General features: G+C 40.8%; 1 protein-coding gene across 2 annotated transcripts; it reads right to left on the bottom strand.

The window, feature by feature from the left end:
- Positions 1–27,070: 27,070 nt before the first annotated feature.
- TRIM36 (tripartite motif containing 36) lies at positions 27,071–59,961 on the bottom strand. 2 transcript variants are annotated; one of them, XM_053567084.1, is made up of 11 exons: positions 59,621–59,913; positions 57,141–57,375; positions 50,068–50,088; positions 48,741–49,066; positions 45,126–45,272; positions 41,078–41,173; positions 39,214–39,467; positions 38,858–38,982; positions 36,471–36,761; positions 32,811–33,108; positions 27,071–29,236 (listed from the first exon to the last, which is right to left on the bottom strand). In XM_053567084.1, the coding sequence occupies exons 1-11, from the start codon at positions 59,645–59,647 to the stop codon at positions 28,882–28,884; spliced, it is 2,175 nt and encodes a 724-aa protein (XP_053423059.1). In that variant the 5' UTR covers positions 59,648–59,913; the 3' UTR covers positions 27,071–28,881. The 2 variants fall into 2 exon arrangements, with proteins under 2 accessions (XP_053423059.1, XP_053423060.1); XM_053567085.1 differs by lacking the exon at positions 50,068–50,088 and having other exon boundaries at positions 59,621–59,961.
- Positions 59,962–60,948: the final 987 nt, after the last annotated feature.

Raw genomic sequence — 60,948 nt, forward strand, 5'->3', positions numbered from 1 at the left:
TTAGTGGGCAATATTGTTCCAGCTGTTCTTGGCAGGCAGAGATCCGTTGATGATGGCAAGATCACTGGCAGCCTGTCTACTACCTATCTTTTTCCCTATAGCTGCTCATTTGCTACAAAGAGAAGGCTGAGAAAGCTCAGCTGATTTCTGCTGTGGCTGTAGGAAGCCTACATTGGAGCAACTAAACTGTACAGTTCTCATAAGTCAACACCAGTTTGGAAGAAAAGTTTGATTTACATGTTGAGATATTCAGTAGCAAAACTCATTATCCCAAGGACCCCAAGTAAGTCAGATCTGCCTTCTTAGTCCAACAGGGCCGAAGATGCCTATAGCACAAGAATGACCTCTGATGGCCTCTGGCATCAGAAAGTCTTTTTTTTTCTTTTTTATTTTTGCAGTTTTTGGCCGGGGCTGGGTTTAAACCCACTGGCATATGGGGCCGGTGCCCTACTCCTTTAAGCCAGAGGCACCACCCCAGAAATTCTCTTTTTTACAGATTCTGTTCTATAGAGAAAAACCACATTAGTGTATGCCAGAGGCCAGATAAATTTAAAAGATTAAAGGATTTACTATGTAAAAACATAAAGCATTTGGGGAACAAAATATACTATCAGAAAGATAGTCAGAGCCAGGCACAGTGGCTCATGCCCATAATTCCAGATGCTTGGAAAGCTGAGGCAGAAGAATTACTTGAGCCCAGGAGTTTGAGGCCAGCCTGGACAACACAGAAGACGAAAGGAAAGGAAAAAGGAAAGGAAAGGAAAGGGGAAAGGGGGAAGGGAAAGAAAGAGTCAAAAACTAATCAAAAAACTGGGACGGGGGCAACACTTGCAATATATACAGCAAAGGCTAATATCCTTAACAAATAGACAGACGGTGAATAATCTTTATTTATAAGCTTCGCCAACTACTTGCTCTGTCAGCTCTTAGCAGATATTTGGAGTTCTGTGCTGACTTAAGAGGAAAATGTAAACACTGTACTGGAGAAAAGCAAGTTAGCTTTTATCAATGACATAGAAGTGCTAGAAATTGTAGAGGAAGCCAAGGAACGTGTGCCCTCATTTCTAGTTTTATACTAAACAAAAGAAGGAAAGAGAAATGCTATCCGGGACTGAAATAGCATATTACACTATAGAATAACTTAGAACTCTGTGATTTGGGGTTTCCTATAAGTTAACGAAGTCCCAAGCAAGCCACAGGGAAACGGACAGCAGGAGCAGTCAATAATGGCTCTTTCTTTAATAAAGCTCACGTTTTCACAATTCTATGGAATTAGTTGGGGGGGGTGGGTTGTGGTAAGCTTGGAAATAAAAACAAAGCATGAAATAATTATTTTGATAAAAATACTAAGAGTAAAATTCTATTTTTCACAAAGAGCAAAGGAAATCAATTCAATATCCATATTTCGCAGGACGGAATACCAGACAGAAGCAGAGAGCTACCAGTCCTGTAATTTGAGGGACCCTAGAAAGGCTCCAGCAGAGATAATTTCCTCCACTGAAATTTAGCCTGTGAAACTTAATTCATTCCTTAAGATCTCAAAAGCCTAGTCCCAGCTACTCGGGAGGCTGAGGCAAGAGAATCGCTTGAGCCCAGGAGTTGGAGGTTGCTGTGAGCTGCGTGGTGCCACGGCACCCTACCCAGGGCAATAAAGTGAGACTCTGTCTCTACAAAAAAAAAAATCTCAAAAGCCTTTGGTTTCTTATGCAAATAGGGACAAGGATATCGAACAAAGTCATTTCCAACTATGGCTTTGGGGGAGGATGTTTTTCAAGGACCCAAAAGAAAGAGAATTTAAACTGAAAAGCAAGGCAAGTACCCTAAACAGGGAAGACCCAGGAAGGGGAAAACACACCTTTCTAGCCATTCTAGTTGTGCCAAGATTGGCATTTCTCCTGGGTACATACACTCACAGGCACCTCTGAAAGGCTGGTGAGAAAACCTGCCTGGATTCTAGAGCAGGCCCACCTGAGGAGGCCGGGCAAGGACATGTGATCGTAGACAGAGACCCCCTCCACCTTTGGAACCTCTCCAGAATTTCACACACATACATCATTTCAAAGAAGCTCCCCACAGGAGGGGTCACTGCTCCAGCAATGAGCGTCTGACTTCACCACAGCCAGGGTGTGGGTGCCCTTCTCTGCATTTGCAGACCCTGTTGGGGCTTGGGGGTTTTCATTTTTAATTATTATGGGTACATAATAATTGTGTATCTTTCTAGGGTATAAGTGATGTTTTCATATAGGCATGCAATGTGAATTAACCTTGCTTGGTTTTAACAGTGAAAATAAAGTTGGACAGATGATTTAGCACCTCAACAAAGGCAAGAAAGTTTTCTGCAAAAAGAGAAAGTTTGCAAAGCCACCCGATGCTGAATAAGTCAGAAAAAGAATTGCTTCATAGTACTGCTTTAAAATGAGCTTTCTAAGCAGATGAAGTTCTTCCTCATTGTGAGCCAGGTCCCACCAACCAGAGATAATCAGTCCGTTCCCATTGCCTCCCATGAATATCATCATTGCTCAGAAGCCAAGATCACTAAATGCTAAAGAAAAGTGCTCTTGAGCACCTACAGAGTCGGGCACTGTGAAAATGACTTACATGCATTTAATCCTCAACTTACCTCTGTGTTCATTGGGAGGATAATCATCCCTATTTCACAAATGCAAGGAACTAATCTCACAGAGCTCAAACCCCTGCCCAAAGTCAGAAAACAGGTCAGAGCCAGATAGTGAAACAAAAATAGAAAGTCTGATCAACCACTACAACTGGAGTCTTTCCCCTTCCACAGGTACAGGGGAAAAATATACTCCTAACCTGGGCCAAGATCCACAAAGGTCAATAAAGGAAAACTATTTTTTTATTCTCTTATTCCCAATAAGGGAAGTAGAAATACTTGGGAGATCCTTACTAGGGAAAGAGGAGAGGGAATAAAGTGGCTTCTCTACCAGCTAAATGCCATTGGTTCAGTAATTCATTCTACAAGGACTTACAGAGCTCTACAATGTGCTAGACAGTGTTCCAAGTGCTGGGGAGGACCTGGAAGGGGACAAACAAAATCCCCAGCCTCACAGAATTTCAGTCACCAACCCCCAGATTGGTGCAGTCCGTGGCCTGTTAGAACCGGCTGCACAGCAGGAGGCTAGTGGCAGCAGGCCAGGAAGCTTCCTCTGTATTTACAGCTGCTCCCCACAGCTCACATCACTGTCTGAGCTCTGCCTCCTGCCAGATCAGCAGCAGATGCACGAACCCTGCCGTAAACTGTATGTGTGAGAGATCTAGATTGTACACTCCCTACCCCCCAACCCAATTGTCCTACCTCCCCCCAACCTTACCTGATGTGAATTGACAGGTACTTATTAGACATCTGGCCTTCCAAGACCCTTCCCTGGAAATGCGTATTTGCTGTGACTGCAATGAGGCCCAATAATTTGTATTTTAATAACCAACTGATTCTTATCAGAAAAATTTTAGAATTTAGAATTTCTAATTTTAGAATTAGAAACAGTAGATTGAAACTTTGCTACTCTGAGTGTAGTCAGAGAACCAGCAGCAGCAACATTACCAGGGAGCTTATTAGAAATGGCAGACGATGAGACCCTACCCTAAAACTCCTGGATCAGAACCTACATTTTCTGAGGTTGCACAATGCTGAAAATATAGAATTGAAAGGAAAATTAAACGAATCCAAGTAATACTTGAAGATTTCAACACTCCCTTGTCTGTAATTCACAGAAGGAGATAGAAAAGAAGTATGAACATAAAGACTTCTAAAAAAAAAAAAAGAAAAGAAAGACTTAAACACCATCATCAACCAACCTGACCTAGTTAAAATTGCTAGTATACTTTACTTAACAACATTCTTTAAGTAAACATGAAATATTCACCAAGATGAACCATATTTAAAGCCATAAAACAAGTCTCAATAAATGGAAAAGATTCAAGTTATAAAGTATAGTCTTTTACCACAATGTAATTAAACTTTCTTTTATTGGTTAATAAAGATACTGGAAAATCTCCAAGTAGCTGAAAATAAAGGAATCATTGTAAATAGCACATGGGTGAAAGAAGAACTCACAAGAGAAATTAGAAAACATTTTTAACTGAACAAAAATCAAGCACATGTTTAAAATTTCGGGGCATAACTCAAACAGGGCTTAGAGAAATGTATAGCCTTAAGTTCTTATTAGAAAAGTGGGCCTACAATCAATCAATCACTAGCTTAAATTGGAAGAAAAAAAAAGAGAGAGGAAACTCAGACAAATTTCTTTGTCTAGAAGTAAATAAATTATAAGGATAAAGAAACAGTATCACAGATAAAAGAGGGGCTGGGTGCAGTGGCTCATGCCTGTAATCCTAGCAATTTGGGAAGGCCGAGATGGACAGATAGCTTGAGCTCAGTAGTTGGACACCAGCCTGAGCAAGAGTAAGACCCCTTCTCTACCAAAAATAACAAAATCAAGGTGGGTGCTTATAATCCCAGCTACTCGAGAAGCTAAGGCAGGAGGATTGCTTGAGCCTAGGAGTTTGGGTTGCTGTGAACTATGATGACACCACCATAGCACTCTAGCCCAGGCAAAAATAAGACCGTGTCTCCAAATAAAAAAAAGAAAAAAAAAAAAGGCAACGAGTTTTCTCATGAAGAACACATACAAAACACTAAAAATAATATCTAGGAGGGAAGTATAATTGCCTTATGCTTGTTTTAAATCCTCTGGAATAATAATCAATAGATTCTCTTACATCATCAAGATCCATTGTTTAATTTTCACAAGATTCCTGGATTCTCCGAACCCAGTTCTTTCCATCAGTGTTGTCCTATTGCTACCTCAACTCAGACTCAAATCTCTTCCCTTGACTCTTAAAATAACAGTCTCTTGAGACCCCGCAGGGGCTCCCCTCCCTGCCTTCCTAGGTTTATCTTTTACCTTGCCTTTCAGGCATCATGACTTACTACTTACTCATTATTCTCATGATTTTTAGCTCCTCCCTCCCACCCCTTTACATGTTATTCCTGCTTTCCAAAGGGTTTCCTGGCCCATTCTCCACCAATGGACTTCTTCTGGCCAGGCTTAGCCTCTTATTGAGGGGGCTTTTTTCCCCACCAACTGGTGAGATTGAAATCAGAGAATGTTACTCACGTTTATATCCTCAGCGTCTGGCACCGGTGGGTTAGCTGGGGGAGGGTGGTATTACAAAGATAGAAGAGTCTCCAGAATACAGTCTGCAAAACTGGCCAATTTCTAGTATTGCAAATGTAGGAAACACAGTGTTCAGGTATCAATGTATTAAATTCTCATGTCCAATCCACCCTTCATTGCCTGCTGTATGATTTTTGTTTTGCCAGCTGACACAAAATTAAGCTTTGTCAGTAGAGGGTGCGGAAGGAACTCTGGACAAGGAGAAAGCATTTTCTTCCAGATTCTCGTGTGTTCCTCTCCGTAACGTCCTGAATGAAGTACATGCAGCTTCCACAACTCTCGGCTCAGGGGACATACACAGCTGGCAGCCTGCAGTCCGCCGTAGCTCCCTGCAAACAGAGTCTCTGACACCTCTTGGGCCCTAAGGCTTAGTGCCTCCCTCTGAACAGCTTCCCTTCGCCTCCCAGAAGGCCTGTTTCTAACAAGTGCCACCTTCCAGGCACCATGGCCGCGCCCTCTCCAACGGGTCTGGATCTCACCTAGGAGAGGTGGTAGGAGTTGGGGATGGCTCTTGGAGATTTGCTCTTTCCTGAGCGTGCTCTCTCAGCCTTAGTCAGGGGCGGTGCCTGCCCCGCAGCTGCTGCCCCGGTGTTCTTTAACATTCTCTCTCTGTCCTCCTTACCTTGCTACTTCAATCCCTGCGGTTAGTTAATACTTTAACTTTTCCATCTCATACTACTGTGTGGGTTTGTCTCCTGGTTGGGTCCTAACCAATAAAGGTTATCAAAGGAAAGAGCCACTTTAATGTACTTTCTCTCCCTGATAACACAGCCCAAAGAAGCCTTGGGTCTGGCACCTGGAGCAAACACGCATGATTTGTATACAGTGAGTATACAATGAGTTCATTGTATACAGAACTTAACGCTAGTGATATTTAACAGATGGTACATGGAAGGTATAAGAAGATTCTGTTTCACCATGGACAACGGGCTCTCTATCTTGGTGGCAGATTCATACAATAAAGTGAGCAACTGCTGACCACAAATGGACAGAAAACCTTCAGGAGCCAAAGCTCTTCATCAAAATGAGCTGCTACTTCTAAAGATGCCATCACATCTATCTTTTACTTACATAACATCACAGTCCGTTGGAAGTTTCCCAAATAGTACTCAAAGGGGCAGTAGTCACTGTAGGTGGCAGATTTACCAGAGACTGCATGATACCCTTAATTTTTATGAGCATAAATAAAATCAGGGCCATAATCTGGGCCTTAAAAGCCAACATAGAAAGCTTGAGTTAGTCTTCAGCTGTGCTCTGGGGGGGTGCAGGGCCCTGGCAGGGCTGCATTTCAGCACTAGGGGGCAATATCCTCATTTAGAATCTACTCTACTTGCGCACACCTAACAAGTTTGTATTTTTGCTTTATTAAGGGGCATTAAATAAAGAGCGCATTAAATAAAATGCCGTCGTAATTCACTTAGGGGGCTGGGCAAGACTTGCTCTCTATTTTGAATACCCCTTTAGTTCCTTAATTTTGCTTTTTGCCTGGGCAGTTAGAGCTTGTAATTTTCAATGTGAGTGATTCTACAAGCAAAGCCCCAAACGTTCATCAGCCTCCCCTGTCATCTGCCTATCAACCAGCCATCAGAACAAAACTATGTTTTGTATTAATGAATTTTCACCCAGACTCTGAATTTAAAAGGAGAGAGGTGATCTCCCTGATGTTTCCAGACTTGATTAAACTTGGACTCATTCTATAGTAGGGAAGGAAGAAAGAGAGGAAATTTGTTAATTAAGCTTCATTAGAGGAACCACAGGAAAACAGAGTCTTATTGTTTATTTTATATTTTTTTTTCTTTTTCAGTTTTTGGCCAGGGCCGGGTTTGAACCTGCCACCTCTAGTATGTGGGGCCAGAGCCCTACTCCTTGATCCACAAGCACTGCCCAGAGTCTTATTGTTAATATTTCTTCAAGGCTTAGGGCCCATAATCTCACTTTTCCAGGGTAGCAGCCCCTCCCCCATGTCTAAAATTGCACAAATACAAGTTACCCAGCAAACCACTAAGCAAAGTCATATATCTCTTTGAGAAAACTCTATCTTGGGAAAGTATTTATAAGATTTATGGAAAGTCAAAATATATGATACAGAGATTTATGCAATTCCCAGTTAAAATTGTTAACACTTTCTGAACATTTTTTTTTCTGCTAAGTGTATTACTCATTTCACCTTCACAGTGACACTAAAGCTATAATTTGTTCAAGGTCATTTCAGTTGAATGGAGAAGTGAGTGGAGCAGAGTCTGACACTAGAACTCCCATTTATCTCTATATCGTGGTATCACCCAGAAGTCTTAAGGATCAGAGAATGTTAGAATGAAGGGGCTTCAAAAACCAGGGTCTAGTGAAACCTTGTCTTCAAATGAATTCTTACGCAGAATCTCAATTTTTTTTAATTAAAAGGTAATGTCTTTAGTCAGAGGGGGTGAGAGGGAGGACCCTCAGCCTCCCCCATTCAGCACCACTCCCACTTTCCTCCCTCGCCTCTTGCTCTGCCGACCCTGAAGGCTCCCAGGCTTTCACCCAGCAAGGTACACAGCCATAGTTCTAGTTCCATTTCTGCTTTGAAGCTGAGGAAACTGATGTAGAGAATTACTATTTGGGGCGGCGCCTGTGGCTTAAGGAGTAGGGCGCTGGTCCCATATGCCAGAGGTGGCGGGTTCAAACCCAGCCCTGGCCAAAAACCACAAAAAAAAAGAAAATTACTATTTGGCTCTGACATCAAAGCTGATACAGTTTCTAAAACATTACTGTTTCTAATTGTATTTAAAAACACAGTAGAATCAACAGAAAATGATCCTTTAGGCCAGATTCAAAAGGAAGAATCGAGACTCTGTTTCCACTGAGGGGGCTCAGCTGATTCCTTGCACACAGCTCATCTTTTGAGTGGACAGGGATTTAGACCTATATGATGCAATGACATTAAACATTCACTACATAGGCACCAAATGCAAAGCTGTGGCCTAGTTCTGACTATTCACTCACAGGACTCAGCTCAGCAGAGTGTGATGGGACCCGAAATAAGGCATGCCTCTGCCATGACTGGTGCCTTTTAAGTAAGGTCACCTGTTCTCCAAGCCAGGTACCCAGTATGGCACTGTCTTGCAGGAGGAGGGTACCTTCCTAATTCACACAAAGCACCACAGGTGCTGAGACTCTGACAGTGGAAACGCCTTCAGAGGTTTATCTGACTTACTGTGCATTCAACCTTAGGTGGTGGTTCCTAAGAGCCTCACTTCACAATTGAGGGAATGTGCAGTTCTAAGTTTCTCATGGTACATAGTAAGTGGTAAAGGGGGAAATCAAAACCTGGTGACTTTATTGCCTAAGCTGCTACCAAAATGCCCTGGTGCAATGAAAAGCTCTGTGGTCACCCACGTCACACGCTCGCATACATTCTCAGGGAGCACAGTGGTCACGTGATTGTCCCCAAATGCATCATATGCACCTTTCTCTCACCTAGACCCCAGAATCATACATAGAAATGAAAGCAAATAAACTAGATGCCTTTTGCATTGGTTATTTCATTGTGAACATTACATGTAGAAAATCACATAAAATGAATATATAGTTTATGGACTAAATTAAGGTGGGCACTCCTACAGTCACCACCCACGTCAACTAACTACCAGCACCCTAGAAGACATTTCCTAGTTTTATCCCAGGCTCAACTTTTCCTCTCATCCCTAGATGTAACAGTATCCTGACTTTTATGATAACAGGATTTTTTTTTTTTTTTTGTAGAGACAGAGTCTCACTGTACCGCCCTCAGTAGAGTGCCATGGCGTCACACGGCTCACAGCAACCTTTAACTCTTGGGCTTACGTGATTCTCTTGTCTCAGCCTCCCGAGTAGCTGGGACTACAGGCGCCCGCCACAGTGCCCGGCTATTTTTTTTTGTTGCAGTTTGGCCGGGGCTGGGTTTGAACCCGCCACCCTCGGCATATGGGGCCGGCGCCCTACTCACTGAGCTACAGGCGCCGCCCGATAACAGGATTTTTAAAATAATTTTTAGACCCACATACATATTCCTAAACAATACAGTTAAGGTCATTCAAATATTGATCTATTTTTTAATATGTGCCAGTCTCTACTCTAGGCAATAATAATAATAAAGATTCTCTCCCTTGTGGGGCTTATGCCCTCGCAAATTTAAATATTACCTATTTTTGAAGTTGATAGTATCATACAAATAGCACCTTCTTCTCACAACCTTTGTGAGATTCATTCACGTGTTGCTTGAGTTTGTAGTTAACTTTCAGCATTTTCTATAGTATTCCACAGCTTAAGTATTTATTTCTTCAGTCTATTTTTTTTTTTTTTTTTTTTGTAGAGACAGAGTCTCACTTTATTGCCCTCGGTAGAGTGCCGTGGCCTCACACAGCTCACAGCAACCTCCAACTCCTGGGCATAAGTGATTCTCTTGCCTCAGCCTCCGAAGTAGCTGGGACTACAGGTGCCCGCCACAATGCCCAGCTATTTTTGGTTGCAGTTCAGCAGGGGCCGGGTTTGAACCCACCACCCTCGGTATATGGGGCTGGCGCCTTACCAACTAAGCCATAGGCGCCGCCCTCTTCAGTCTATTTTTGATGACATCTTGGTTGTTTTCAGGTTGAGAACATGAGCTTCCTTATACATATATTCAGACACACGAGTATGAAATTCTCTAGTACATACACCTATGAGTTATTTTCCAAAAATGGCTGTACCACTCTACACTAGCACTAATAATGGGTTCTATTGCTCCGTAGCCTTGCAGATACTTGAGATTTTTGCCAATCTGATATCAGTGATATCTCAATATGATCTGATTTTGCATATTTCTGAACGTTTATTGGTTTTGGATTTCTCTTTTGTGATATATCTAAGTCTTTCACTCGTTGTTCTATTGAGTTGTCTTAACTACCTTTACAGCTTTGATACAGTCTATCTACACAAAATATCTTCCCCAGGTTCGGCACCTGTAGCACAGTAGTTACAGCACCACTCACATGCACCAAGCATGGCAGGTTCAAACCCAGCCATGACCACTAGACAACAATGACAACTGCAACAAAAAAACTAGCCAGGCATTGTGGTGGGCATCTGTAGTCCCAGCTACTTGGGAGGCTGAGGCAAGAGAATCATTTAAGCCCAAGAGGTGGAGGTTGCTGTGCACTGTGACACCATGGGCACTCTGAGGGCAACATAGTGAGACTCTGTCTCAAAAGAAAAAAAAATCTGTACCAGCCAAAAGAACATCACTCCACTTCTTCAGTGTGACTTTTTCCTTACAAATGCATCGGATATTATATATGTATATAGGTATAAATAGTGGTATAATTTTTCCTCTAGGCTCAGACTTTTCCACTAAATCTGGGAAGGTGAGGAAAAGTCATTCTAAGCTTAAAAATGCCTTTTTATTATTTTTTGGACACAAGGTGTCTTGTCTCACTCTGTCATCCAGGATATGGAACAGTGTCATAGTGCCATCACAATGAGGAGTCACTGCAACCTCTGACTCCTGGGCTCAAGTGATTCCCCTAGCTCAAGCTCCAGAGTAGCTGGGATTATCGGCATGCAGTATCGTGCCCAGCTAATTTTTCTATTTTTTGCAGAGATGGAATCTGGGGTCTATGTGGCTTAAGCTGATATCCAGTCCCTGACTCCCGTCCTCAAGCGATCCTCCTGCCTCAGCCTCCAAAGTGCTAGGATTACAGGCATGAGCCACCATACCTGGCTGATAATATCATTTTGAGAGAATGTTCAGCTAATTTATTTAAAAGCAAAATAGTAAATGCTGAGATTTTCGTGTTCCCATTTAGCAACAGAGAAGGCAGGGTTCTATGGACCCTCACCACGCTAGGCACAAACCACTACCAGGAAAAATCATCTACACTGAAGGAATAAAGAATCTGGGGAGACCCCTTAGCATTGGGCTCATGGAGCGAGACCTGCTACCTCTGGAGAGAGTCTGTTCCTGGATTTATGACTTTAGAGACATTTGAAACTGACCGGGTCAGAAAGTTGCGGTATATTCCGAGATGACTTACACCTGTTCCGTGTTCTCTTAACTCTAACTTGTTACGTGAAGCTGAGTGTGTACAGATGAAGTAGTGTTGGTTTGCAATCCTGAGTAAGTCATTTGGAATTCTTATAAAACTAGTGGAGGGAAGCAGAGTGCTGGAAAATCTTAGGCTGCCTACATTTTCAGGAGAGCGCTATTTAAAAATCTGTGAGTTAACACTACTGCCGATCTTCGTTTTGGTTTTCTACATATCCACTCAACATATCCTAAATAAAGATAAATAAATACAGATGTCAGAGGAAGTGGTTGTTGGGAGGCCTCCTGGGAATGAGTTAAAAGGTGTGGGGTCTCTTGAACCCATGGGCTGAATCATGGCAGCAGAAAGTCCTGTCTAGTACCAAAGAACATGACCTTATTTGGAAGTAGAGTCTTTATGGAAGTTAAATGATGTCACTAGGCTGGGCCCTAATCCACTGACTGACATCCTTATAAAAAGGGGGATGTTGGGGCACAAACAGAGACAGATAAAAGATGTGACAAGAGGCACGCTGCCACAGGCAGGGTGTGCCTGGGGCTGTCAGCAGCTGCCCGTGCAGATTGCAAGAGGATGTGGCCCTGCAGACACCCTGATTTAATACATTGCCATAGCTCTACCGCATTCAGTTCGTGTCACTTTATTATAGCAGCCCTAGGAAACTGATACAGGGACTTTGAAACTTCTGTAAGTTCAGAAAGGGAAGTAAATTGATGGTTGGCTTGATGGAGGAGGGAGAAAGGGGAATAGGCGATGCATTTCTTCTTTTCCCAAATCGAAGGATTGTCTTAAAGCTTTGGACATAAGCAGTGACGATTCAGGAGCCAGCACAACACGGCAGAAGCTGGAGGGAGGACCACTCTAGCTGCACTATGCTTCCAACCAGCGTGCCGTGGGGGCCCGGCAGAGCGGCAGAGTCCAGCACACAGCATCTCCCCAGAGTCGCTGACAGCAGCAGTAGTCGCGGTGCTAATGGAAGCAGGCGAGCAAACCCAGTGCTGAGACCGCATCTGATACTTCTGGGGACCTCCAGCCTACAGTTAAGAGTCATTCTGATTTAGGTGTTAACGTTGATGTGAAGACAGTCATACTGACAGGCTGATGAGGCCTGGTGGCTGCCGAGCACATTGCTGTCTGCCAGGAGCTGTGCCAAGCAACCTGCAGAGAGAATATGCCTCCAAAGGCAGCCCCAAGGTCACTGTTAATAGAAGTCATACAACAACTGAAGGGCAATGTTTTTATCATCGAATCTAAGATACTGGTGTAGCTCAAAAAATAAAATGTTACATTTCCAGGAAACACAATCCTCTTTTACTTTGAACCTACTAATTAACAGGATCCTTACTACCAGAGAACAAAAACCACAAAACCAAAACCCCGTCTAACAAGAACAAGAGGGACGCTCAGATTATTGATGGGCGCCAACGAGCAAATTCCATCTGCTGAGAGAATTGTGAAGATACACAAGGGCGTCTAGAGCAACCTGGATGTTGTGAAGTTTATCCTCAGTCTACCTAAAGATGGGAGAGAATTAACATCCCCTGGGTACTTTATATCTCAAGCATATATAACTCAACTAATCCTCAAAAACCCTACAAGATAGGCATCCTCCCCATTTTACAGATGAGAAAACTAAAGGCTCTGAGGAGATTACATCTTAGTAAATACCAGAGCTACTTTGCTCCGAAGTTCTTTACACTGCACCATAGTCCTAGGCAGTGGATCACAGAAGAACGTCAAATGAGAAGAGGCTGCCAAGACCCAGGGGAGCAACTGAGCCAGAATTTAAGTGACACTGACATGGGTAGAGAGAGGGAAAAGAATTTGCCAGAGAAACTTTTATCTAGGACTTACCAGGCTTTCGGAAGTGGCATGGTGAATTGCTAACCCATTTTCTCATATACTTTATAAGCAATTGAGGATGCCAAAGGGACTCTCTGTCAAAATTATCTCTTAAACTCACTATAGTAACTTTTAAGAGTTAATAGCTAGCCGGGCGTTGTGGCGGGCGCCTGTAGTCCCAGCTACTCGGGAGGCTGAGGCAAGAGAATCGCTTAAGCCCAGCAGTAGGAGGTTGCTGTGAGCTGTGTGACGCCACGGCACTCTACTGAGGGCCATAAAGTGAGACTCTGTCTCTACAAAAAAAAAAAAAAAAGAGTTAATAGCTTTATTTTTTATTAAGAGACAGAGTCTCAGTCTGATGCCCAGGCTAGAGTGTCATGGCATCATCTTAGCTAACAGCAACCTTAAACCCTTGAGCCCAAGAGATCCTCTTGTGACCAGGGTAGTTTTTCTATTTTTAGTGGAGATGGGTCTCACTCTTGCTCAAGCTGGTTTTGAACTCTGGAGCTCCAGCAATCCACCCACCTTAGCCTCCCAGAGTGCTAGGATCACAGATGTGAATCTTTTAAAATAAATTGCCTGGTTGGGAGGAGCAAGGGTCAGGATCCCCTGGAAAACAGAAGTTTAGTTTTGAGGTACCCTAGTGGCATCTGTCTGTGCAAAGTAGGTGGTTGTATCAATGGATTTGAGGCATGGAGTGACGATCAGGGCTGGAGACAGTAAACCATGAAACCAGAGGCAAACAGACAAGGTCATTTGCAAAGAGGAAAACATCTAAAAGGACTGGGATAGTGAAAGAGTTAGGGCTCCGCCACATTGGTAGTGTTAATTAATACTTGCATAATGGAATTATAAAATCCTAAACCCCCCAAAACAAACACAGATGGTATAAAATGACTCAGAATTCTCTCCCAGAATGTCAGTAACAGAAAAATGCAAGGCTCTGTAATTCCTAATTCTCCTTTAAAGACTTAACTCATCTGCTTGTAAGAGATATGATCTTTAAATATCAAATTTATTCATATTTACAATCTAATTTCTTAGCAAAGGAGACCAGGAGAGCCAGCCTAATTCCAGTATTACCAGCACAAGTAAGAACTTAATCCTTCAGTCTGAATTACTTTGTTATACTGCATTCATTTTTTCTATTAATGCTAATTTAGATTCCTTAGATGTCTAGCTCCAAGTCAACAATCATCTAAATGCCAAAGTCATCTAATGTCCTTATTCACAGGGAAACTATATTGAAAAGATTAAGAAATATCCTTAGGAAAACCACCACTTGGGAAGAAAGGATCCAACTCAACATATGTTCTCATAATGTGATAAGAGTGAACAAAGTTCAGAAATTGAGTCCTGATGAGTCAATCTAATGCCTAAATTGAATTTTAAACAAATAATTGAATTTTATTCATTTCTCTCCGTTAACAAAGTGCTTTGGCATATCTGAACTGCCAGCATCACTACTCTTGACTTTGGGGCCATTGTTAAATAAAATAAGGGTTACTGGAACACAAGCACTGCCCCCCATACCAGACAGTTGATCTGATAATCAACACCAGAGACTAAGAGACTCAGCTACTAAGGGCAGGGAGCATGACAGGGTGGATTATTTCTTTTAAATCAAAGCTTCTTTTATTTCCATTGACTCTTAACTGTACATAAAAGGAATGTTGACATATGGAAAGAAGAAGGTTAATATAGACTGGAAACCTTTGTAGTTTCATAAATAACCTTTTTTTTTTTTTTTTTGTAGAGACAGTTTCACTTTATGGACCTCGGTAGAGTGCTGTGGCATCACACAGCAACCTCCAACTCCTGGGCTTAAGCAATTCTCTTGCCTCAGCCTCCCGAGTAGCTGGGACTACAGGCGCCCGCCACAACACCCGGCTATTTTTTTTGTTGCAGTTCAGCCGGGGCCGGGTTTGAACCCGCCACCCTCGGTATATGGGGCCGGCGCCTTACCGACTGAGCCACAGGTGCCACCCCATAAATAACCTTTTAAAGCATAAAATAATTTTAGTTCTCAAACTATACACAAATGAATCAGGGACAGATTCAAACCAGCCTTGAAGGCTGTTATGTCTCAGAATTCTGGAGAAAGGTTATTATGACTCTTGGTTAAAGGAAAACTGATGCAACAAAAAATCTTTGGGGGCTTAGGGAAATTATCCCAAATGGAACTCAAATGAGACTATTCACACATGACATTATAATTCTTTCTTAAACAATTTATATTTTAGGGTAAAGCAAAAAAGTAAAGGGTGCAATAGACTGAGCTAATATAAATTTTTAGGCACCATCACAAAGTACACACTGTCGCCAAACAAAGGAAACAAACAGGCCTGACGCGGAGAGAAGTACAAGCTTGCAAGAGACGGGCTTAACCACAGGTGCAGGGTAGCCCCAAGCAACCTCCGCGGTAGCTATTGAAATGGTACAGGACAGGTGAGGGGAGTATTAGACAATGACTGCGTGCTTAAAGATTGCCACAGGCTGGGGCTCTCTCCCCGCCCACTCCAGAGGATGTTTAAGCTTTAACACCTGTGGATGAGTTACCCGAGGGTCCACCCCAAGCTGCAAAACATCTCACCCGGAGGCCATCCAGCTCTCAGAGTCTCCTACAACACACATTGAGGCCATCCAGCTCTCAGAGTCTCCTACAACACACATGGAGGCCATCCAGCTCACGGTGTCGCCTATAATTGACTGGACAGCGTGCTACCAAGAAAAATTCTACGATTCGCAGATAATGAGTTTTTCTAACTCAAATGTAATAACTTTATCTATTTTACAATCCATCATCTAAACCTGAAAATGCCTAGCTAAATCTGAAAATTGCCTTCAATGGAGAGGATTTCTGACCACCAGAATCCTTGCCAAATCATTTGCATTGTCAATGTCACAGGTTTTCTTTAAAATTACAGGTGTACTTAAAAACTGTACTGAACTCTACTAAAGATGCTGAAAAGATTGAGAATGTCTCATCTTCCCGGTTCGCTATATAGTAGTCCCACTCTTATCCATGGTTTTAGTTACCTACTGTCAATTGCAGTCCAAAAATATTAAATGGAAATTTCTAGAAATAAGCAATTCATAAGTTTTAAATTGCACGCCAGTCTGACCTGCATGAGAAAATCTCTTGCCATCCCACTCCACCCTGTTTGGAACATGAATCACCCCTCTGTCCAGCATCTCCATACCGTCCGCGTTCCCTGCCTCACAGTCACTTAGAAACTTCGTCTCTTAGTGACCTAGTTAGTGCTGGTCACCAGATCAACTGGAATGGTAGGAGGTGCTTGTGTTCAAGTAATTCTTATTTTACTTAACAATGGGCCCAACACCAAGAGTGGTGATGCTGGCAATTCAGATACACCAAAGATAAGCCAAAAAGTGCTTCCTTTATGTGAAAAGGTAAGAATTCTAGACTTTTTTTTTTTTTTTGAGACAGAGTCTCATTAGGGTAGAGTACTGTGAAGTCACAGCTCACAGCAACCTCTAACAGCCTCCCAAGTAGCTGGGACTACAGGTGCCCACTACAACACCCAGCTATTTTTTTGGTTGTAGTTGCCATTGTTTGGCAGGCCCAGGCTATATTCAAACTGCTTGCTATTGCCATGAGTAGCTGTGAATTAATCCCATCATGTGAACCAGATGCTATAACCCACATCCTATAGTTTAACAGTGAATAGCCAGTCACTAACCAATGTCACCTTTAAATCAAGGAGAATTCCTGACAAACAACTTTGTATCAGCCCACTCCCTGCCCTCCTTTTTGGCTTTTAAAACCTGCTTGTAACAAAGGCAGAACAGAGATCCTGATCCAGACGGCTGTCCTCACTCTGGCTCAAGTAAACTATTTTTGGTGCCTCTTCCGTTGAGTTTGGCAAATGATACACTTCTGTTAAGATTTTTATGAGAATTAAAATAAGACCTACATAAAGCAAGTAGCACAGTTGATGGAATATAGTACATATTTATTTGAAACAATAAATAACGTACAGATGGTGTGTACCTGTAAATCCCAGCTACTCAAGAGGCTGAGTCAGGAGGATCACCTGAGCCCCAGAGTTGGCGGCTGCAGGGAGCTATGACTGCACCTCTGAATAGCTACTGTACTTCAGCCTGGACAACATAGTAAGACCCCGTCAATCTACCAACCAACCAACCAACCATCCTAACAAATCATTCAGCTGATTATGGATATATTTTGCAATTAACTCATTCCAGTATCCTCAAGGACAAAGGGGCAAAATCAACCAAATTCTATTCAGACACATTCTAGAAGATCCGTACTGAGACTGCTCAGTTTGTTTTACTTAGCTGTGGAGTCCCGTGACTCTGCACCTAATTTGTGGAGTACAAACTTGCTCCCTTATGCTGTATGACATAGCGTCTTAGGAGCATCAATTAAACATTTTTCCAAGAGTCCAAGCTGATTCCAAATTTCTCTAAGAGAGAACTTTAACCTTACCTGTAAATATCAGGAGAGAGACCTCAGATGATAGTTCCCAAACCGGTTGAGGCTGAGAATTTGCGCTCGCATAGCTCCTATTCTGGGCTCCTCTGCACCCAGGCTAGAAGGACTAGCTCTCTTCTCTAAAGCCAGCTCTTCAGCATGATCCTTACATCAGCAGCTTTGGCTTCACCTGGAGCTTGTTAAAAATGCAAACTCTCAGCCCCACCTCCGACCTCCAAGGCAACATCCCCAGGAGATCTCTGTGCACCTTAGTGTAGGAGATGCAATCGTCTGTAGAACATACTGCTTTTTAATCAGCAAGACTCCAGCAGTTTCTGGGAGCCACAGAGAAATCTGTCATGATCTAGTTTACTTAAGACGTGGATACTTGACATGGACTATTCCATTCATTTTCTTTTGCATTTTATGAGCGCTTGTTGTTATGGGACAGCGAAGAAACACACCCGGACCACATTATCTTACCCTCACAGAAAACTGGATTTAATTTTTATCTGACGGATGGAATTATATCTCAAATTAATTACTGATCTAAGTCTCCAATTCAGTTCAGTTTGAGGCATGATAAACGAATAATAACAATTGAATACACTACTTACGATTTTCCTAGTACAAATTTCTATGCAAATGTATCCTCATCATTTATCAAAGTTATAGAATGGAGTTAAATCCCATTTTCAGAAATGCTATTTAAAAGCAGAATATATACCGAAGCCACTACATACGACTTACAATATGCCAGACATTGTGTTAATTACTTTGTGTACATTATCTAATTTAAAGTACATAGCACTAGAACTATTTTATAGATTAAGAAGGAGCTCATAGCTTAATAACTTCTCTAAGATCCCACAGGTATTAACTGACAAACTTCAGAAATAAACCTAAACCACTTAGGTTCCAAAAATCTATACTAATCACCACTTTTATTTCCACAATGCAATCCATAGAATATTCTGTTAGATTCAAAGTCAGATAGTCACTATATGTTGTGAGAATTCCTCCAGTTAAAAATATAAGCAATATGTAACTTGACTTAGCTGAATATCAGGAAAACTTATTTGCTCATGGAGTTCTCTCCCTTTCCCAAATCTGGGAACCTCTGATATCAATCTCTTAGACAGGTACTGTGAGGTGGTCATATTTACAACTTTTTAAGAATGCTTTTAAAAATCCCTATGGCCCAACAACTTTAAGGTATGTTAGTTATACTCCAAGAAGGAATCCAAATGCTTGCACATCAAAGAGGCAGAATGGGTAACTCGAGAACTTTTACTAAGAAAATAATTTTTGAACTACAAATGTTTCCGTATAGTACAGATGTGCTTTGCTTTAAAAATGGAAGAACATCTAGGGTTTAAAGAATCCAAATGGGGGGGAGGTATCAGCTCAAAGAGTTGACTTTAGGGTGATGGATATATTCTATGAGTTGGATAGGATGGTGATTACACAGGTATACGTATCCAGTCTCATCAAAGGACACTTAATTGGATGCATATTATTATAAGTAAATTAACCTTTGAAGTTGGTGTATAAAAAATGAATCAAAATAAAACAAATTAAGTCATTAACATGTCACCCTAAGCCTCTAATACAAAGAGTACAATTTATAAGTGATTTTCCAAGAGATTACCTCTGCCAAATATCTATGCTTTATACTATACGTATATACACTTTTTATACACTTTATATACATATATAGTACGTATACTATATATACATACATATACACTTTTTTTTTTTGAGACAGAGTCTCACTATGTTGCTCTCAGTAGAGCACTGTGGCGTCACAGCTCACAGCAACCTCAACTCTTGGGTTTAAGCAATTCTCTTGCCTTAGCCTCCCAAGTAGCTGCCACTACAGATGCCTGCCACAACGCCTGGCCAATTTTTGTCGTTGTTGTTGCAGTTGTTATTGTTGGTTAGCAGGCCCCGGGCCAGGTTCAAACCCACCAGCCTCAGTGCATGTGGCGGCACCCTAACCACTGTGCTATGGGCGCTGGCTTATACTTTCATCATTAAAAACAATAACAACAAAAACCTTCTTATTGCTTTTTCAGAGTCAATGAACTATTTCCTAAGGTTATAAAAAAAGATCTAGAAAAAATACTATATGGATCCAGCAAATAAGTATTAGTTAACTTCTAGCTAAAATCATCATTCCAGAAATACTTTTTTTTTTAGTTTCAAGATGGCAAAATCCTATCTGGCTCCTTTTTCCTCTTGAAAATCACCCTAAAACTAAAATGAACAAGAAAAGGAAAGTAAACTTTAACTACAAAGCAACCAGGAGACATCTACACCATAACAATAAAAAGGGCAGGGTGGTAGATGACAGGGAAGAGAAGGCAAATCTGAAAGCTTGTGGAGGGAGGAACCGTGCAAAGCAAACCAATTTACCACACAGACCCTCAGACGGGCTCAGAAAGTGCAGGTGCCCATGTACCACAAAGGCAGAGGTGAGTCGCAGGCTGAAAACCAAGGGAGAGTCAACATACTGGGATTCAGCAGTGATAAAAACTGGGTAAAAATCCTATCCATGTGCAGCTTGTATTTTAGAGGATGCAGACAAAAAAGTGAAATGTCAGAGTCCTATGAAGAACAAAGCAGGAAATGGGAAGTACGAGAGAGATGGGGCAGTGTAATTTAAATACGGTGGTTAGATTGTTCCGATTGAGGAAGTGACATTTAAAACAAAAGATAAAGGTGATGAGCAATTATGTGGATATCTGGAATAGCAGGAATGATATGAAAGGAGATATATTTTTTAAAGGCTCACTCTGGTTTTTATTTTATTTAATTAATTTATTTTTTACAGACAGAGTCTCACTACGTCGCCCTGCATAGAGTACTATGGCATCGCAGCTCACAGCAAGCTCCAACTCCTGGGCTTAGGCGATTCTCTTGCCTCAGCCTCCCAAGTAGCTTGGACTACGGGTGCCTGCCACAACACCCAGCTATTTTTTTGTTGCAGGTTGGCTGGGCGCTGGGTTAGAACCTGCCACCCTCAGTATATGGGGCCGGCACGGCCCCTATTCTATTTCTTTTTTTTGTTTTGTTTTGTTTTTGGCTGGGGCTGGGTTTGAACCCACCACCTCTACTATATGGGGCTAGTGCCCTACTCCTTTGAGCCACAGTCGCCGCCCACCTATTCTTTTTTTTTTTCGAGACAGAGTCTCACATTGTTGCCCCTAGTGGAGTGCGGTGGTGTCATAGTTCACAGCAATCTGAAACTCTTGGGCTCAAGCAATTCTTTTGCCTCAGCCTCCCAAGTAGCTGGGACTAACGGTGCCTGCCACAACGCCTGGCTATTTTTAGATGGGGTCTCGTTCTTGCTCAGGCTGATCTCAAACCTGTGAGCTCAGGGCAATCCACCCACCTCAGCCTCCCAGAGTGCTTAGGATTACAGGCCTGAGCCACCACTCCCAGCCACCACTCTGGTTTTTAAATTGGAAATAGAAATTAACAGTGGGCTCAAGGCAGAAATTGTTAGTGCTCAACTATATCTGGTTCTCTTTTACTGAGGTACTCACGAGGTAACACTCCCATGCCTGTGAGGTAGCATCATAATGAGTTCTAGCCAGAAAAGGTAGAATAGAATAGAAACGATGTGCTGAGGCATTAGTAGCTGTTGGGACTCCTCCATGCTCTTTTTCTGCTATAACAACTTTAGAAACCATGTGCTAAGGTGCTGTCACAAGATGTAGAGAGCCTGGATCCCCACATCATCAGTGGAGGAACCTTTACTGCTCTACAGTAGAATTTGTGACAACAAGAAATTTTAAATACACACGTTTCAGGGTCTATTAGTAGTAAAACTCAGCTATCTAATTAGTACAGGGTTGAAGAATGGAGACCTGTTAGGAGGCTATTGTAATGATCAGGTTAGCATGTCAGTTAACAGTGGAGGGGGAAGAAGCAGGATTCTGGGTATGTTCTAAAAGTAGAGCCGACAGAGACTCCAACAAAGAGCAGTTAGCCCCCTCCTCCACTTTCCCAGCTCTACCCCACATTATCAGGTGGTTACCCTCTCCCCAACCCCACCTTGACTCACTACTACTACCAACACTAATAACCTCCAAAGAAAATAGGAGGTAGATCGGGAGGCTAAGACCAGAGGATCACTTGAACCTAAGAGTTTGAGGTTGCTGTGAGCTATGATGCCACAGCACTCTACCCCAGGACAACTGGGTGAGACTCTGTCTCAAACAAAAAAAAAGGAAACTAGAAAAGGTCCTCACTCAGGAACACTACATAGGGAAGCTCAGGAAAATATTCTAGAGAAAAAAAAGGAAAATATTCTATAGGCCTAATGGAGGAACCCCAGCCCACTCTAATTCCTGAAGACCACTACCCAGACAAAAGACTGAAGGATCGTCTTAAACAGAAAGAAAATTAATATCCCCAGAGAAGACTTGTGATACTGACTTAAGGGGACGAGATAACAAAGGTTACCTTATCACTTGATTATGCCATAGTGAAATCCAACTGTCCATAAGTCCTACTTACACACAAAGCTTCAATCTTTTTTTTTTTTTTAATTACAGTTTTTGGCTGGGGCCAATGCGAACCCACCACCTCCAGTATATGGGGCCGGCGCCCTACTCTTTGAGCCACAGGCACCACCCCAAAGCGTCAATCTTTAATAGAAACAGACAGCAAACAAAAAGCCTAAAAGGAGAATGTGAAATTATAGTCACTTTAGAAGACAAGTTGGCAAAAACTGTTTTACCATACAATCCAGTAATTAAACTTCTTGTTACTGCAGTTACCCAGAGGACTTGAAAACTTATGTCCACAGAAAAGGTTGTGTATGGATGTTTGTGGCAGCTTTATTTGTAATTGTCCAAACTTGGAAGCAACCACGATGTCCTTCAACAGGTGAATGAATAAACTGGTTTGCCAGGACAACGGAATATTATTCAGTGCTAAAAAGAAATGAGCTATCAAACCACAAAAAAACAGAGAAGCTTAAAAGCATACCACCAATTTGAAAGGACCCAGCCTGAAAAGACTACATACTGTATGGAGATAGAAAAAAGATCAGTGGCTGCCATGATATGGGGGGAGAGAAATAAATAGGGAAAGCACAGAAGATTTTTAGATCAGAGAAACTATTATGGATGATGCTATTCTACATTTGTCCAGATCCCTAGAATGAATGACACAAAGAGTCATCCTAGTGTAAATTATGGTCTCTGAGTGATAACAATGTGTCAGTACCAGTTCATCAATTGTGACAAATGTACCACTCTGGCCAGGGATGTTGATAATGGGGTAGGCTGTGCTTGTTCTTTACCAGAGGGTATAGGAGAAATCTCTGTACCTTCTGCCCAATTTTTGATATGAATTTAAAACTGCTATAAACAACAAAATGTTTATTTAAAATAAAAACCCCCTAAAGGTACAATGAACATTATCTGAGTGATGAGCACATTTATAGGCTTGACTTAAGCCATGTATCAAAAACATCTTAACCTACTTGATATTTTTTGAAATAAAATAAAAAGCCCAAACGAGTTGAAAAAAATGTCCTAACATCAAAGGCAGAAAGGAAACAAAGGGAAACTTAAAGGAACATGGGAATACTTAAACGTGGAGAGGAAAAAAATTCAAAGAAACGTCTATAAGTGGTAAGAAAAAATACTGTATCAGTTTTCTTTAAATACTGTGCTTACCCTTCACTTTTCCTCTCAAAGTAACTCTCCTAATCTTTTTAAGAAGAAAAGGAAAAAAATACCACATCAATAAAACAAGAACAGCATTCTATCAGATGGAAAAGATGAAGCAGTCTAATATCTACTAGTGCAACTAAATAAACTCATATTCTAAAATATGAGTAGAAACCACCCAAGAAATAATACAAGAAAACTTTGCAGAACTGAAGGGAATGACCAAGTGCTCAAAACAAAGGATGGGAAAAAATAACCCACACTAAGAAATACTATAAAATCCCAAAACATCAGAGATAAAAATAGAATGTCAAAGTTTCCAGAAAAGAAAAACAGGTCACATCCAAAGAATGAAGAATTAAAATGGCATCAAACATCACTAATAATACTGAGTGCTAGTAGATAATAGAACAATGCCTTGAAAATTAGAAAACAATTCTGAGCTGTTAAGTGAGAGGTTAGAGCGAAGAAATTTTAAAAATTCTACCTTCCCCGAAACTTCTGTCCAGACATTCACTAGATGATATGCTCTACTAAAAAGAGGACATAAACCAACTGAAACAAAGACATAGGATCCAGGAAATGGGACTAAACACAGAAGAGAGAGAAAGATTATTCCTAGGATGAAGGCAAAGGGGAGCACCAAGAGCTATGTAGCAAGGCCGGGAACCAACCAGTCCATACCAAAGTAGGATGACAAGTACTCCATGAGATTTCCTAGAAAAAACATGAGGAATCTTTTAAAAGTTCATGGAAAATGCGTATTATATTAAAAAAATGTAAGGAGTTCAAAATTTTTTGTAGCAAAATAAACTCATACTACCTTGTATAACAAGATCTAGTCTGAGTCACTAAAACAGTAAGACATCAGTTTGAAAAAAGCCCCTATCAGAACAACATAAATTCTGCTAAAATTAGAGCAAAAACAAACATCAAGTGTATGGTGAATCCTGGCTGGAAAAATAGCAAAATCATTGATACTTGATGAAAAGTTTACAGGGACAGTGCTTCAAAGAAATCAGCAGTTTACGAATGGATAGTTTGTTTTAGGAAGGAGTAAGACAATGTAAAAACCTTCAGCCAAAGACCATCCATATCGGTTTGTGAGGAAAAGATTAATCTTGTGTCCAAATTGGAAAGTACTGATGATTGACAGCAGGAAGAACAGCCAACACCATAGACATCTCAATTAGGCAAATAATGCCTAATATTAGTAGTACAAGTGAATTATATATATATATATATATATTTTTTTTTTTTTAGACAGTCTCACTATATCACTCTGGGTAGAGTGCTCTGGTGTCACAGCTCACAGCAACCTCAAGCTGTTGGGCTTAAGCGATTCTCTTGCCTCAGCCTCCCAAGTAGCTGGGACCACCACAGCGCCTGGCTACGTTTTGGTTGCAGTTGTCAGTGTTTCTTGGCAGGCCCGGGCTGGATTCGAATCCGCCAGCTCCAGTGTATGTGGCTGGCGCCCTAGCCGCTGAGCTATACGCGCTGAGCCGTAAGTAAGTAATATTAATACGGAGATAAAGAAGAAACAAGACTAATGTCTCTGACTCTGAGAAGCTGAATGGGGGTGAAGGTGAGGGACTGGAAGTCAACTGTTTTTGCATCTTTTATCATTATTTGACTTTATGAACTCTTACATTTATTATTTTGGAGATATACAGATATATACATATTATTTTGAAGCAATTATAAAATATATTTACAGCAACAGTGCTCACCATTCTCTATAGGAAAGATAACTTTTTTTAAAATATAGCTCCAATTGTCTTCAGATCACAAGATGGATATACTATTCCAAAAGATAATAGCTTTGCATTTAGAAGATCAAAAGTTGGAAGATTAAGAAGAAAAGAAAGCCAATCTCCATAAGCAGTCTTCTAATCTGGCTTATCAGCCTAGACTGAGACTGCATTTGAACTACATGCCAGCCTGAACTTGAAGAAACTTTCTATAATTTATGTGTGGCACATTTCCATTTATTTCCACTTGACACTGAAATTGAAAGTATTTTATAATCTTAATTCTATATCCAGGCAAGGGCCTAGCCAGAACTTTAAAGGTACTTTTTTTTTTTTTTTTAACCATAACACAATTATTTTTCTCTAATCCAACATTTCAGATAAAGGATATAAACTCAGAGAAGTAACTCCAATCGTCTCACAGATGATCTCAGCATGGAATGGCCAACTGGGAACAGAAATGCCAGAAAGCAGAAATGAAAAACTGGCACAGCTTTCTCAGTCTTGCCTTTCATGAGTATGTGTTCAACTGTGGCAGAACAGTCAGCACCATGACCAACAGCCTTCCTTTTCCCCCTCCAATACACCAAACTCCTTCCCGCCTGCGCCGTTTCTTGCCCATTCACCCCACACCTTGGCTCTATTCACTCCCTTTCCAGCCCAGGAAGATGAGCCCTGCTGTCTGCATCCCTAGTGAGCCCTCGCTGGCTGGCTTCCAGCAGGGTTCGGTCATTAACGGACGGATGAAGGACGCACCACATCTCCCTGCAATAGCTGCTTCCCAGGGCGACCTCCGCTCCTGGATTCTGCCTCTCAACGAGATCTAAGAAGCACAGATCCCCCTCTCCTCCTCCTTGCTCTAGTCTGTAATGGCTCCAGGCTTTGGTAGCCTTTCAAGTGCCTCGCCACTGCCTGCTTCTTGCTTTACTGCCGCCCATATTCCTAAGCAATCCTTTCAAGAACTTTTCACTTGAACCATCTGGGATGAATCTTGTTATCCGCCAGAAAGCTGGACAATTCACCACCCCAAGTACTTATTATTCATTCTACATGAAATGCTTTTCACTTAGATATTTGCATGGCCAGTTCCTCAGCAATCAGGTGTCAAACTCATCATGCCACCAACTCCAATGCTAGCTCCCACATCAAGCACTATCCCCTTCCCTGTTTTTATCATGTCTTTATCTCTGCTTACCAGAAGTTAAACTCCATGAAAGCAAGAACCTAGCTAGACCATCTTGCTCACTTTATACCCAGTACACACAACTAGGAGGAATGTAAAACTTTGGGAATGAAATAGTTCCAAATTCAACTTCAAAAAATTAAATTCCTCTACATTTTTTACAGCAAAAGAGTCCCAATAAAAAAGCCTATTCTCAGGATATTACTACACACAAGCGGATAAAACTTTAAAATGAATGCAAATCTATATAGTAACTTAAGAGTATTCTTGCCTGTAATATTAGTTCTCAATTCTTTTCCGCAGCAATATGATTGATTTTATTCCCAAAGGAGTTCACATTTCCAGGGCCTAATCAAATTATGGGCTATGGCAAAAGATTTAGCAGGCCCAGATTGTGTTTAACTCCCAAAAGGAGAGAGCTCTGACTCCTGCAACCTGCAAGAAAGCAACTGTGGATATGAGAATTAAGTTGTTATTCAGTCTCACAGGAACAGCCTTGAATCTACTCCTATTAGTCAAAAAAAATTGAGACCCTTCAAGCATTAGTCAAGAACCCGCTGGTTTCCGCAAGTGACTACAACGACCAGCACCGACAATATGATACGAGTGCACAAGTGTGAACTAAAGGACCACGTGTCTAGCCGAAACAGCGTCTATGACGGCTCAAAAAGGAAGTATCAGATACATTGATCAATTTGATCAACTGAAATAAATTCACTTCATGCCAAGCTTTTTTAAGAATCACTTCCATGGGAACTAAAGCTAATAAAGAAATGTACAAAATAGTTTTATATAAAACTTAAGCTCTATAATATGTGTGCAGCTAATCATCTTTTCATAATTCAATTTTCCACAAATATTCCACAAAAATTCCTGGAATGCAGATTTGAATCAATTACACTTGATTTCTTTTTAATTTTTATTAAAAAAGGAAAGAAACTCAGTAGAACATTACATATACAACTGTACAATATTTGAAATACCTTCCCTATTCCTGTTAAAGCTTTTTATCGTAAAACGTCTACATGATATGTCCTTACACGGGCGGGAGAGGATCAGACTTCACCACACATGTGCCCTTAGCAGCTTTATTGCACAATTACCCACACAGCACTGAATACTTGCTTAGTGTAGCCTCTGCTATAAAGTGCTACTTGTGAATGGGAAAGGAACCAAGAACGCTAAACCCTGAAATCCCCATGTTATTTTCTACTTGGGCTGGGAGAAGAAAGCGAATTTAATGCTACCAGCCTGAATAACAGATTTCCATTAAAAACAAAACAAAATAAAAAAACAGGCCTAAGAGTCTTGTTCTGTTAAAACACGTCAACAGCATTCTAAAAATGATTACTGCTAAAAGGCATGTAGTGTCTAACATTTTAACTTTAAAAAAAAAAAAAGCGGTTTAAATAAAAACCACCTACCTAAAAGAATGGCTTTCAAAGATAATTACACAATTTAGCTGAAATGAAATTCTTCAAATGAAAAGAAATTTCAACTTTTAAAAGGGTGCACAGTTTTATGATCTTCATTATGCCGAAATAAATTTATATTTTTACTCGCTAATATTACAAATGCTTATTACCAAACAATGAACCATAGAAACTGCCATAAAACTGAACAATTAAACTCAAGATACGTTATAAACTATTTTATATTTAATTCTAGACTAATAATACAGGGTGGACATAAAGTTTGTGTAAACTGCGCAGGAACTTTATGCCCACCCTGTATATCTTAACTTTTTCAAACATGTAAACATAAACCAGAAAAATCAGATAGGCACTATTTGTGCCAAAAAATGAAAATCACAAGATATAATAAGAGGGCAAAAGAAAATATGATTTCAGTATCAGTCCATCTTCAATACTTCTAAAAAATAATTCTTTGATATAAGCACAAATATTTTCATAGAGTAATAAAAAGTAAAGATAAATTTTCTGAAGAAAAAATTATATAAAGTGAAGTTGCATGTGTTAGGTAAGAATTTGTGTTTCCTACAAGAAACCATTAACCATGCTGGTTAACGGGTGTTACAGCTAAGGGAACTCCCAAAATGCCCTTAATAATACAGTCTGTGGGTTGGGGGGAGGGGGGAATAAATACAGTAGTTTTAATTTCCCAGGCAATATACTTTTAATAGTTACACATTATAAAATACATAATTTTCTACTTACATATACTACCATTTGTATGACCTTTTTCTTTTCACCTATCTAGAACTTTGTTTTCCTATTAAAAACAAATGCAACACACATTGCTTAGCACTAATTTCTATCCATAAGGCATTTTAAAAATATCTTCTTTTAGGACATAAGCATGATACAAAAATGAAAAAAACACAAACATAAAAGCAGCATAATAAATACTTTGTATCCCCAACCTGCCCAGAAAACCACCAATGTATTACTAATTATCAGCAACACCAGCTGACGTAAATAAGTTATTCCTTGGGCATAAAAAGAAAGAACATCCAGTTGCAAAGTTAATCATTTCAGTATTAACCAGAAAAGAATGTCTTCATTCCCCTCATTTGTGAAAGGCAGAACAGTGACGTGGCAGAGACAAGGCTGCTGGAGTGTCCCAGGTTTTAAGAAGAAACACACACGGTAACAAGTGTGGGGACAGAATACTTAGTGATATGTAATTAGTTACGAAGGTTAACACTAAGGCATTGCTTTGCTCGCAATTTCCATCCTAAGTCACATCAGATGTTGCTATCACATGTCTCCTGGGTATTCCAGGTACTTTGCTGAGATGGGTTCTTCCAGTTGAATTCCTCCACTGCCCATCAGTGCGAAGGCCGGGTACATGGTGTGCGAGCAGTCCACCTGGCGCTCACACAGGCACTTCATGTGCTCCATGTCATAGAAGCTCACTCTGCCTTTATCATAGTCAAGGAAGATCCCTATACTTGTTGGCATGGGAAGAACTCTATTTTCCGGTTCATTAGAAGAAGTGGGTGACTTAGGTATAAAAAATTTCTTCATGCCTATGGTAACTAACGTAAAGGGCTGTGAAGAATCAAAACTGGTGTCCTCACTCCCGCTGTCGTGGCCACTGTCTTGCTCATACCTGAAACGCAACAACAAAAACAAAGGGTCTGAATCTGTATCCACAGGACTCCAGGTGTCTTTAAAACATTTTCACAAGATAGTATATGTTGATTTAAGGCTAAAATTATGTTTGCATCAAAAGCTTTCTAATGAAATAAAAAAATCAAGGCTGCGTGTTGCCATGTAGAATTATACCCAAAGTTTTCTCTCATAAAACATCACTTTCACCTAGATAAAGGCAAGAGCCTAAAAGTTATTAATAACTCTGGCCTACCAAAAAGGAACTGGTCAAAGATTACACACCGACAGCACAAAATTATATACAGTCACGCGCCCCTCACTGATGTTTCAGTCGATGACAGACCACATACACAATGGCGTTCCCATAAAATAATGATGGGGCTGAAAAATATTTATCACCCCGTGATGTCCTGGCCGTTGCCCTGTGGTAAGGTAATGCGTGATTCTCACATGTGAGGAGATACCAGTATTAACCCACTGAACTGTGACCTACACACAGTACGTAATGCCTGATTATGATACTAAACGGCTAACACTGGCCTGTGTATTTATTAGACTATAATTTTATTGTCATTTCTACTTATTTTTTTTTTTTTAATGTTGGGGATTCATTGAGGGTACAATAAGCCAGGTTACACTGATTGCAATTGTTAGGTAAAGTCCCTCTTGCAATCATGTCTTGCCCCCATAAAGTGTGACACACACCAAGGCCCCACCCCCCTCCCTCCGTCCCTCTTTCTGCTGTCATTTCTACTTACTAAAAACACTAACTGTAAAACAGTCTCAGGCAGGTCCTTCAGGAGGCATTCCAGAAGAGAGAGTTGTCCTACGAGATGACAGCTCCCCTAGGAGGTGGGACCAGACGTGGAGGACAGTGATGGTGACAATCCTGACCCTGTGTAGGCCTCGGCTAATGTGTGTGTTTGTATCTTAGTTTTGAAAAAGTTCCAAAAGTAAAAAAGAAATCTCAATTTTAAAAATAGAACAAAGCTTATAGAAAAATTCCCTAAAGAAAATATTTTCCAACAGTTGTATGATGTTTGTATTTTAAGCTGTGTTATTACAAAAGAATTAATGTCAAAAAATTTTAAAAGTTATAGTAAGGTGAGGTTGATTTGTTGAAGAAAAATACTTTTTCATAAATGTAGTGCAGTCTAAGCATAATGTCATAGAATCTACAGAGTACACAGATACGGTAACAGGCGAGATGTTCACCTGCACTCACCCCTCACTCACACCTCAGAGGGTCTACAGAGTACACAGATACAGTAACAGACGGGACGTTCACCTGCACTCACCCCTCACTCACATCTCATAGAGTCTACAGAGTACACAGATACAGTAACGGATGGGACATTCACCTGCACTCACCCCTCACTCACATCTCATAGAGTCTACAGAGTACACAGATACAGTAACGGGCGGGACGTTCACCTGCACCCACCGCTCACTCACACCTCACAGGGTCTACAGAGTACACAGATACAGTAACGGGCGAGACATTCACCTGCACTCACCCCTCACTCATACCTCACAGGGTCTACAGAGTACACAGATACAGTAACGGGCGGGACGTTCACCTGCACCCACCCCTCACTCACATCTCATAGAGTCTACAGAGTACACAGATACAGTAACGGGCAGGACGTTCACCTGCACTCACCCCTCACTCACACCTCACAGGGTCTACAGAGTACAGAGATACAGTAATGGGTGGGACGTTCACCTGCACTGACCCCTCACTCACACCTCATAGTCTACAGAGTACACAGATATAGTAACGGGTGGGACGTTCACCTGCACCCACCCCTCACTCACACCTCACAGGGTCTACAGAGTACACAGATACAGTAACGGGCGGGATGTTCACCTGCACCCACCGCTCACTCACACCTCACAGGGTCTACAGAGTACACAGATACAGTAACGGGCGGGACATTCACCTGCACCCACCCCTCACTCACATCTCATAGAGTCTACAGAGTACACAGATACAGTAACGGGTGAGACGTTCACCTCCACCCACCGCTCACTCACACCTCACAGGGTCTACAGAGTACACAGATACAGTAACAGGCGGGATGTTCACCTGCACTCACAGCTCACTCACATCTCATAGAGTCTACAGAGTACACAGATACAGTAACGGGCGAGACGTTCACCTGCACTCACCCCTCACTCACATCTCATAGAGTCTACAGAGTACACAGATACAGTAACGGGCGGGATGTTCACCTGCACTCACCCCTCACTCACATCTCATGGAGTCTACAGAGTACACAGATACAGTAAGGGGCGGGACGTTCACCTGCACTCAACCCTCACTCACACCTCATAGAGTCTACAGAGTACACAGATACAGTAACGGGCGAGACGTCCACCTGCACTCACCCCTCACTCACACCTCACAGGGTCTACAGAGTACACAGATACAGTAACGGGTGGGATGTTCACCTGCACCCACCCCTCACTCACACCTCACAGGGTCTACAGAGTACAGAGATACAGTAACGGGTGGGACGTTCACCTGCACCCACCCCTCACTCACATCTCATAGAGTCTACAGAGTACACAGATACAGTAACGGGTGGGACGTTCACCTGCACCCACCCCTCACTCACACCTCACAGGGTCTACAGAGTACAGAGATACAGTAACGGGTGGGACGTTCACCTGCTCACACCGCTCACTCACTTGCCCAGAGCAACTTCCAGTCCTGTTCAATTAACCAGTTCTCTATTAAAATATTTGATGTTATGTAAATTTTTCATCTGTGTTTAAAACGTTTTTCCTACCATTCAGACTATTAACCTTTGATACTGTTTGCACAAGAGGTCAAGAATTATTTTTCTGGGCTGATTCAACTTACTCCCTCTAAAAGAACTGTACTATCTCCACTAGTCAATCTCTTAAGAAACGGTAATTCTCTGTTGTGAAAATATGTCTACCATGATCCAGTTTTGTAAAGGACTTACAGGGAAGTTTAAATAAATTCTGTCTTATAACAAAAGAACAACTTAATACCAATTGTGAAGTATGGCAATTGAAGGCACTATATGTGAGTAATTTTTATCATATAATTTAGGTAACATGTAAAAGATCTAAAAAGTTTTAAATGTGAGGCTTTGTTTGGATGCTCCAGAGGCATTCACATAGATTTATTTCCTCACCGCATCAGAAATAACAGCTAAATGATTATTCAATATGTGACTACAAACAGCCTCCTTTTTTTTCCTTTTTAGAGATAAGCATCTCACTATGTTGCATAGACAGGGCCTCAAACTCCTAGGCTTGGGCAATCCTCCTGCCTTAGCCTCCTGAGTGTCTAGGACTCAGGGGAGAGACCCTGCCTCTGGCTTTGACTCCTTTTCTTAATCAACCACATGGCATCGCCAAAACACCTGAATCAAAGAAATGTATAATCCAAATGGAATAAATAAATGCAAGTCTGTTTTCAGGCTTACCTTGCTAACCAACTATATGTTTATATAGTATATTTACTTTATATATTTATAAAATACATTTACTTTTGAAAGAATTATATCAAATTCTAGATTGAGAAAAGAAACTACCTTGGACTAACTGCATCCCGGGGAGAGCGGAGCCATTCTTGTAGTTTATCACTAGAAGCAACGCCTGCTTTTACCAGGTATGAGTAAGGTTCCACACGGAAGGCCCAAAAGTGTTTCCCTTTTGTGATTCCAACATCTCCAATGATGTAGTCTAAGCTTGTGTAATAACCCACTTGGATACGTTCTGCAGCCAGGAGCAGATTAAATCCAGCTCTACTCTCTACCCGGTCTCTCTTCAAGTTCAACAAAAGGTGCTCATTATTATAGCCACATTTTTCATCAAAGAGGAAACTGAAAACTAAACAGAGCTTACAATTAAAATCAGTCTGAACATAATGTATTAGCATTTCTATAGTTTAAGGTTAAATTTGATAGATTTTTCAAATAGAAATTACTGGAAAGAGATTAGGGAGGTGTCAGACAACCAAACAACCATGACAAACCAAAACTCAACGTAGCAATAATTTCCAGTATCTCAAAAGCAGAGGAAAATGTTTTTTTGAAAATATTTTTTTTTTTTTAATTTTTTTTTTGTAGAGCCAGAGTCTCACTTTATGGCCCTCAGTAGAGTGCCGTGGCCTCACACAGCTCACAGCAACCTCCAATTCCTGGGCTTAAGCGATTCTCCTGCCTCAGCCTCCCGAGTAGCTGGGACTACAGGCGCCCGCCACAACGCCCGGCTATTTTTTGGTTGCAGTTTGGCCGGGGCCGGGCTTGAACCCGCCACCCTCGGTATATGGGGCTGACGCCTTACGGATTGAGCCACAGGTGCCGCCCTTGAAAATATTTTAAATGTGAACATGTATGACTTGGAATAGATAAAACAAATCTATAATAGATATTTTATACTAGATCTGTTCTTTTATCCCTAAAAGTAAGGGACTATATATTTTCATACATATGTAATCTTTTCTTAAATATCTATCCTAACTTTTATAAATATGGAAAATGTTAGCTATTTTAACAAGGCCTTTTCCTTATTAACCAACACACTATAACAGGAGCCCTGAGAAACCTGGTAGGGTGTTAAAAGAAAAAAGCATGGCCTTTGGGTTCGGAGAGACCTGGTCTGAATTCCTTCCTCCACAGAATGGAGATAACACCACTCCTATCGTCTCTATCAACGTAAATCACCCACCGGCTTCTGAACAGTGGGGAAATAATGAATAAGGCAAATGTGCCACGCACATCCAATGCATTATCATCCAGCCTTTAAAAAGAAAGAAATCCAGCCACACGTCCAATATGGCTGGACCTGAAATAAGCCAGATGCAGGAACTGACACATTAAGTACATGCAGACAAGGAAATACCACCCCTCAAAAACCAAACAGGTGGCAGTGGGGCGGGGATGGGTAAATTCACACCTAACGGGCACAGCGCGCACTGTCTGGGCAAGAACTCCTCTAACTTGACTCAGTACGAAAGCAATTTATGTAACCAAAACATTTGTATCGCATAATATTCCAAAATAAATAAAAATTTTTAAAAAGAAGCCACATGCAAAACAACAAATATTGCATTATTCTATTTACATGAAGTACCTCGAATAGGCAAGTTCATAGAGACAGAGAGTAGAATAGAGGCCACCAAGCTCTGGGAGGAGGGAAGTTATCATTTACAAGGTGCAGAGTTTCCATTCGGAAGGGTGAAAAAATTCTGGAGATGTGAGTGGCGATATTAAACAATACCATGAATGTGCTTACTGCCACTGAAATAAATACTTCAAAATGGTAAATTTTATCTATGTCTATATATATACGTTTTTTGAGTCTTTTTTTTTTTTGTAGTTTTTGGCTGGGTTTGAACCCACCACCTCTAGTATATGGGGCCGGCGCCCTACTCCTTGAGCCACAGGCACCACTCAAATTTTATCTGTGTTACATCACAATAAAAAAAATGGCTGCTAGTAAACTAACACTATTCCCCACAGACAGCCTGACCACTCTTTCCGGTAATGCCTAGAGTCTTGGCATAATTATTTGTGCTTCCTTTCAATCTCAAGTCTCCCAGCTTGCACAAAAAATTTAAAGGGTTACCCTGGTCTTACTGCTTTGATGAGAATATGAAAACAAGCCTTCACGTTTCCTGTCCTCCTTCGCCCTCCACTATTTCGCTGCAACAGCAGCTACATCTAGGTTTCTTTTTCCTCTATTTTCAGTCAGAGAGACTAGAAAAGTGGAAATAGCATTAAGCATGAAATATTTATTTAATACTTGCAAATTCATCCTAAAACTACTGGATTGTATTAAAATTCAAAAAGATTTAGCCAACCATAGATATTAATATTTATATTCTTATTTTTCAAAAGCCACAATGTGCATGAAAAACAAATCTCTTCTATTTTGAACAAAAAGGGAAGGAAGGGGAGAGTGCAGAAAATATGGTTACTTAAGCCACAAAAAAATAAGGAGGTAGCAACAGTATTTGAAAACCAACTGAAGGTATCTGTAAGGCAGGGACTAACAGGGAAAATGTTTCCCTGCTGAGCTTCTCAACACATTGTAGTGGCTATCAGCTAATCTGTAAATTGGCTGTCATTCTCATTCCATAAAAATCTTCAGGCACTGTGTGCTCGGTTTCAGTAGTTTTTAAAGTAGTTTTTAACTCGGAAGGGGAGGGAGGGTGAGCTGGGCCTGAGGAAATTTGAGTACAGGGAGAAAAGGCCGTCCATGTGGTTCTATAAAGCATGCCTACCATCCCCAGGGGCTGAGAATCACCAAGATAGATAGAAAATACAGGCAAATCGGAACTAGGTTAAATCAAAATCATATTTCAGGAATTATACCAATAAAATTTAAAAAATATCTACCTATGTCCCATGTTTTAAAAGCTTCCACAACTAAAAAATACAGAATAATATTATTCAAAAGTTTTTTCTTTTTGAGACAGAAATGCATTATCTATCTTGGTCTGTCACCCAAGCTATAGTACAGTGGTGTCATCATAGTTCACTACAGCCTCAAACTTCTGGGCTGAAGCGATCCTCCTACTCAGCCTCCTAAGTAGCTGGGACTACAGACACCCGTCACCATGCTTGGCTCCTACTTCTATTTTTAGTAGAGATGGGGTCTCACTCTTGCTCAGGCTGGGCTCCAACTCTGAGCTCAAGTAATCTACCCATCTTGGCCTCCCAGAGTGCCAGGATTACAAGTGTAACCTACCAACACCTAGTTCAAAACTTTTAAGTTACTATTTATGCTATTTTAATTCCAATTTAATAGACTTACTCTCTCAAATGTCTTCCTATTTTTCTCTGGTGTCAGTTAAAATCTAACCCTGTTCTCCGTCGACAAGGTGAAATTCAAGTAAAACAGAACCTCTAAGTTGACCACCCAAGGGACTGCAACAAACTGGTCAACATATGGAGAGGGTCAATGTACAGAATTAGGTGCCTACTATACTGGTATGTACATGTGGTGCATATCTACTCTATGAAAATTGGGTCAAGTTAAGGAAGTGGTTAATGGAAGGAAGTGGCCGACTGTGGAGGTTCTACTGAATTTAGTTAATTTCTAAATCCTACCTGTGTGGAAGCTACTTTTCTGGAATCTTTTAAAAAACAAGAGCTGGTTTAATGTAGGTCTACATGGGGACATGGCTTATTTTATCAAGATCTCTTCCAATGTTATGCTTTTTTAATTCCCAATATTCACAATACCTGGAGCTGGAGGAGTGTGAAGAACCAATTCCCTGCTGCAAGGACTACATACTGAACCCTTATAGGCTCTCACTCTGAAAGCATAAATACTATTGCTTTCAAGTTCTGAAATGACTTTACTTGTGCCACACACTTGTATCTCATTCCATGACAACATTTCATCATCTCTATTAATCTTCCGATACTCCAGAATGTAGCTATCAGCTTTATCCTTTTCTGGCTGGTGCCAATTTATCAAGGCATTGTTATAAACTTTGCTCTGTTCCTCATTGATCTCTGGCACATCTATGCCTGGAAGAATTATGAAACAGAAAACAATGTTAAAATACTGCTACTTCAAAACCTGATGTTCTTCCTCAATGAAAATGATGTTTTGATAATACTTAATTACTTCTATACTGTCCAAGAATTTTTTAAATTTCCAATACTACATATAAAAAAAAGAATAAATATAAACTAAGGTATATTTATAAATAAAAGAAAAAAAGAATGAAAAATATGATACAAAAATTGATTTGATTATAGCTATAGTTGTTTTTTTTTTTTGTTTGTTTGTTTTTTGTAGAGACAGTGTCTCACTTTACTGCCCTCGGTAGAGTGCCGTGGCGTCACACGGCTCACAGCTCTTGGGCTTATGTGCTTCTCTTGCCTCAGCCTCCCGAGCAGCTGGGACTACAGGCGCCCACCACAACGCCCGGCTATTTTTTTTTTGTTGCTGTTGCAGTTTGGCCGGGGCTGAGTTTGAACCCACCACCCTCAGTATACGGGACCAGCGCCCTACTCACTGAGCCACAGGCGCTGCCCTATAGTTAGGTGCTTTATACCTATTAATTATGAAACACTGTTAAGTCAAATTTTTTTAACAATTTGCCCTCCACCTACTGAATAACAGCCCTGGACTTGAAATTTTTTATTTATGTCTTCCCATAAACAATTATTTTATTATTTTTAAATTTAAGTTTGGTGACCAAATCAAACAAACTCTCAGTGAATATTATATAATTTCCGTTCACTTTACAACTCTGTAGAGTTGCAAATAAACTTAATTTTTCTTAATATAAATGATACGCATATTTTAGGAAAAAAATAAGACACTATGGAATACCCATTAAAAATTTTAAGTAACCAAAGGTAACCACTATAACCATTTAGTTTAGAGCCTGCCAGTGTTTTCACTCAGTGGTGTGCTACTATATAGGTATGTTACCATTTCACTGTCTGTTCTTGTAGATAGGCTTCTAATTTTTCACTAAAAATACAATTATAAAACTATAATTATTAAAATAAAGCTAAATCCTGTGCCTATGCATATTCTTTTCCATAGAACAGATTCCTAAGCTTGACAGCTCGGATCATATGGTAAGAACAGTAAGTTACAAAAGTTACACCCCTCCCCCCACATACACACCCATTTATGTCAAATCACAAAGAGAATAGCCATGAGAAGTACAAGTCTGCCTCTTCTCCTCATACCCCAGCTGCAGCCTGAGCAAGGTAAAGCAAGCACGTATGTGCAGTGCCCTGAATGTTACACAGCCACGATGAGATTTGGAAGGTCAGACAAAATACATTTAAAAAAAATTGTTTTAATAAGGAACAAATTATAGGATAACAAATACTATGCTCTACCCCATACCCTTTCTTTTCTTTTCAAATATAGTTTACTAAAAAAAAGTATATATAGGAAATATAGCCAGAGGACTATCAATCAGCCAGAATATAACGTATAAAATACAATCAGCATTTTATATAGTAGCAAATATCTATCCAAATAAATAGTCATAATAAATAAGTATATATCAGATTCAGGGATATATTTAGAAAGAAAGGAGATCACAGTAATCCTTGAGAGTCTGAAGACAAATTTCCTTTGAATGAATATACAAATTCACAAACTCGAACCAACACAGTAACTGGACCACAGGCCTATCTTTGTAAGGATCATGCTTGCTCTCCACCACTAGAACAGAAACCTTAGGAGATAAATGAGGTGAGAAAAGGGAAAAAAGGAAACCTCTTTTCTGAGGAATAGCAGCAAGACACAAATATAAACAAGTGTTTGGATGAAGGGTATCCCCCCCAAAAAATTCACATGTTGAAGTCCAATCCCAAGTATCTCAAAATGTGACTATAATTAAAATCAGGTCATTAGAGTGGACCTTTATCTAATCTGACTGGCACCCTTTTAAAAGGAGGATAAGAATATAGTTTTGTGCATAAAAACACAGTTACCCAATCATAAATGGGATACGATTTTGGGACACTATACTGGGCCTGCACAACTGAAATGCTGCTTCATAACGTCAGGCTGACGGGGACTTCCTGTTTCTTTTACACAATGCAAATTAAGACTAAAAGCGTGCGGTTTTGCCTTTAGTAAGACTTACCACTAGAGAAAAACGACAATTCTCCAAGGAGTTCTGTTTGTTTAGATGTATTAACAACATAGTCTTCAAAAGAAGTCTGCGCTGCCGGTCTAAAGCTCTTCAAAGATTCCGTAGCTTTCTGTATTCTGCAGACATAGATATTTTACATAAAAATCATTCTTGAAAAAGGCAAATCAGACTAAGCATCTGCAAAGTGATTAACAAAAGAAAACCCACACTCTAGGCAACATTTAAGAAGGAAGCAAAACTCATTCACATTAACACAGCATGATGGACCACTCAGCTTTAAATCTGAAATACCCACAGGCAGGTAATGACCCTGCGGAGGAGACTCTGAAGTTCAGAAAAGAGGGTACCTGAGGTGGAGCTGTTTAGCTGTCTGTACAAAGCAAGACTGGTCTGTCTCCTTCAGCACTTCTTGGGCATATCCCACAAGCCCATTGTTCTCTAGAAGCCCCTGATACTCCTCCATTTGAGTCTGAAATTTGTCTAATCTCAGTTTCTTAGAAGCATCAATTGCTTTTAACACAGATGACTTCCTCTCTTCCAGAATTTCAAAGAGCTTTTCAAAATGTGTAATTGCCTCTTCTTTAGCCCTCTCTCCATTACACTGTGATAAAACAAAGCAAGCGTTACCTTGGCTACTGAATTCAAATGTCTTTTCACAAATTCTACACGATGATATCTGATCTATGTGATGCCAAAACTATCAAAATTCAACAACAGCAAACCCAGATACTGTAAAGAAAAAAACTTTTGTCTGACTGTGAAATTTCAGAACAAAAGCTTCGCATCAAATACACTTAGCAAAGAACTGACAACTTTTACTCAGAAATAGCATATCCATAGATAAAAAAGATCTAAGTATACAGCTAAGTATAATTACAGATAAAAAGACAATATTACCACTGAATAAATGTCTAGAATGGAGGGAAATTCATGTAGAAGATTCTTACTAGTAAGCTACAAAATGCTGCTTAAGCCAAAGGTACAAACAAATTCATAATGTTCCCAGGATTCCAGGGAGTCAGTGTCTACAAGAATACTTGACACCCGAATTCCTAAATTTTTAAACTGTTAGAAGACAGAACCAAGACAGACCCTGGGTTTTCCTTTATTTCAGAAGGAGAACAGGACTGAGCCAGCAGAATGAGGACAAGCCTCCCGTGACCCAGGACGCAGCCCCTGAAACAACCTACCATCCAGGGGATGATGTGCTTTGCGCTAGAAAATTCTTACAAACTCCAAGAGTCTGTGCCTTAACCAGACAAAAACATGAAAAAGATAATCCCACTTTAAATTTATGCAAAAAATGACTTAGGGTGGGGAATGCCATCGGTGAACATCAGGACAGTTAAGATTAAAAACAAAAGCAATGTTGGTAATGGTGCTACTGCATGTAATTTCTTAATCATTTCTCTCCATGTTGGAAAAAATTTCTTCAAAAAGTTAACAGTCTCATCCTCGCCAGGATATTTTTAAAATTATATTTATACCATTTCTAAAGTGATCAAGAGTAAGGGCTCTCAACTTTGTTTCAGATGGAGAAAAGAAAGGTCAAAATCAGTGAAGAATATTTGGAATTTACCAATAACCCAGTCCTATCCTCTTTTACTGCATTTTTAAAATGCTATAACTTTTTCTAATTTTTACTGAAGTATATATACAAACAGAAGAATCTACGTGTAAGCATAAAGATCAATGAATCTTTATAAACACCCATGTATCCAGCATCTAGCAGAGACTCTTTATTAGGTAGAAGAACATCACCAGCACTCCCAGAGGCCAGCCTTTAACCCCTTTCTTGGCACTAAACCCTTCCTCGATTCTAACAACAAAATCAAGTCTCATTTTTTTGGTACTTTTTATATATGACCATTCTAATACATGCCTTTTGGTGAACAAATGTAGGTTACATACTCAGGAATATCTGGAATTTGAAATAAACCTGGTCCTCCTATCCACATACTGCACATTTTTCAAGAGCAATTTGCTAATTTTTTAAAGTACAAATAATTGTAAAAGCTATTTTTCCTGTACATATTACTTTTGAAATCTTGTTAACTGCCATGTAAAGAGTTAGCCGTTCTTTCCTCCATCTCCCAGTAGCATTATTTTTCATGTTTGTTTCCCTAGCTCATATCACATCCTCAAAGCTTTAAGAAAAATGAATGTCTAAACAGAATAAATGAAAAACGTGCATATCAGTTTATCACTTACCTCTGTTTCTTTCATTAACAAATTTAGTTCAGAAATCTGACTCTTCACCTGGCTCTCCTTACCAATAAGGTAATCAATATCCTTTGAAAGCTTTTCCTGTTGAAACACATTCATTAACAAACACACACAAGTGGACAGAAATTAAGTTTAAAAAAGACCTTCTAGAATTTTTTAATTAGGCAGTACTCATGATCTTCTATAGCCTATGATAAGCAGGTAGTAAAATCAACTATGATTATCATTATTAATTTGGTAGTTACCGGCCTTAACCATACAGGGTCAAGGATACACAGGAGATTGAAACAGGCTAGGAAAAAAAACAAGGCAATGATGCTTAGATTAGTCGAAATGGTAAATATGCAAATAGGGTATTTTTGTCAATTCTTTATTATTTCTAGACCCCATCCTCCTAAGGCTTCTAATTAAACAGAAGGGCCACAATTCAAACAGTATCACCTGCCATCAGATTTTGTAACTCACTCTCACGAACACTACACATATACACACGTACAACAGAAACAGTAAGGAGAGTCTTCCAAAAATAATCATCATAACCCATCCCAAACTATTTATTAAATAATTACACAATAATGAGAACAAAGATTTACGAGAATAAACATTTCCCAGAGCTTACTGAATAACTTATTTATCAGGTTGTCATTCTGAAATCAGGATAGTTTCCCATAACAATAACATCATCAGTTTTGGTGAGAGCCCTAGTCTTGCCCAAAAAACATATTCTGGAACATACCTGAAGCTTATTTACAAAAACAAAACCAAAGCCCTGAAGAACCATGGGGTAAAAGCAATTTAACAAAGAAATAAAGGTCTTCAGAGTCTAGGAAAGAGGTCATGGGCAGGAAACATTCCCCAAGCTGCAGCCCCAAGAGGAGGACCTGAAATGAAAGCGACAGACCCAGCTTCTAGGATCTTGATAAATGAGTCTCTTCCTATATCATCTTCCATTTTGTTAAGCACACCATGTAAAGTGGAAGAGAACATATGCAAAAATAAAAGTGACAGGTGTCTGGCAGGACTATTTTATTTTCAGCAGGACACCCAGCAATCAGACACGGTGAGTCTCCTTGACGGCACACGGGAGAGACAGAAGGACTTGGGAAGCAGAGGAACAAGAATTCTAAGAATTCGTGACAAAATGAGATGAAAAAATTACAAAATGTTAATGGTAGGAATATACATAAATCCTTATGTCTTAACCCAACACAGCACAGATGAGGGAGGCTAACCTCAAGGAGTACAGATAGCACAAAGTTAGCAGCTGAACCAGGAATCTGCTCACCACAAGCACATAGTCAGTCAGCAGCTGAACCAGGAACCTGCTGACCGTGAGCACATAGTCAATCAGCAGCTGAACCAGGAACCTGCTCACCGTGAGCACACAGTCAGTCAGCAGCTGAACCAGGAACCTGCTCGCTGTGAGCACATAGTCAGTCAGCAGCTGAACCAGGAACCTGCTCACCATGAACAGATAGTCAGTCAGCAGCAAAACCAGAAACCTGCTCACCGTGAGCACAGAGTCAGTCAGCAGCTGAACCAGGAACCCGCTCACCGTGAGCAAATAGCAGCTAAACCAGAAACCCGCTCACCATGAGCACATAGTCAGCAGCTGAACCAGGAACCCACTCACCATGAGCACATAGTCAGCAGCTGAACCAGGAACCTGCTCACTGTGAGCACACAGTCAGCAGCTGAACCAGGAACCCACCGCAAGCACACAGTCAGCAGCTGAACCAGGAACCTGCTCACTGCGCAGTGAAAAAAAGATTACAGGACTCACTTAACAGAGAGACTGACATTAGTGGAATTATTCCTCTAATCCAGCTTTTGTCTATTTGGGCAAGTTGACCCCAAAAGTGGAAGCAGTTTCCAGAACTTAAAGGGCATCTTCCACAAAACACCTGTCCAAATGCTAGGACACAGGTTACCTTACTGGAAGCTGGCTCACGTAAGTAGGCAGACGAGAAACCTGGTCCCTGGTTCAGCAGTCTCAACAAACAGGACAAAGTCATCCTCCCATGACACCTATTTCTCTTCTATACTTTCAATACTCAAGTGACCAAAAAGTAAAGACATTATAACCTGACCTATATCCTGTAGACGTCCACAAAGTTAAAATCTGAAATTAAGTAGAAGTATAGGAGATCTGTTGCTAATGACAAATCCAGATAAAATTTCCATTCTGGAGTCTATTTTTAAAAGTCTGAAACACAAACGAGAGAAACCGACATAGTGTAAAAGATAGCTTAAGGGTATTATTGTCAAATATTTAATCCAGGTAATAGAAACAAATGTTTGGACAACTTATAAGGTCACACCAGTAAGATCCAGTAAGGAAACAAAACAACAAGGTGTTAAACCTAATTACAACTGGTAGCGTGCGAGGCACTGTGTGGACAGGACAGAAATGATGACTGGATTTACTCTCCCCCCTGCAACAACTACCAAACCTAACAAAATACACTGGGCATCAAAAAATAAGAGAGACATCTTTCCCTGAAAGGTGGGAAACAAGATGAGCCTATGACTGACTGCCCCAGCTTACTGTCTAGAGAAGGGATCAAAGGGAGCCCGGGACCTCCCACGAGGAGAGGAAGCTTAGAGCCCGGGAGGTCGGAGTTTGGAAGGCACAATATCTAAGAGGAGGCAGCCGTAAAGAGGAGGGAATCCACACCCGGTCCCGTAAAGAGGAGGGACTCCACACCCGGTTCCTGTAAAGAGGAGGGACTCCACACCTGGTCCCTGTACAGACCCAGCAGAACACCGATAAGCTCCTGTGTAAGGAAGCTGCCAGACGCCAGAGTAAGAGACCCCCGAGAGGATTCAAGGGAGCAATTTCAGGAGCTCATACACGGCTGGGAATAGTACCTGCTACCCACCAAACAGACTTTAAAAGAAAAAGAAAGACATACGCTCAAAATTCAGAGGGCATTGGAAAGCTAATCAGAGGGTTTTTTTTTTTTTTATCTCAACAGCCAGCTTAAATGCTGCTCTGTTCAGCAAAAAAAAGGCTTAAAAGCAAGGAAGAGCCAAAAGGAACAAACTATTTCCAAGTAACCTAATCACACATCTGAGGCAAACTTAACAATACCTGTAGGAATACAAAGACATCCAGCACCCAAAAAGACAAAATTTACAACACCTGGCAGCCGATCAAAAATTACCAGGCATGCAAATAGTAGGGAAATATGAACTATCATGGGAAAAAAAGCAACCAAAACTGACGTAGTTATGACACAGATGAGAGAGTTAGTAGAGCAGAATAATGAACCCCTAACACCCGTGTTCCCACGTTCCGAGAAGACAGAGGGAAGGCAGGGCGTGCACACACAAAATGCTAAATATTACACGAAACTGTGTATATACATGCAGCCAGATACAGGCCAAAATATGCATTGACATACTGCTACCTTCACATATTGTTAAAGTCAGAAAGGAAACAATTAAAATGGGTGGTAGGTTCATGTATGAATTAATTGTTTAAAGGAAAAAAGAATGGAACAAAAAAAAAATCGCATTATACCACTGTCTACTTTGCTGCGGATTATCGAATTTGAAAGTTTTAAAAGGATCAAGAATAAAGTTAACCTTAGGTGGTAAGGTTAACTTAGGTGGTAAGGGTCTCACTAGAAAAAACAAAACACTAATCCCATAGGCAAGGAACAAGAATTAGCGTCTTAAGATAGCCATGGTCCTTCAAAGTGTGTCATTCCTATGTACCACGTGCATTGTACAGAGGCAGGCAACGGGATCATGTGGCGATCAGGATGCAATGTCCCTTCCCTCAGAATTCAGAACTAACAGTGTAGGTGTTAGTGTAGTATATAGGACATTATCATATCAGTACTCAAGAGAGGTGTCATTCAGAAAGACGTTAGTCCTAACATTAGCAGATCATTAAGTAACACTTGACATTAACTCACTTTAGTAAAACAGATTACATAACACGTTATGATTTTATAAATAAAAACTTAAAGGCAATAAAGTTATAAAGAATAAAAACTCAGTTCCAAAAATAAGCAAGTCCTACCTTCAAGGTTTTGTAGGCACTGCTCATAGTGGTTACGCGGTGATTGGAATGATTACCACCCAACTTGCAGAGATGACAAACCGGCCTCCTACATAGTTCACAGTACATGTTTATTCTCTCTGTTTCGTGTTCTGGGCACATTAAAATCTATTGTGTAAAGAATAAAAGCATGATTAAGGATCTAGCTTTCAAGTAATCTGATAAAGTCCTAAAACCCAAAGATTTGCTTTATAAAGTCACTAAATGAAAAACATGAAATAAAAATGATACATCACAAGAAAGTTCTCTATATTAGAATTATTATTCTTCAAATTGAGGCTTCTAATAGTTAAAAAGTACTTGCTATTTCTCTGAAATTTGATAAGAAAGCAAAACTTTTATTTCCATCAGCTTCAAGTGGAACAAATGCTTAACCAAGCTAGAGAGGTCCTCTGAGCACACTGACGAGGCAGTTCCTCATGGTCATCATCAGTATGTTTATGAAGTACCGTGAGAATTCTTTTTTTTTTTTTTATTGGCCAGGGCTGGGTTTGAACCCACAACCTCTGGCATATGAGACCGGTACCCTACTCCTTGAGCCACAGGCACCACCCTACTGTGAGAATTCTAAGGACCTATGGTTTCACCATCCTTATGAGAACTCTTATTAAGAGGTGCTGGAACACTTTATGATATAAGCTTCCAGAACGTGTTTCCTTCTACAAATTACTTACAAATCCAAAGACAAATTTAGAACTGTTTTCCTAATTGATTAAGCATTTATTGTATTTATTCAGGAAACCACTATCATAGGAACATGTAAAATTTTAACATAGCTGTTTTCATCGAGAAGAAAGGGGGGATTCTTTAAAAGTATGTTAATAAAATCAAAAGGCTGTTAATGATTCCAATAGATTATAGCAAACAACCATAACTGATCTGATAATTTATAGACATTTACAACAACAACAAAAAGTCTAATGAAAAGTCCCAATACCAATATGTAGGCTCAGGAGAACAAGTGAAGAAGATTTCAGACATGCACAAGTTCCTATATTTTAAAAACCATTATGTTTAAAATAAAATTCAAAGTTTGGCTTTCTGCAAGATATAATCAAAAGAATTCAAAGTTACAGGCAAACATTCAGTAGGGTAAGGAACATCTTTTAGAATTTTTTCTTTTACAGTTTTTGGCCAGGGCTGGGTTTGAACCCGCCATCTACGGCATATGGGGCCGGCGCCCTACTCCTTTGAGCCACAGGCGCCGCCCAGGAACATCTTTTAGAATTTTACTGTACAGAATAACACTGACTGCCTGAAAGAAGAAAATACATTTTTCTCAATATAGCTTATTCATATTCTCCAGTTCTCTCTTGTCAATTTTTCATTATATTTGTAAATAGGAAGTCTAAGACTATAATTTATACTTCATCATGAAATCCGTACTCATAAAAACCCAAGCCTAATATCACTCATTTAATAATCATAAGTTCTTTCATAAGATAGTATTAATTTGACGACTCAAAAGAAACATTAAAACACCAGATTGAAGTCAAATTATTAAATATCTTTGACCTTGAGAACTGCAAATGTGATGAAAATATAACAGAGCATTAAAAGATATTTGATAAACCTATTGGCAGACTGACACAGTTTGAGAAAAGAGTTATTCAAAACACGGAAGCATAGATCCGTTTTTGTTTTAATCTGTTACTCCTACATGTGATATAAGAAATACTCAGCTCAAAGTTTCAGGAAAAATTTCGGGAGTTTTTTCCTCATTTTTCTATTACTCGTTGTATGTTTTGTGCTTAAGAATGGAAAAAGGTTTTCATATCCACACAAATAACTAAATTCTGAAATAAGAATTATAGTTTTTTTTTTTTAATCTATATCAGTGGTTCTCAATCTTCCTAATGTCGTGAACCTTTAATACAGACCAAAGGGGTCGCGACCCAGAGGTTGAGAACCGCTGATCTATATAAATCATAAAGAAGTGATGATATCCAAAAATCATTCTTCTTTTTAGTCAAACAGCAGGGCAAACAACACATAAAGTTCTTTTGAGAATTACTAGAAAGATTATCCAGAATGTTTAAGAAATTCAAGTTCTATTTGATATAACATATAACCACTATATCACAAGCTTCAAAAAATTAGGCTGTAATTACTCTTATCTATTCTTTTTTTTTTTTTTTGAGACAGTCCCGCTATGTCACCCTCGGTAGAGTGCCAAGGCGTCACAGCTCACAGCAACCTCAAACTCTTGGGCTTAAGCGATTCTCTTGCTTCAGCTTCCCAAGTAGCTGGGACTACAGGCACCCACCACAACGCCTAGCTATTTTTTGGTAGCAGTTGTCATTGTTGTTTGGCAGGCCCAGGCTGGATTCGAACCTGCCAGCTCTGGTGTATGTGGCTGGCACCCTAGCCACTTGAGCTATAGGCACTGAGCCTCTTATTTATTCTTAGTACAATTTTAGCTAACTAAAAACATCAGAAAAATATTTTTCCTATGCCAGCCACATACACCAGCTTGGCAGGTTCAAGCCCAGACGGGCGCCTGCTGAACAACGACAACTACAATAAAAAAAAAAAAAAAAAGCCAGGCATTGTGGCAGGCGCCTGTAGTCCCAGCTACTTGGGAGGTTGAGGTAAGAGAATCGCTTAAGTCCAAGAGTTTGAGGTTGCTGTGAGCTGTGACATCACAGCACTCTACTGAGGGCGACATAAAAATTTTGTATCAAAAAGAAAAAGATTTTTCCCAAGCAAGTTGGGCAACTATGGATTTAGCACACTAAAGCACCAAAGTTTTGAAACCATCTGAAATAACTCAAGCTTTCTTCTATTACTCAGAATTATCATTCTGAACATTAATTCCTTATATGGCATCACTTGAATTGTAATAGAATGAACCACAATATCACTCTCTAAGCCAGCGGTTCTCAACCTGTGGGTCTTGACCCACAGGAACTGTATTAAAGGGTTGCAGCATTAGGAAGGTTGAGAACCACTGCTGGGGTGGCGCCTACAGCTCAAAGGAGTAGGGCACCGGCCCCATATACCGGAGGTGGTGGATTCAAACCTGGCCACAGCCAAAAACTGCAAAAAAAAAAAAAAGAGAACCACTGCAGTAAGCTGTGGGGGATGCCAAATAACTAACTCCAATGACTATGCCTTCCGTTCTTATATCTGCTATTTATTTATTTATTGAGACAGAGTCTCACTTGACGCAGCAACTTTGGGCTTAAGCGATTCTCTTGCCTCAGCCTGCCAATTAGCTGGGACTATAGGCGCCTGCCATAATGCCTGGGTATTTTTAGAGATGGGGGCTGGCTCTGGCCCAGGCTGGTCTTGAACTCCAGAGCTCAGGCAATCCACCCGCCTTGGCTTGTATCTGCTTTGAAAGTTATTTCCTGGGTGGCACCTGTGGCTCAAGGAGTAGGGCGCCGGCCCCATATACCGGAGGTGGTGGGTTCAAACCCGGCCCCGGCCAAAAACTGCAAAAAAAAATAAAAAATAAAAATAAATTAAAAAAAAAAAAAAAAAGATTTTTCTAAAAGTTATTTCCTTTCTGTTGAGTTCTAGACTCATAATAATTCATCATAATCTTAATACTCTAAATAAAACTTCATTCACCTTGGGTCTAAAATTGGTGGTTGGGCCCACGTACTCATGCTGAGCCTTCACAGTGCCCCAGGGGTGATAGATTTTGAAGCACTCGTTGCAGTAGCTTGCACTACAATCCATGCAGCTTTTTGTGGACTCCTGAGGTGGCGGTTTGCAAAGGTCACACATAATGGCCGTGGCCGCCCTCGCTGCCTGCCGATATCTTTCTACAATACTTTCCAAAGTGAAATTTCGAAACAGGCCGCTGATTCCTCGGTCTCCAAGATCCACATGATGCTCACAGCCAGGGCAAGGAAAAGTAGTTGTCTTCGTGGTCAATGAACTGCGCTTCCAGCCTGTGTGATTGGTAAGTCTTTGTTTAGTTACATCAATAGAAAAATGATTAGAATTAAGAAAGGAAGAGTCATGTTTTAGAAAGACATGTATCTACAAATATATTACAAAAATATAATATCCAAAGTGGCTGCATTTGAATCAATTTGCATTCTATAAATGTTCTGGAAGACTTCAGTATACAAAAGGTAAGCCCAAGTTATTAAACAGTTACCAAATCAAAGAGAAAAGGAAAATGTTCTATAGTAAATCCCATATAAAACCTACATGAAATCAAACATAGATAAAGAGGTAAAATAATACAATACTACATGTGGTGAGGAGCTTTTGAAATTATATCATTAATATTTACGGTTACTTTTATATACCATATCCAAAGACATTTAAATGAACACTGGCTTAGCTGACAAGAAATGAATTCATACATAAAAGAGGGGGGTCTTTAACCCAGGGCCCATGAACAGGCACCAGGAATATGCAAGAACTATTTTAAATTGTGTGCAAAATTTTCTGTTTTTTTTTTTTTTTTTTTTTTTTAGAGACAGAGTCTCACTTTGTTGCCCTCGGTAGAGTGCTGGGGCATCACAGCTCACAGCAACCTCCAGCTCTTGGGCTTAGGTGGTTCTCTTGCCTCAGACTCCCGAGTAATAGGACTATAGGCGCCCGCCACAACACCCGGCTATTTTTTTGTTGCAGTTTGGCTGGGGCCGGTTCGAACCCGTCACCCTCGGTATACGGGGTTGGTGCCCTACTCATGGAGCCACAGGCGCCGCCCATATGCAAAATTTTCAATCTATATACATATGCATATTTTCTGGTTAAAAATCCACAAATTTGATTAGATACAAAATTTTTAATAACCACAACAAAGGGTTTCCCACTGTAGTATTGTTTATCTGGAAAAATTCAGTAGGCAAGATCATTAGTTAATTGAGTGCAATCTATAGAAAAATGAAGAACTCATTCATAAACCTAGAACTTAGTGACTTTAAAAGGGACCAACCATTTAATATCTTCTTATGACCTGAAACAAAGAACCATTAAGATTACTTAATTCAGTAAGCCAAACGTTACTCAAAACGTACAAGTAATCTTACAATAACATACACACATATATACATATACACACACAAGATGAACGCCTTATACACCTCATTTGTGTTGAGTATTATTATCCTTATTTTACCAAATCAAGAAACCAAAGTCTGACAGTCCTTACCTGCTGGTCCACAGGAATCCAGAGGGTCTCTGTGCCACAGTTGCAAGTGTATCATATTCCCTACTCTCATTTATAAATCTAGTCTTAAGAGTATACTAAGTTACCCACAAAATAACTCTTTTAATATAAACACCAACTTCTTTTTTTTTGTAGAGACAGAGTCTCACTTTATGGCCCTCGGTAGAGTGCCATGGCATCACACAGCTCACAGCAACCTCCAACTCCTGGGCCTAAGCGATTCTCTTGCCTCAGCCTCCTAAGTAGCGGGACTACAGGCGCCCGCCACAACGCCCGGCTATTTTTTTGTTGCAGTTTGGCCGGGGCCGGGTTTGAACCCGCCACCCTCGGTATATGGGGCCGGCGCCCTACCGACTGAGCCACAGGCGCCGCCCTAAACACAAACTTCTTCACCTATAGCCTTTGTTCATACTACCATGTCTCCAGTACCAAAAATAAATGACTAAACTTAGTATAGCAACATTTAGAAAAGGTTTTAAACAGCTGCAGTAATACTGCCTTGGCACATGGCTACCCCCATCGCTCAAAAGAATATCTTGACAGAAGCCTGGCATGATATCACTATAGGTAAAACTCAGCAATCAGCCCACGATATTACTTATTTGAAGTGACTTTATAGCATGCTAAAAGGCATTGGGCCCCCAAAGCCACCTGTGCAACAATACATGCAGAGTATTTTTAATATCTTCATTTAAGGTATTCTTAACCTTGACATTTTTAAACATTAATGCGCACACATACAAAAAAGCTGCCCCGTAAAAATTTGAGAATCCTACCTAAGGTATATTCTTTTTGATAACCCTAGAAACATGCAATACAGTCCAAGACCTTTCACACCACAGCAGGCATATAATGAAATAAGCAGCAAAGCTACTTTTAAAATACATGCCAATTTTACTTGGGGGTAAAAAATAAGCCAAACAATTCTGGAAGTGATATAGTCCAGTGGTCAAGTTTAAAGAAATGGAAATTCACACTTACAGGCTTCTGCATGTGAACTAGGTGATGGAAATTTAAATAAATGGATAACTAATCTCAATAATGTTTTTAAAATGGATTATCATTTTTGTGAAGGTTGTGATAAATTAAGTAATGAGATTAAAAATTAAATTAAATAACAAAATCATGCTTTATCATGGACACTGGTGACACCCAGGTTTTGGTCTTCAGAAATTGGAAAAAAAGTGCTTCATCCCTTCTCCGTATGCCTCTGTCAACTTATTTTTACAGTCAAAAATAAGGCATAAAACATCACACCACCCTTCTTAAATCAGATATTCAATCAAGATGAATAATTTTCCACATAATTTATTCAAATAGATACTTTGAATACTTTTCTAAACAGATTTTGAAAACTCTTGAATATTTCTTATGAATGCTAAATAACTTATTTCATCTGTCTTATACTTCCTACCACTGTTTTCATTAAAAAGAAAACAACAGAATATATGTTTAAAGGCAATAAAGAAAGCAGGACAAATCTAAGGATATTCTGGGAAATAAATCTAATAAAAAAAAATCAACACAGTGGAACAAAGAACAAAAATTTAATAGCGTCAAACTTCGTACTTTTCCATAGTTGTATGAATATACAGTAGCCATTAGCCCAGTGTGGCCATTTAAGTTTAATTAAAATTAAATGAAACAAAAGATTCATGTCTTTGGTTACATTTCAAGTTCTCAAGAGCCACCTGTCTGTGGCTAGTGGCTACCTTACTATATGAGGCAGGGTTGAACATTTCATTATCATAGCAAGTTCTACCGCATACGTGGCTCTATGATATAACGAAAAGAAAAGCAATGGTGGCTTGGACAGGCAAGGAAGTAACGTAGGACAAGCAAGGCAATCTGATGCATCAAACTGAATTTGTGAAAAAACAAAACAAAACAAACAAACAAAAAACAAACAAAACTGAATTTGTGGGGCCAGTAACATTTGCAAATGTGAACACTACCACCTTGTGGAATCAACTCTTGTCCCTACTTTCTTTACTTCAAAGATAGATTAAATGGTCAGCAGACATTATGACACAATTTCAAAATAAAGACGCCAAAAAAAGTGTTCAAATTGGTTTGTAGCAAACCCTCTCATAAAGTCCACTTTCAGTCATTTGTTTACCATTTAAATATCAAAGAGAAAATAAAATATTTGAAAACAAAAAGAGAATCAACTCATTTAACTAACAGGTTCCCAATCTCTGCCAGTTGCATCCTCTCCCGTATGATGATGCAACTTCCCTACTATTACCCCTTGACCAACAGACTACCTTTCCCACACTGGACATTCACGTTGGCCTTCTTGGTGTTTAGCAATGGGCCGATATCTTATGCCACCACCTCCATGTTTATTTTGGCATAACCTGGTGTCTGTGAGTTACAATTACCCTTACATTAGCATTCTCCAAACTATAAAAATTACTTTTCTCAGCTACCCTCTGAATCAAAAATGAGTAATAAGAAATTTTTAAAAGCAAACTATTCCTGTCTCTCCTCCTAATTACTAGATTTCAACAGTTAAAATTTACAGGAACTCACTAAAGCCTTTAAAGAAAGGATCCAATGTGACTTCTAAAAAGTGGCTTTAAGATTTTTAAATCAAAAAATGCAGAAGAGGAAAACAGAAAAGGGATAAATTTCAGGTGTTTATCATTCTCCAAGGAAACAGAGGGTATCACCAGTAACCACAGAAAAGTAGTCAATGTTATTTTAAAGGTCAACTGGAGTAAAAAAATAATATTTTTAATAAGATTGGTTTGCCATCTTTTTTTTTTTTTTTAAGATGAGGTCTCACTCTGTCACCCAGGCTAGAGTGCAGCGGTGTGATTATAGCACACTACAGTCTGAAACTCCTGGGCTCAAGTGATCCTCCAGCCTCAGCTTTACAAATGGCTGGGATTATGGGTGTGAGCCACCACTCCTAGCCTCATTTAGCCCATATTTCATTCAGAATCAAGTACTTCAAAAACCTTGAGGGCAGCGCCTCTGGCTCAAAGGAGTAGAGCACTAGCCCCATATGCCAGAGGTGATGGGTTCAAACCCAGCCCCAGCCAAAAACTGCAAAAAGAAAAAAAAAAAAAAAAAAACCTGAAAAAGAAATGTCTATAATTTACCCACAGGTGGGCAAGACCTCAATATTAAAACTCTGTTTAAAACATTAACAAAGAAAAGACTCCATATGCATAAAATAAGATTATGTTAACTACAAAAATTATCAACACCTTTATCAAATTGTTCAAGATGTAAGTACTAGCTTATTTTAACCTCCTAAAAGTAGCAATAGGGCAGTGCCTGTGGCTCAAAGGAGTAAGGCACCAGCCCCATATGCCGGAGGTGGCGGGTTCAAACCCAACCCTGGCCAAAAACTGCAAAAAAAAATAAAAAATAAAAAATAACAATATTAAACTTTGTTCCTCTAAGTAAATATAAAGGATCTTTAAAACACCATGTACAAAAAAAACAAATGGGACATATGTCATTTTATGAAAAAATATCTTGTCATGAATATTGACAAAATGCAAACACTAAAAATCAGTGTTCTTCCTTTAAAACATCAGAACTTGTTCCGAAATTTAGTCCTGTTGACCTTTAAGTCATTTCAGCCCAATTTATTCACTTTTCACATAATGTTAAAGACTTGACCACTGATGTTTGAGAACCTTATATACACACAAGATTATTTAAAATTTAAATCCAATGCTATACTGCCTGCGGCCACAAAAGCAATAAAACATTTTCTACCTCTCCACCCCAAAGATCTCCGTTGTGATGCTGTGAACAATGAACAGAAAGCTGGATTTAGAATTTAATTTCAAAGAGAAGATTCACAACTTGTTAACAAAAGATAAAGCACTAACTGTGTCCTGCACATAATACAATTATTGAATTAACAGTAAAAATGTGTTTTTCCTGGTACACGTGGTATTTATAAAGCCAGCAACATAAAATATTCAAACTATCTTATTAGAATTCAGAATTATTATCATTGTTGGTGCAGCACTAAAAAAACCTATACTTTGTCCTACAGATTTTTTTTGTTTGTTTGTTTGAGACAGAGTCTGGCTCTGTCACCCACGCTAGAGTAACACAGCGTCAGCCTAGCTCACAGCAACCTCCAACTCCTGGGTACCAGCAATCCTTGTACCTCAACCTCTCAAGTAACTGGGACACAAGCTGGACACCATGATACTCAGCCAGTTTTTCTATTTTTAGTAGAGACAGGGTCTTACTCTTGCTCTGGCTGGTCTAACTTTCAAGCTCAAGAGATTCTCCTGCTTTGGCCTTCCAGAGTGCTAGGATTACAGGTGTGAGACACCGCACCCAGCCTAGATTTGTATTGTTAACAATCATATTTCAGGTAACTGTTGGAAATACAAAATAAAATGAAGCATCTTTTGTTTGACTTTTTATTGACCTAAAAACTGTAAACAAACATCCCCCAAACTGAATATATGGAATATTCCATCTGGCAACAGAAGAATACAAAATAGTGGGAAAATTTACACATACTCTATGACCCAGAGCATACAGTATTTTTTTTAACACAATTTAATATGCTATTGTGTTGTACACATAAATATTACTCTGCTTTCAAGGGACTCTTTTTAAAAAAAAAAAAAAAAGTCAAATGTCTTATGCAGTGTTATCCAAAAGAAACGTATAAGTCAAAAGTACAATATATGTAACTTTAAATTTTCCAGTAGCCACATTAAAAAAGGAACAAGTGAAGCTGGACACCATGGCTCACACCTGTAATCTCAATACTTTTGGAGGATGAGGTGGGAGGAGCACTTGAAGCCAGGCTTCAGCAAGCTATGATCACAGCACTCATCAAGAAACACATGAAATTAATTTTAATAACATGTTATTTAACACACTACAGCCCCCCACTCCTGACATACTGGCATTTCAAAATGTAATCAATATAGCAATTATTAAAGGCTATTTTTTTAGTCTTTTTTTTTTAATTCTACATCTTTGAAATCCAGTGTGTATTTTACACTTACAACTCATCTCAATTCAGACTGGTCACATTTTAAGTATACGTGGCTTGTGACCACTGTACTGGATAGTTGAGGTCTAATTAATCCCTTCATTAAACAGTGACAAAAAAATTTTTTAGAATTCCATTCCTTCCATACCAACTTCTCAGAATAGAATTTCTGGTTTCCTTCGCAAGTAATGTCTAAATTATAAAAAAGGGGGGGGAAAGAAGCTTGTCATTAAAAAAAGGAATATTTTTTACCCATGAATCAATCTATCCTAAGAAAAATTACAGGCAAATACCCGGTAATGGAGGACAAGTAACATTATACATTGCACATGAACTTTAAGGACACCCTGCATTTTCACAGGTTCAAAATATATTCCTACTGGCTTGAAAGTAGTGATCATACAGAGGACAATCCTAAAACTTGCACTCATTACCACACGTTAGGCATTTTCATCCTCTGGGTGCTCTATCTGTATGTATTCTTAATAAAGACCTGTGCTCTGCTATTACATCTCTTATGAAACTCTATACAATGCCCGGCCACACACACTTAAAAAAAGAAGGTAGGTCTACTTGTGTATCACCCTTCAGCATTCAGCCATATCTGGTAACCATAGGGCACCCAAATAATTGTTGAATGAATGAATATAAGTGGTATTCAACAAGGCACAGAACATCAGTGCTGGAGAATATGGCAGGTGACAGAACAACTGGCCCAACGCACTACCCAAAGCAGAAATACCTTCCATAATAATTGCAGACAATGGAATGGTCACCTATCCATTGTTTAAAACAAAGACTGCCAGCACTGATGTTCCAAATGCTGATGGGTCAGAGCCAAAGATGTGTTTTGACCATCTTGCCCTATAATGGGCTGGTATGACATTTTTAAATAAATCACCGATATTTAAAATAAAACATTACACATTAAAAACACTACCACTCTTATGGTTTAAGAGGGAAAAAGAGGATCATACTTCAAACCTCAAACCCCGGACTGGGCAGAGTTGGAAGCTCAGAAGTCTGCTACCTGTGGTCACCTCCATACCCTCCTCCAAACACAGGACATGTCTAACATGAAACTGTGGCATTTCCACCTACTCTTGGTCCTCACCGCTGATTTCTGTACTAGGATGTAGCCGTGAATTTCAGCATCTCCAGTGATTTCACGTTAATACTGATCTATGTTAATCCTGCAACGGCTGTCTAGAATAAAAGGTAGCACTATTCCCAACAGGAAACAATTTAAACACTGGCCGTGTAAGAAAGATAACATGTACTATACCTTAAATTAGATGTTCCATACATTACTACAGAATTCTTCTGCTATTTATGATATTCAAAATCCTCATTTTCAAAAAATGGGTTAAAAATGAATGAAGAACATAAAATCCTTGGGTAGGATATAAAATAATGCCTCTAAAAATTTTCCTAGGACTAGCCATTATGCACTCTAATCCCTTAATTCTGCATTATTTACATATTACCATAACGGATATCTTCCTACTTAGTACTTCAGTAGTCCATTATGTTATTTATCATAGGAAGGACATCACAGGGTCAGAATATCCCCTAAAATATAGACACAGTTAATAAGGAGCTTAACACAAAGTTGTGTTTAATATTTAGTATCTTTGCTTGCCATTTTATTATGATAAAAATGTAACATCAACTTTAAATATGTATATCAAAAGAGTTCATTTTGACATTTTGAGGGGCCTTTATAATTTCAATGTATCCATCTGGAGAAATTAGCCCTCCAAATGACAAACATAATTTTCCTTTCACAGTTATCACTGAACATATATCTACAAGCCCCCACTCACCCACCCAAAGTTCCACTACATACCTGGTCTGCTAATTCTATCAATTTTATCCATGCTAGGGGAAGGGAGCCGAAGTCGAGGACTGCTCTGATTGGAGTTGTCTGATCCCACCTCATTGCATGAGTCATCATGAGTCAGTAAGAGTTCTTTTACACATTTATGACAGATACTATGTTGACAGGGGAGAATCAATGGGTGGGTAAACAGCTCCTTGCATGCTGGGCAAATGAGCTCTCTTTCAATATTCTTAATGGTAACCTTAAATTGAGAAGAAAAAATCAGAGTTAAAGGCTCTTGATAGACAAATACATTCATATTCTTATACCTTTTGCAACAAGTACAAGTGTTTCCTTTCCAAAAAAAATTAACAGATTTTTTTCCTTGAGTTTCTTTTCAACTATGAAACAATACCGTTAACCCTTCCCCCTCCCCCAACGTTCACAAGGGACACAGAAAGGGAAGAAAGAGAAAAAATCAGCATAAAATACTAGGAGAGCATAATATGCTGTCAAAATATAAAGATTCAAATCACCAGGAATAATTCATTGACTTAGGACTTCATGAAATCCTAAAAGTAGATTTCTTCAATTTAAATTTTGATTATGGCGCTAAGAATAAAACCGCATTCCTATTTGGTGAATTGCAACTGGTAAGTAACAAGAGCTGATAAACAGTAGGGTTGCCAGAACACTCAGAGAACTCCAGTGGAAATGTATTTACAAGACAGTTATTAACTGTCTCCTTTAAACACCACCATCTTTCATATGCTGCAACTGTTCACATCAAAAATGCTTGAGGGTCTTGTGCTGAATATCAAAGCAATTATCTTAAAAGCACTTTACCAACAGTAAGGGATGTAGAGGACCTTTTTAAAAGGTACATACACCCTGTTAAGAGCTCTCAATACTACAGGCTTTCATCATGTCAGGTGAAAAACATTCTAGACTCCTGACAAAAAAAAGTTTGATGACTTCATACCAGTTTTCTCTTCCTTTCCCTATGCAGTATCTGGAATTCCAATCTATGAATCCTATAGTCAGCATCTCTGCAATTTTAATGACAGTCCAACTTTAAAGTACCCATAACCTTGGGCAATCATTTCAACTACTAAAGATACACATAAAATCAAAATTTAATTAATTCACTCATTGTAATAAAACAGGATGTATGCTACCTTATTCCTCCTAAAAGAACACGAAGTGCTTCAGTAATCTCTAAGAACCAAACAGCAGTCGAGCCAACTGGCTTTTTCACTGTGATTGGGTCTTTCAATACATCGCTCAAATATTTATTTTATTTATTCATTCTTTTTGAGACAGAGCCTCAAGCTGTCGCCCTGGGTAGAGGGCCGTGGCATCACACCTCACAGCAACCTCCAACTCCAGGGCTCAAGCGATTCTCCTGCCTCAGCCTCCTAAGTAGCTGGGACCACAGGCGCTCACCACAACAGCCGGCTATCTTTTGGTTGCAGCCATCGTTGGTTTTTGGTGGGCCCGGGCTGGATTCGAACCTGCCAGCTCAGGTATATGTGGCTGGCGCCTTAGCCGCTTGAGCCACGGGCGCCGAGCCACGCTCAAATATTTAATAAGGACCCACATAATGTCACAATGTTAATAAATTTGGAAAGATAAACACACCTCACAGTTCACATCCAAGGATTTAGAATATTCACATCCTCATTTCACAAAAGGTGTGACATCTAATTCAGAGGAAAATTTGGTCCTGAATGTCCAAAATAGGTTCACACATTCCATTTTTATGTATAAAACTATGCGGTCACTTAAGATTTACCTCTCACTAGGGGAAGATCTCAAATCATTACCATTTTTGCTGAACATCAAGCAGTACCTTGAATCTGACTTTTTATTCACAGTGAACATAAAGCAATTCTTCTCATTGAGATGGGAACGATCTGATTAAAGAAAATGGGATGCGGTGGCTCCCTCAGTTTATCGGTATCAAGGGGTTTCTCGGGAAACTTCTAAAGAATTGCACATCCGACCCCTTCAAACAAAAACACTGCTCCCCGACAGCTGCCCGGGCCGGGCCGCTCCCCACCCCCGCGCTGCAGGGCCCGGGCGGAGCCTCCTCTCGCCCGGGCGGCTGCTGCGACGGCCCCGGCCCGCGGGGTTCCGAGGCGGACCCAGCCCCGCGGCGTCCCCGGACAAAGGGCGCCACGGCGCTCCGCCGGCACCCGACTCCCGAAAGAGAATTCACTCTACAGCCTGAACTCTACTAACGAGCCCGCAGACTTCCCCGAGTGGCTCAGGTGGGCGACCACCGGATCCGCGCTTTCCTCGGGGCCCAGGAGACCCCAATTCCGACCCGCCGTGGGTAGAGAGCGGCGCCCCGGGTCGCGGAACCCGGCCGGGGCGGAGCAGGCGAAGGGGAAGCGGAGCCACCCCCAGCCTCTTTCCTCCGCGAGGAGCGGCTCCCTCGATCGGGACCGCGCGCCGCCTCCCGGAGCCAGGCGGGAAGCTGCGGCCCCTCCGCCCGCACTCACCAGCCCGTCCGAACCATCCCCCTCCATGGTAGTCTTCCGCCAGGTGTCATCAACGGCAGGGTGCGGACGGGCACCGGGCAGGGACTGGTGGGCGGGTCCCTGCGGCGGCCGTGGAGCCTCGGTTCGAAGCTGGAGGGCGAGCTGGACAGCCGGATCCGACCCGCGGACCGACGCAGCGAGGAGCAAGCCGCGGCGGGCGAAAGCACAGGCGCGGGAGAGTCGAGCCTGGCGCCCTGCGACAGCCCAGGGAATCCCGCCCCACCGCCAGCTGCGGCCGCGGCTCCTGCGGACTGCGGCTGGGCTGGCGGCCGCGCGCAGACCCGGGAGGTGGCGCCCGGGGGCGGGACTGGGGCGGGGCCGTCGCCGGGGCAACAGCGCCAGCCACACAATGGAGGCGGGGCTGCTGGTAGCGGGGCCGGAGGCTGCCGGGACTCCAGGGCGAGGAAGGCGGGGTGAGGCGCGCTCCGCAACCACCTCTCCGCCTCACTACTGGTCCCTCACTCCCATCCCGGCTGCCACCTGTCGCCCCCGCGGCGTGGGAAGCTTCGGAGAGGGGGAAATGAAGGCTGCGGAGGGGTCAGCCGAGGCCCGGGACGGCGCGCCTCTGCGGCGGCTCCCTGCTGCCGGCTGGAGCTCCGGCCCGCGGCGTCTCTGCACCTCAGTTTGCTTCCCCTGAGCTCGGAGCGAATCATCACAGACAAGTCTCACTTCCTGGCCCTGAAGTGTGTGGTGGCCGCGAGGGCGCGCGGGCCGCTTCCCCCTGGCAGTCGCAGCGAGGACTGCAGAGCTGCGCACGCCGAGGCCGCCCACCCCCGCCACTGCCCCCGCCTGGCCGGCCCGGGGGTTCCCCCTGGGGCGGATCCTCCGCACCTCTCACTTCCCCACTTAGCCCCGGGCTTGACTGGCTGAGTGAACTTCACGCTCCCTCGCTGGTCACAGAGCACTTGTATTGTGCCGCCCCCGCCTCCACAGCGGGGCGCGGCGCCTCACACGCGACACCTTGACAAGTGGCCTGACGACAGCCCGCAGGGCAGAATTTCCACTCACGGGTGCGGGCCGGAGTCGAATTTGTAAAAGGCGGAAGCGCCCCACGCCTCCGCAGACGCTCTGCGGGTCCCCGGACACCTCCCGCGGGGCCGGCGCTGCGGCGGTACCGCGGAGAGTTGGGACGCGCGCGCCCCCAGCGCACTGGCCGCGTGAACTGCACTCGCCCCAGACCGAGCGCGTTTCTCCTGCTTGGGGCACACGGAGAAGAAATTAACCTGAGATTGCGTTAGATCCAGCCACACGAGGGAAGTTAGATGACTTTCCGGCTAACTAATTCAGCC

This window comes from Nycticebus coucang, chromosome 17 (assembly GCF_027406575.1).
Source record: "Nycticebus coucang isolate mNycCou1 chromosome 17, mNycCou1.pri, whole genome shotgun sequence".
NCBI classification, from domain to species: Eukaryota; Metazoa; Chordata; class Mammalia; order Primates; family Lorisidae; genus Nycticebus; species Nycticebus coucang.

Excerpts from the sequence above, each read along its gene's own strand:
- TRIM36 (XM_053567084.1), bottom strand. The coding sequence starts at position 59,647 with ATGGAGGGGGATGGTTCGGACGGGCTG. Across the intron at positions 45,273-48,740 it reads CCACCAATTTTAGACCCAAG|ATTTTAATGTGCCCAGAACA; the intron begins GTGAATGAAGTT and ends TTTACACAATAG. Across the intron at positions 33,109-36,470 it reads TCACACTCCTCCAGCTCCAG|TTTTCAGTTTCCTCTTTGAT; the intron begins GTATTGTGAATA and ends AGCTCTGTTTAG.